This window comes from Trachemys scripta, chromosome 2 (genome assembly GCF_013100865.1).
Source record: "Trachemys scripta elegans isolate TJP31775 chromosome 2, CAS_Tse_1.0, whole genome shotgun sequence".
Taxonomy (NCBI): domain Eukaryota; kingdom Metazoa; phylum Chordata; order Testudines; family Emydidae; genus Trachemys; species Trachemys scripta.
Window position 1 is genome coordinate 261477709 of NC_048299.1, and position 72089 is coordinate 261549797.

Here is a 72089-nt window from a genome sequence, read left to right on the forward strand (position 1 = left end):
TAGCTGCTTTCAGGTAAACCTGCAGCTTTGGGGCAAGTAATTCAGACCCTGGGTCTGTGTTGGAGCAGATGGGAGTGTCTGGCTCAAGCTGGCAGGGAAGGCAGGGGTAGAAGAAGTCTTGGCACATCAGGTGGCAGCTCCGAAAGGGGTTTCTGTGATCCAACCCGTCACAATTAGAATCAGGGCTGACTGACTTCAATCTGAGCTGAAGGAACTTAGCATGTCTGAAAATCAGACAACTTTTATTTAGGAACCTAATTTTAGGCTCCTGTCTCTATCAGGGTATCAAAGTCCATGATAGAAGCTGGCTCCTACATCTTGAAGAGAAAAGATCCTGTAGGAAGCAAGCAGCTCCCAAGCAAGATACATATATTTGCAATAACTGCCAAAGATAATGCAAATCTTAGATTGGACTATTCAGTCACATGAGACATTGCAAACCACCTACATCATAGGCTGCAGTTCCCACCGTCTCTCGTAGATGAAAGGATACCAACAACTGTTTGAAAACCTTGACCAACGATATTAAATAACTAAATGATGCAATTTCTTTATATAATGCTTTATTCTTGTAACAGGTAAAAATCTCATTTATGTTCAAGTAAATCCATTTTTGGATTCTAATCATGGCTTTGATAGCCCAAGAACACTTTTCAGAGTAAAGCTTGAAAATTAGTCCCAATGAGTTGAACACAAGGCTTCTAAGCAATCTAAGGGCTAGTCTACACTGTCAACGCTAAAGCCACCTCCATGACGCTGGTGCACTGTCTACTTTGGAAACTTGCTGTGCTCACGGGGGTGTTTTTTCACACCCCTGAATGAGAAAGTTACAGTGCTGTAAAGTGCCAGTGTAGACAAGCCCTAAGAGGTTTTTGTACTGTGCCCACCATTGTGATGTCTGAGTGCTTGAGCTTCTAGCTTGCTGATTTTGCAATCTGTGTTTTATTAGTTATTTTCAAAGGAATAACTCACTGATGTTGGTTCGCTAACATGAGAATTTGGCCCCAAATCAAAAGCTTAAAATTGCCATGCCCTATCACCAGGTGTGGCCTGTTGCTGTTATCAATAGCAAACAGACAGTACCAGCTAAAGACTTGTACAAGGTGATGATTTATATGATAACAGGCAAGATATAAAGGGTTTCAGACTAATTACTTTTCATAGTTTACTTATATACTATATAAGGGTGTGATAGGATATGACGCATCAAAAATGATAGCCTTGATTACAAGATTTGAAGAATTGCTTTGGAAGGATGTGTGTGTATAAATGAATTTTTTGTAGGGACAAGGCAAGAAAGCAAGCCGTTAAGGTGCTGAGTTTCTTTCTACTGTTATGGCTTTCATTTTCTTGCTAATATTATCATTGACCAAATATTATTATTCATGTAAGATAATAGTCAGACACATTAAATTGAACAAGTAATCAGGTGTTCACTTTCTTTCAGCAGGTATTACTTTCATGTTCTGATTGCTCGTGACATTTCAAACAGCAATCTCTTAAATATATTTTAGTAGTAATAGAGTGCAGCTAAAGCAAAAATTAAATAGCCCTATACTTTTATTTTCAAGAAGCTCAAAATAAGAGTAAAGGGCTATTTAAACAATGTGCAACCTGCTTGAGAAAAATACTACTGAATAGCAAGTTGGTATCAGTCTCAATAACAGTATCTATAAAATTCTAAAGGACTGACAAAACCTTACATCTAAACCAGATGCAATGCAGCAGTTAAGAGTTTTATTTCAATTGACTTCCATATTTACACTGATCCTGTGGCTCACTGTGTGTGACAATGCACAACGGAATGCTCACCAACATCAGTGGGTTTGCATAAAGATGAACAGGAGAATGTTCTGGTTTTATGCATTAACTACACGTTTAGTTATCAGTCATTATTTGTTCAGTGACCTATTGTCAGACAGACAGATGAATGACCTTTAGGCCATGATTATTTCTGCCCTTCTTCCTTTCTCTCCCATTTCAGTCTTTGTGAGTCTCGTTTTTTCCCCTCTGCAATTACCAGCCCAGTGGGACTTCACTTCCACCCCCACCCAGAGCCATTCCATGCATTACAATGGTCCGTGATTAAATAGTTAATGTTGACACTCCAATCAGAGATACCAATGAGATACCATCAGTTGGTTTTAAAGTTGACACTCCAATCAGATTAATAGGATACTGGAAATTTCCCATTGCTGAGTCATTGTTTTAAGCTATCTGCAGACTCAGGCAAACATTTTGATTACAGATCTTTCACATTTGGAAAGTTAGGCTTTGTCTACACTGCACTTTCATCAGTAAAACTTTTGTCGTTCAAGGGTGTGAAAAAAACACCCCCCTGAACAACAAAAGTTGATGAAAGTGCTGGTGTGAACAGCGCTTTGTCGGCGGGAGAGCTCTCCCCTGACAAAGCTACCATCTCTCATTGGGGGTGGAATAACTCTCTCTTGCTGACATAGAGCGACTACACTGCACACCTTTTAGTGGCACAACTGTGTCGCTCAAAGGTGCATAGTACAGGCATAGCTTTATTTTGGCAGCCATGAGGCTACCAAACTTTAAAAAAAAAAAAAAAAAAAAAGACAGCTTAAGTTCTGGAGAATCTGAATACGTAACGCAGGCCACATGAATACATCACGCAGGCCATACAGTTGACACCCCTAATTTATACCAAATGTACACTGGAGGACCTCTACACTCTTCACAAGTACAACTCAATTCAAATAATGGAGTCCAATTCAGAGTCCTGTGGTAGGGGGCAGCGATAGGAGGCACCTCAACAGACAGGGAGCTGAGACTTAACCTGAGGCATGGGAGGGAGGGGCTCAGGACTCACTTCTGCAGCACTACTGGGGAGTGAAGGCAGTAGGGCTGTAGGCTGGAGCCCAGGAGCATTTTGGGGGAGGGGTGGCTAGAGGGGCCGGGCCTGGGAGTTAGGTGTGGAGCAATTTGTGGGTCAGGCTCAGGGAGGCATGACAGACAGTGAGGACAGGCTCAGGGCTGACGCTGTTTGGGGCAGAGGACCAGGGAGCGTAGCCGTGCGGGGGCTGTGAGGTGGGGCCGTAGGCTGGTGCACAGGGGGCAGACACTGGGGCACTAGCCTGGGGCGTGGGAGCGCCGCGCTGGAATCTGGGCTCGGCGCTGTGTACCGGCCCCGCGCAGCCGGGCGGGGGCCAGACTGCAGCGCCCAGGCACCCCGCGGTAGCTGGGGAAAGCGCTCGGAGACCTGCGGGCAAGAGGGTGGCGCAGGCGCCCGAGCGCTTCCAGACAGGGGGCAAAGGAGGGGACTCAGCGGAAACGCCCTCCCTGACTGCGTCATGCACTGCGTGCGCATCAGCAGCCCCTCCCCCTTAAAGGGCCAGTCCCACCTTTCCCAGTGTGCACGAGCCCCGTAAGCCAGCCGGGCGCCCGTGGAACTATCGGAGCGTTCAAGCCCAGGTGCAGGAAGTGACGTAGGGCTGGGGTGGCGCTTCCGGGGGGGGCGTAACGCGGAAGTGGTTTGGGGTGGGGGGAGCGAGGTGTCGGGAGAGGCTGCGCGGCGGGAGGGAGGAGCCCGTGCTGGAGCGCCCCCCTGCGCTGGGGCTGTGAGGAGCGGGTGGCCGTAGCCTGTCCCGGCCCCTCGCCATGAACATAGACGTGGAGTTCCACATCCGCCACAACTACCCCTGGGCCCGCCTGCCTGCCAGCGTCCGACAGGTACCGGCATGGCGGGGGAGGGGCAGCCGGGCCAGCACCAACCCCCCTCCCGCCAGCGCCCCACCGGGCCGGGGGAGGGGCGGGTGGGTACCACCCCCCCTCTTGCCAGCATCTCACCGGTACCGGGGTGGGTAGGGCAGCCGGGCCGGTACCAGCTCCCCTCCCGCCAGCGTGAGACAAGTACTGGTACTCGTCTGGGCTGGTACCATCCCCCTGCCGCCAGCGTCTGACCGACGCCGGGCTGGGGGGAGGGGTAGCTGTACCAAAGCCCCTCCCCCAGCATCAGCCCATGACCGGACACCAGCCTCCCTGTGACCACAGAGTTGGACAGGTGCCATGGACAGCGCGGATCCCTCCCCTGCCAGTGCTACACAGCGACTGGTACGGCGGGGAGAGGCGGGGATCGTCAGCCACCCGCTGGGCTGCCGGTGTCAGCGAGAGGCATTGGGAGCCTAGTGACGGGAGAGGTGAAAGCATCGTCCTGCTTCCCAGTGCCAGGCGGGGCTTCTGGGGCAACACCATTCCCTACTCTCGGGTCTCAGCTGCTCCTTCCAGTGGCTCTGTCATTCCCATTATCAGGTCTTCTCGCTACACCTGCAACTGGGGGGCGTACCTACCTCCCCACTCCACCTATCTTCATCCTCCCCATGAAGGGGACTCCTTGTGCCCCAATCACCTTCTTTTGCTCCTCCATCTCTCGTATTGGTATCTATCCTTTGTCGCCTGTGCCATCTTACAGAATCAACACATCCTCTCTTCTTCATCACTTTCAGGTCCTTGGCAAAGAGTAATTGGGCCCCCCACCCTTCTGGGACTATGGATCTCATCTGCCTCCTGTCTTGACATTGGGGAGTTGGGATTTATCAGATAGACTCCAGAGCATCATGGGGAAAAAATGGTGCTATTTAAGCATGTGGCCTTAGTGCTGTAAGTGTGTGCTTCTAAAACATCTCAGTTTTCAGTAAGTGAACTGAGAGAGAGAGACTGTCCTGTCTCCATCCCTCCCTGTGTGGTGCTTGATCACTAGGTGCTGCTGGAAAGCACAGGTGGTTCTGATGCCTGTTAGGTTGAGATGAAACAATCATAACATGGAAGTGTGGTTCATAGTGAAGCTTTAAACGACTAGGGATTATTTTCTGGGGAAGTTCAGATCCAGGGGAGGACTCCCCAGTCAACACTGAACTAAACCAGGAGAGGTTTCAAGAACTATGCTGCTCTAGTTTTCAGCAATAAGGGAAATGTCACAATAAGCGTTAATGAAAATGGAAACCCCATGAAATTTTGATGAGTGCCACATTTAATGGGCTTCTGACAGCCCAAATGATACATTGTTTAAATTCAAGAAGGAGAGTCTCTTTTCATCTTAGGAGTCTTATGCTACTTCAAAGCAGAAACTGAAAAATAATTCCTTCTCTTACACAGGAGAAAGGGAGAAAAGGTGTTGGAAGAAAGATGAACATTGACTGTAGATCCTGGTATATGAATTATTGAGCTCCTTAGTGAGACTTCAAGAGCTAGTTTGTAGCAGGAACATAGGTGATTTTATTTCACTTTACCTGTAAACCTGAAAATGCACTGCTAATGCTTATGTAAATCAGCCTAAAATAGTCTCAAGTTAATTTAAGTCTTGCTACAAGATAAAACATCAGTTAAATGTAACTTCTGCAATGCTTTCGGAAGAACACTTTAAAAAAAAAAGAAAAAAAAAAGGAAGTTTGAGTAAAAGTATCTTTTCCTGTTAGTGAGAGTGGCAGTAGTTACACATTCTCTTCTATCTGGACATCTAACAGTATGTGGAAACTGTCTGCAACATAATCCATTTCTTTTCCAGCAGCTGATGCTTTGAAGCTCAGTGTGAATTTACTTGCTTTAAGGTTGGATCTGTGCACACCGTGCAATTATGTTACATTTTATCTAAGGATTTCAAAGCGTTATATAAGACTTAAAAACAACGAGGATTCCGGTGGCACCAAAGTGGGCTTTTTACCCATGAAAGCTTATGCCCAAATAAATCTGTTAGTCTTTAAAGTGCCACCGGACTCCTCATTGCTTTTGTGGATACAGACTAACATGGCTACCCCTCTGATATAAGGCTTAAGACTCTAAGTGCCACTGCAAGGAATTACCTGCTAATGAAATTCTACAGTTTAGCTGTGCAGCAGTAAAAGAAAAATAATTGAAGGGTCACCAGGGCAAACACGTTTTATGCTTGGCCTCAAGTAGTTGAAACATGTTTTTGAAATGACAGTTTATACTGTATTATATCCTCTCTTGAAACGGTTACTTACTGTTGGACTTCACAAAATACTCAGTGAATGAATATTTGAAAGTGAAATTGATTTGAAATTAACAACACCAGATAAAATTTCTGGTGCCAAACATATTGAGAAGTGTGTGATATTAGTACCAGATATATTCTGTTCATGCATTAAAATTGTTTGATTAGCGCCGTCAGTTCATGATAATAGCCTTTGAAGACTAGTAAATATACTGTCCTGCAGAAGTAGTGACTGGCCATTATTCTTTACCTTGAGCTTCAAGTTGTTATACTTAAGGCTATTCCTCAGATTGTTCAGTTCTGTTAAGGATTATGTAGTTCAGTCTTCAGCAAGACCAGTTATAGTGGATGAAGAATTAACTCTTATTCTTACTGAAAATGGGCTTGAACTGAATAAATTTCCTAAAATGTAATGTCTGTTCAACTTCTGTAACAGTAGTAAAAGCCTGAAATAATTTTTACCTGTTTTATTTTTTCTTTTATAAAACTTTTTCTTCTTGTAAAATTATAGATGAAAGTATCTGAAAATATGCTCACTACAATGTTTTCGTTTTGTGCAGTATTCGGAAGGCAACAATACATCAGTTTAAACTTGGGTCACTTTTGGAAAATTATGTTCAATCATAAGGGCTAGAAACTTGGGTCCTGTTTTTTGAAACTGTGTGTGTATGCCGGTTGCCCATGCAGTGCCCCATTAAAGTCTTTGGTGTGCCAGACTTATAGATTGGATTGCAAGATTGGGACCTTCCTGCCTTCCTTAAACAAATTAAGCCTTAATTTTTTTTTTTATTAATTGGTGCTTTTGTCCTCCAGGCTTGTTAGGAAAAGTTTCTTGTTCACTAATGGCTAGTTGATTTCTCCCCTCCCCCCCATGCCCAGACTAGAGTCCGTATGAGATTTACTTCTGACATCAGGAGTTATTCAAGGAGCTCTATAATGCAGTCTGTAGCTCTTCTCCTTATTAAGTGCTTGCTTCTGTTCAGAGTTGCACTGGTTTAAATTAAGATGTGATTTTAAAAAATTTTCTTTAAAATCCAGTTTGCAGAGGGTTTTGGGGACACTTGTTTTGATTTAGCCTAAATCTGCTATTAGAAACAGGTTTAAGTGAAATCAAAATAAGCCACTGTGATAGGGCCACTCACCTCATGTGAGCGCCTCCTAGTGCGTGTGCCTGCTCTCGCTCAGCTCTTGCTGTGTTCTGTGTCGGCAGCATCACTTTTCAGGTGGGTTTCCAGTGGCTCAACCCTCTGGCAGAGTCTCATACAGTCCATGTGTGAAACAAAATAGACTTCTTGTGACATAAACAGTCCAGTGGGGCCTATCACAGTACATTTGTTCGTCTTCTGCAGTCCTCCCTGGGCTAAAACCTTCATCAGTCCAAAAAGGCCTATCCCAGTACCCTGGTTGGTGTCCACAGCCACTCCAGGGCTAGATCTCAAATAGTTCCTTCTCTGAGATGGAGCAGTGCCCCCAGGCTTCCTCCCTGGAGACTCTTCATTCTGTAGCAAGCCTCAACCGACCCTAGCTCTCCAGCTGAGTTGCTTTTTCAGTTCAGTTCATCCCCCGTCTCCGGTATTCAAGTTCAGTACATACTGATCCCTTTGGCGTCTTCAGCCCCTTCCCAGGGCGTATGTAAACTCCCTTCTCAAGACACTTAGTCACTTCCCCTCTGGCTGGTGCTGGAGGACATGGGCCCACCCACTACACCAGGTCCCAACCCAGGGACCCTGCAAATAGCAGCCACCCACTGCATCGCTTTAACCTGTTGCTGTTACTGTTCCCTGGGCCACTTCCCCATGGTCCCAACATGTTCAGCTTCACCCTTATCTTGGGTTGAAGTTTTGCTTGAGTCCCAGCAGCCAGCCAGGAGCATCTTCCTTGCTCCCCCAGTCCGGCAACTGCTCTGTCCAGGAACTGGAACTGCTGCACCAAGCCGGGAGCACCATCCATGCTCTTCTGGCTCCAGCCAGCAACTGAATCTACTTAGGCCCGGCAGCTCCTTTCATATGAGGCTGCTAGGATCTGGTTACTTCCCTGCAGCCTCTCTATTCTAATTGACTGCTTCCCATGCAGTCCTTCTCTCAGCCTCTTGGAGGACTCACCTCTTCTGCTCTTTTTCTGGGGCAGGGTGTGGTAGGACTGTGAGGCCTCCAGCAGCGGGCCTTAGGGTTTAGTGTACCTTGTCACAACCATTCTTTAATTCTAGTGTCTACTGGACTTCGGTCTGGTTTAACTAAGGGCTTGTCTAAACACACAAATTTTGCACCAGTTTAACTAAAGTGATGTTGAGCCAGCTGAGTTAAACTGGTGCAATTTTGGCCATGTCTTTACTAAGGAAAAAAGACATTGGCTAATTTGTTAAAATCCTAATGTAGACAAGGCAAGCTGTAGTTTTAACGTGTATTAGTTGGTCAAAGTGAAGCCTAAGGGGGAGCCAAGGGTATACTTTAACCAGCTAGCGCATGTTAAAACTACAGCCTGGTCTACACTAGGCTTTTTACATATTCGCAAACATAAGTGAAAAACACACCTCTTTTCTGAGTGTAAACCTTTGTGGACATTCTTACATTCAGGTTTAAACCAAGCTTACAAACTACATCTATCCCAAAGTTGCATTAGTTTAACTAAATCAGTTTTACATCACACTTTAGTAAACTCTATGCAGCTTTGTATAGATATGGCCTAAGAAGTTAATCCTGCAAGGTTCTGACCTTCCTTCACTCAAGCGCGTAGCACTTTATGAGATGCATGATTGGGTCCTAATGAGTATATGTGGCCCATACAGACTTGTTTTCAGGATTTGATTCTTTCTTTTGGTCAGTATAGTGGTGCAAGAACACTTAAGCTTGTCTGCACTTAAAACTTATATTGGCATATAGCTATTTCGGTCAGAGGTAAAACCACATCCCTGACTGACTTAGCTATGCCAGCAAAACTCCGAGTGTAGATGCAGCTATGCTGACTGAAGAGGGCTTCTGGTGGCATAGATAATTTTGTTTGGAGAGGTAGTGTTCTTACACCAACAAAAAGGTTTTCTGCCAGTGTATGCTGGTTTGTAGTGGGGGCTATGCCAGCATAGGTTCTGTAGTGCAGACATAGCCTTAGAAAAGTATGGTTGAAAGGTACCCTGCATTAATTCAGTTAGATGGATAATCTTGACCTCCTATTACTACAATGACAGATGAGGAGAATTCAGTAGATGTAGTAGAATATACCTGTCTGTAGTACAAGTTACACTGATTTTAATTAAAGGACTATACAATTCAACTACAATAACATTTATATTTTGTTTCATAGGGTCTTGGAAACTCTCAGAGGGAGTATGAAAAGCAGGTTGTACTCTATAGTATCCGCAATCAGCTACGATACCGAAATAACTTAGGTGAGTATGGAAGACTGATAACTTCAATTTGATAACTGACTGTACTTCTAAAGCCTTCGTTTGAGTGTATGGTCATCTTTAATAGCTTACAAAAGTAGGTCACTGAAATTACTGCAGACCTGTCAGAACCATCTCAATCCTCCAAATTTCCACCAAAAAAGACCCCAGCAAAACACCCTTTTAATGCTAGAACCCCAAAAGTAAATTAACTTTGAAATCCACTTAATTGCAGTGGCTTCTTTGTGGAATGCACCCTTCAGACTCTGCAGGTTTCCAGGTGAAGCTTACTGATAGCCGACTTAGTCTCCTGTGTGCCGTCTGAGCCCTTCAAACAAGGTTAGGGCTTGTTAATGGAGGACTTAACTAATTTACAGCCATGATGTCAAAGGAAGTGTCCCTCTAGAAGGAGCCCAGACAGGTATAAAGAAGGAGGCCTGGGGTCCAAGCTGTTTGACATAGAATTCTCATTAGAGTCACACCGGTTGTACTCACTTTCTCTTCTGCAGTGGACGGAGCTCTCACTGCTTGAAAAGGAGGTTTGCTGGTAACTCCAGGCGTTCTAAATCATGAACATGAGTGTATATTTCATTCTCCTTTTGTGTCTGTTTATGCCAGAATGGCATTTAGAAATGAGACACATAATAAACCAAACAATAAGATTATTCTATCATTGCTGAAAATGCAGGATTGCTCCGTACAATATATTCTTCAGTGCTATGTTCTAGTTAGCTTTAAATTACTCTCATTGGGTTTTCGCTATTTCCTTGGGAAATTATTCAGTAGCTTAATAGCTAATCTTATCACGAGTAATCTTTCTGATTTCCAACCTGATCCTGAGAGACTCTGAGCACCTGTATCTCCTATAGAAGTTAATAGCAGATGTTGGTGTTCAACATCTTCCGATCAGCTCCCCCTTTTATTTCTTAAGTCAATTTCATACCATTTTACTATTAACCTTTTTTGTGTTGCCATGCAGTTTAAATGTAAAAATATCATCTCTGCACCATTTTGAGAGAACAGTGTAACAGAATATTAGCCTGACCTTTCTCCCTCCCCTCCTCCCTCCCGCCCCCCCAGTTAAGCATGTCAAGAAAGAAGAACGAAAATACTATGAAGAACTGTTAAAATACAGTAGAGATCATCTCATGCTCTACCCTTACCATTTGTCTGACATCATGGTAAAAGGCCTGAGGATAACACCATTTTCGTATTACACAGGAATAATGGAGGTGAGTTTGGGAACAGAATTAAAACAAAACATGTCATGCTCTGTGCTTCTAGAAATGCTTTTTGTAGCATTGTAATGTCTGCCAGCCAGTCCAATGACTGTTGTTGTTTGCTCTTGGAGAGACTGCTGCTGCTAATGAGCAGCATGAAGGAAAGCTGCTTCAGAATTGTGCTGATAATCACAACTCAGCCTACCCCCAAGTGCCTCTCTGCAGAGCTAGGGATTGGCAACAGCAGTTGGATGGGAAATGGTTTTCCAGTCCTGAATCAATTGAAAACTCCGAATTTTTTGCAAACCGAAAATCCCCAAAATTTCAGATTGAATCAAAACATTTTATTTCAATGATGACCTTTTAAACTTTTTTTACTACAAATTAACTTGCATTTCAAAACAAAGTCATGCTGACCTGGAAAAAAAAAATGGAACTTTTTCATGCTGAAAATGTCAAAACACTCCATTTTGACAACTTTGAAACATCTAAAAAAATTGGTCAGAATGAGGAAATTTGTCATAACTGACTCTCTCTTACCGTTTTGGTGAATTGGCATTTTTCATCAAAAAGTGCCCAACCAGCTCTGCTGGTAACCTTCTGTCATTTCTTTTGGGTACAGTACACATAATATTTTGTCATTTGAGTAAAAGATGCATACAGTTTAATATAGAGTAAATTGATAATTGTTACTGTGATTACTATTAGCTACTTTCATTAGTGCCTTTTTCTTCCCCTGTTTGGATGAACATCTCCAGTTTTACTACAGACTTTAATGGAAATAGACTTAGGCCCTTAGTAATTTGCCTGTCAGGCTTTCTGGGGTTTTTATAATATAAGGGATCTGATCATCATTAATAGTAAGCATATAATTTTTGGTACAGTTCTCACATCACTTTTACAGTAAGCCAGATCTCTCAAAAGTGTTAACTGATTTTAGCAGGCTAGATTTTCTTTGTCAAATTCTTATCTTCAATTTGAGGGGTAGATTTTTATATCGAAAATGTACACGTTATTTTAGGTTTTAAATGCTCATGGATATTAAAAAAACACCCCTTTCTCAAATAGTGGCCTACATTGGTCCAAAAATCTGTTTCTTGCTACAAATTAAGCTTTTTTTTTCTTTTCTGTGTGTTGCTTTTTAAAGGATATAATGAACAGTGAAAAAAGCTACGATTCATTGCCTAACTTTACTGCTGCTGACTGTAAGTATTATCTGGCTGCATTCTTCTGTTTAGTGAGGTAGATAAATGCAGCTTCTGAAAACAGTTTGAAGGCTTCAGTTGCATCACAGCTTCTTTTTAAAGGTGTAGAACCTGTAAGTAGTAGTTTTGAAGTAGGGGTGTGTCTTCATGCAGAGTTATCCTGGGCAGTGTCCTCATTGGTACTGCATTCTTGTGTTAATAGGACTTCTTTGTGCTATTGTGCTAAATCCATGGTTCTTTGTGCTGCAGTAATCTGGGCTGCTCTGTGCTTTTTCCCAGTGAATTGTGGGAGAACTTGTCTGTCCTCCTTCTGGGCACATGGTGTGTGAGAATTGTAGGAAGGCACTGCAGGAGTATCAGCACCCAAATTAGCTTGTATCCTCACCATAGGCGCCGACTTCCCCTCTGCCTGGTGGGTGCTTGACCCCCCCCAGGCCCTGCCCTTCACCGCCTCTTCCAGCCCCTGCACCACCCTCGCTCCACCCCCATTCCACCCCTTCTCCAAAGTCCCCGTCTCACCCTGCCTTTTCCCACCCCAGCCATGCCCCCTTCCTGCCCCAATTCCACCACCTTCCCCCAAGTCCCCACCCCTGACCTGCCTCTTCTCCACCTCCTCCCTGAGCGCATCCTCTCCCCCTCCCTCCCGGAAAGTCCTAAGTGCCACCAAACAGCTGTTAGTCGGGGGGGCGGGAAGTGCTGGGAGGGAGGGGGAGGCATGGGGACATAGCGCGCTTGGGGTGAGGGGAGAAGGAGGCGAGGAGGGGGGAGCTTGGCTGCTGGGGGGTGTGGAGCACCCAGCCACGGAGTACCCATGGAGTCGGTGCCTATGATCCTCACTGTAAAGTCAGCCCAAGTGAAAGCGGAGCCCAAGCTCTAACCCATACTCCTAGTCTTGCCAGCTAGCCTGGGTTGAAAGCACTAAACTCAGGTGAGAGGTTTTGTGTGTGGATGGGAGAGGGGCTAAGGTCAACACCTGAGTAAGCATCAGACTTAACTCTGCAGTGAACACATACCCTAAGAGTCACATTATTAGGGAAGGGGAGTGAAATGAAGGGTGATCCTTGGCCCCTTTGGCAGACTAAGGAAAACCCTGGTGAACAAGACAATTGATGTGTTTTGGGTGCTAAAATCTAACTTGAGAAATTTCCCTACTAGCTTTCATTGCCGCCTTCCCTGTTGTACCTCTATACGTTTCCACTGTGGGTGGGTAGAGAGGGGAGAGTTCACAATTCGATAACACAGTAATAATGGGTGACTTCAACTATCTCATTAACTGCACATGTGTCACAAAGGGAGATAGTTGAGAGAAGCAGTTTTTCAGCACCACTGAATTGCTTGGAGTTCAAAAACAGAAGCAACTCCTGATTTAGTCTCAAACCAACAACTGTGTATTACTTGAGAAACAATTGTAGTTCAGTCACTAAGTGACTAATATGTGATAAAGTTAAACTTCTTCGTTGGAGTTTTGTAACAAAAGCTAGCGCTGAGACGCTAAACTTTAGAAAGAGGGATTTAAGAAAAATGAGAGACCATGGAGGTTACTTAAACATTGTATTTGAGGCCCAAAAGGTATATAGTATGCACATACCTAAATAAAAAGGAAGCTGGAAGGCAAGAAAAATACCAAATATGGTTAAATTGTAAGGTACAAGAAACTATTTGGGTCCATTGGGTTTCCATTTAAAAAAAGCCAAACTGGAAATCCAGCCCTAGCAAAGCCAGTAAATGAGAATATAATTATGGCAGGTAAAATATAAGATGGCAATTTTGAGGCCTGAGGGAATTTCAAAATCAAATCCAACCTATGCACTTTAGATAAACGAGGGGAGAATGGAGAGGCACACTTGTATGCAGCAAGAGCAGAACATTGACTGGGGTACACCATGTAGCTGCTGAAATTAAAATATATTTCAAGAAACATATTTCAAGAAGCATAACATCTTTGAAAAAGCAAAATTTTTCAGGAAGTAAATTCTAAGTCACTACCTTCTTGGAATTATTTTTAATTTTTGTGTGTTACATTTTTGTCGTCCTCTGACTAGACTTGTTTGTAACTGGGACAGGGGAACCCACACTTAAGAGTTAGGGCACTTTTTTGTGGTTGTGACACAGTTGGGGAGAACCCTGTCCTGTGTGCGGGGAATGTGCCTGCCTTGTTTAGGGGAAAAAGGGCAGGGAGGGGAACATATGTCTCTTACCTCTACGTGCTTCCCAGCCCGAGTCCATACGCTTGCCCTTAGGAGGGCAGTACGGCCTAGTGGCTGGAGTCCATAAATTTGCCCTTGTCACTGGGCAGTAAGGCCCAGGGGTCAGTGTCCATCAATCCTCCCCTTTTCACAGGGCAGTAAGGCCCAGTGGCCCAAGTCAATAACTTTGCCCCTTTTTGCAGAGCAGTAAGGTCTAATGGCTAGAGTCAGGAAATCTGCCCCTTCTTGCAGGGCAGTAAGGCCTAGTGGCCCAAGTCAATAATCTAGTCCCTTCTTGCAGAGTAGTAAGGCTCAATGGCCAGTCAGGAAATCTGCCCCTTCTCGCATGGCACTAAGACCTAGTGGCCAATGTTGGATACAGGGGGAGGGTTTCATCTCCCCCAGCAGGGGTGTCCAGGCCCTCCCTCTACACCAGACTCCCGCCCAGCACCCTGGTAGTAGCCATAGTGCGGGCCACTGAGTCAGTGGGGAAAGGCTTCTACCGAAACACTCTGACTCAAGGCTTCAGCTCACTCACTGGTCTGCTGTTGGATATCCCTGGGATGATTCCTGCCATTGTTCCTGCTGCTGTGATCTGGGTTTTCCTATTACCTCTAGGTTCTCTGGTCTGCCCTTCCGCCCAACCCTGCAAGGCCTCCGGGGTTGCCTTGGCATTCGCCTGGGCTGTGGCATCTCCAGCTCCTAAGGTCACAGGCGTCCGCTGAGCCTTGCCTGGAGCAGGCAGCATACATCCTTTCTCCATAGCGGTCAGCCCCAACTGAGCTGAGCTGCTCCCTTTCATACTGGTACACCTGGAGCATGCCCAGTAGGGTGAAGGAGGTGTGGCTTCCTCAGCCCACAATGGTAGGATTAACCTCTTTCCATCCAGTGTGGGGCGAGTGCGCCCCGTCATAGTGGTCTTGTTAGATTTACTGGAAAATGTGGGTGGAGGAAATAGAATAAAGTCTTCCTGATTTCTGAGGGACAGATGACTGAAAATTATTCCTAACCGAACAGATAGCCAAATGTCCACTACATATTTATGTGAGGGTCTGCAGGAGGTAACAACTACAGCAATTTTCAGCAAGAGACACCAAACTCTTTTGTAAGTAACTATTCAGAAGAGACTCAGTATTGTAACCTTACTCATGGAAGTGATCACACTGAATTCATTGGTATGGTTTATATGGGTAAAGATCACTGGATTACGACCTTGTTCAATTAAAATGAACTATTTTTCTTGGAGGCCACTGTGACCTTTTGGCTCTGCTTCTTAGTGTCCAGCCTTATTAAATGTGTAGCCTTTTTAAAAATCCAGCCAACTCAGTAGTGTCTGGTATTGGCATAGTTATTACTACCAGCTGACTGAAGGTAAGGCTGAGGTGATGAAGATGTTGGACAGATCTTGGTGACTCTGTCCCCTCTGTGCTGTGACTCTTGTGTCATAAAGAAAAAAAATTAGTTTATATTAAATTTTTCTTCTGACTATATTATAGTAAGATGATAGGGAATCATCATCAAGTGGGTGTGTTTCCAGTGGGGTCCCGCAGGGATTGGTTCTTGGTCCTATGCTATTTAACATATTTATCAATGACCTCGAAGAAAACACAAAATCATCACTGTTAAAGTTTGCAGATGACACAAAAACTGGGGGAGTGGTAAATAATGAAGAAGACAGGTCACTGGTACAGAGCGACCTGGATAGGCATACTGGCTGCAAGTAAACATTATGCGTTTTAATATGACTAAATGTGCACAAAGAAGGTAGGCTGTACTTGCAGGATGTACTCTATCCTGGGAAGCAGTGACTCTGAAGAAGATTTGGGGATCATGGTGGATAATAATGAACATGAGCTCCCAAGGTGATACTATGGCCAAAAGAGCTAATGGGATCCTGGGATGCATAAACAGAGGAATCTTGCGTAGAAGTAGAGAGATCATTTTACCTGTGTATTTGGCACTGGTGTGACATACTGTGTGGATATAGTATTCCAGCAGCCCACAGTTAAAGAAGGATGCTGAAAAATTTGAGAGGGTTCAGAGAAGAACCACAAAAATGATTAAAGCATTAGGAAACATGCCTTATAGTGATCGATTCAAAGAGCTCAATCGATTTAGCTTAACAAAGAAAGTTAAGACTGATTTACAGTCTATACATATCTATATTGGGAACAAATATTTAATAATCATCTCTTCAGTATATCAGAAAAGAGTGTGTATATATAACATGATTCAGTGTCTGGAAGGTGAACTGGACAAATTCAGATTGGAAATAAGGTGTGAATTTTTGACAGTGGCCATTAATTAATCAAACAATTTACCAAGGGTCTTGGTGGATTTTAAAATCTAAGTTGGGTGATTTTTTTAAAAAAGATCTGTTCTAGGAATTATCTTGGGGAAGTTCGATGGCCTGTGTTTTGTGGGAGGTGAGACTAGATGATCACAATGGTCTCTTCTGACCTTGGAATCTATGAATTTAGTCTGGGCAAAAGAAATGAATGGGGCCAAATTCTGCTCTTGGGCAGAGATGTGGCTACCATCCAAGTTAGCAGGATCTATTTTTGGTGCCGTTTCTTTAGAAAAAAGAAGGAAGTATTGAAAACATTCTTGAGATACTTTTAAAAATGAGAATAGTATGTTCTCACATCTGCAATTAAAAATAGACTTTTTTCCTAAGGAAAATCAAACATTTACTTTTCAGGTCTACGGCTTCTTGGTATAGGAAGAAACCAGTACATTGATCTAATGAACCAGTGTAGGTCATCAAAAGTAAGTTTTGTTTTTAATTTTCTTTCCATCTATTCTAAGTGTCGGTCCTGCCTCCCATGCCTGGCTCCATCTTGACAAAAATGTTCTAGGTGGGGATAGGATGCCATATGCCTCTTTAGTAAAATTATGATTAATCAAACAATAATGCACTAACCTATGTATGTTTCTTCAAAGCTATTAAAATATTTTTGTTAATTGTGGTAAAAAGCAAAACAAAAAAAATTAGAAAAAAATTAAAATTTCTTCAGCTTTGTGTTATCTTATTACTACTTATACAGTGCTACATTTTGTCTAAGGCAGTGGTTCTCAAAGCTGGTCCTCCGCTTGTTTAGGGAAAGCCTCTGGCGGGCCAGGATGGTTTGTTTACCTGCCACGTCCGCAGGTTTGGCCAATTGCGGCTCCCACTGGCCACGGTTTGGTGCTCCAGGACAATGGGGGCTGCGGGAAGGGCGGCCAGCACATCCCTCAGCTTGCGCTGCTTCCTGCAGCCCCCATTGGCCTGGAGCGGCGAACGGTGGCCAGTGGAAGCCACAATTGGCCGAACCTGCGGACGCGGCAGGTAAACCAGCGTGGCCCGCCGGGGGCTTTCCCTGAACAAGCGGCGGACCGGCTTTGAGAACCACTGGTCTAAGGCCATCTCTAGACAAAGACAAGGGGCTAAATTCTCCTTTGACTAGTATAAATCTGAAGTAATTCCATTGGTGTTGGTGGAGTTATTCCATATTTATACTGGTATAATTGAGAGCAGAATTTGCTCTGGTGTATGCCTCCAAAAGCTTATAATCGGAGTAGTTAATGTAAATTCTATTTAGTTTATATACTACTCATATTGTTTGAGGTTGCAGTGTTGGGTCTGATCATGCAGCCCTTTTTTTGTGTATGATCAGTTTCACTGACGACATCAAGATTAATCTCATTATTGATGTCTGCATGATCTAGCCCTTTTACAAGCTCAGTTTACAACAATAATTTCCTTTTTAAGAATGTAGTAAGTAATTCATAAGTGCTCTGTCTTCAGTTACAGCATTGGGCCTTTGGCCAAAGGATTGTGTATCCAAGTTAAGAGTTTTAGTGTAGGCTGAGGGAAACAAAAAGGATAGGGGCCTGCTTTATAGAATGTGAGAAGAGTAATCTTAACCATATCAATACAACAGTACCCTCTAGCTGTTCTTTCATGAACTGAAGTTTATAGTAGCTCATAGCATGATGCTCATCTGGAACACAGTGTAATCGTTGTCTGTCGATAGAAATAAACAGAATACGTCTTCTTATGATGCATTGCTTATTAATTTTGTAAAGTATTCTGCCTACAGAAACACTCCATTTGATATGTTGTATGCTATCCTGTATCTTTAGGCTCTGCTTTTTTGCTAATAAAATGCTAGTGTGCTTTTAATAGTTCAGGCCTGGACTTCATGCTAGCAGACTTGAGTACACACACAAATGGATTGTTTTCATTTTCCCGTTTTTATTTGGTTTGGGGTGGAGAGAATGTATTTGTTTTTTAAACAAGTTCATATCCCTGTGTGCTATATACATGTGCATTCAGTGACTGTAGGGGATTAGGAATAAAAATCAGCAACTTTCCCATATCCCAACATATCCTGCAGTGTTTGTTTAATGCCTGAGTATGAAGTACTTGGAAAGTAAGCATTTACAAGTAGCTGTTTTTATGGTGTAAAGGAAACTGGTAACATCTCGATTTGTAATCAATAACATTTAACATGTACAATCTCAAATGGACTGTACCACTGCAGAAATTTTTCAGAAGGAAAACTGCTCGTGATCTGCTACCAGTAAAGCCGGTGGAGATTGCCGTAGAGGCCTGGTGGGTGGTACAGGCTGGCTACATCACAGAGGATGACATAAAGGTATTGTGTGTTTAACCAAATTTAGACACTGCTAATTACTGAGAAAATGGAAGATTACAAATCTGTACTGTTTATCTGTTAATGTAGTAGAACAGGGATCGGCAACCTTTGGCACATGGCCCGCCAGGGAAAGCCCTTGGCGAGCTGGGCTGGTTTGTTTACCTGTAGCATCCGCAGGTTTGGCCAATCGCGGCTCCCACTGGCTGAGGTTTGCCGTCCCAGGCCAATGGCGCTGCGGGTAGGGCGGCCAGCACATCTCTCAGGCCGCGCCGCTTCCCGCAGCCCCCATTGGCCTGGAGTGGTGAACTGCGGCCAGTGGGAGCTGCGATTGGCTGAACCTGCGGACGCTGCAAGTAAACAAACTGGCCTGGGCCGCGTGCCAAAGGTTGCCGATTCCTGTAGTAGAATCTCTTATGGAAATAGTGGTAAGGGTTTTTTTTTATTGGTATGCTTTCTCTTTTTTCCTGTGAATGCTGACTTCTGGGTTATATGGTATTAGGAAACTTATTTCAGCATGGCTGCAAAATACATTTTTCCCTGAAGGAATGTCCATGAACTGTATGATGCATATATCTTAAGAAACAAAAAGAAACAACTATATTACGTTGCTGGTCTCATTTAGATTGTCAATTGTTCAAAGCAGAAATTAAGTGTTTGGATGGAATCTAGTACATTTCAGATACAGTTTATTTGTAGTCCAAAATCGCATAACTGTAAAATGATTTAAATAGAGGTGTTGTATTTACATCTGAAACTTAACCTATTTTAGAACTGTTATAGTTAAATAAGTTGTATTGAAAATACACAACCCTACTTAAAAGTTGAGCACTGTATCATCAGTGAATTTTAAAAACTATTTTAATCTGAACTTCACTAGCTAAATCTTCAGCAAGCAGTAAACTAAATACAGCTTCCAGAGGTGTGCGTAATCTTGTGATGAGGTTACTTCTGCAGAGATAAGAGTAACAAACTAGACAACTATGGCAAGCTTAAATATGTGGTTCATATACTGACTTCCTTGTGTAAAGATGCCTTTATTAGTTTTCACTGTCTTAAAGCTGAAAACTTTTCATTCTGAATGACTGTATGTAAAATGCGTAGACAGATCTTACTAGAAATTAACATGTTTTCTTTTACATAGATTTGTACTACATCTGAGAAATCTGTTATTGATAAGATAATTGATTCAGGTCCTCAGCTTGCTGGATCACTAGACTACAATGTAGTTCACAGTAAGTGTCTAACAAATGTGGCATTTCTGTCGACTGTAGAATTTATTGAGGAAAAATTTGAGGACCAGTATTTCAGACTAGGAATAAAAGGAACATAGGAGGCTGAAGCATTTAGTACAGATAAGAGATGAAGGAAAATATTATGGAATAAAACAAAAGTGGAGGAAATCACCTATAAATAATGTTTCCTAAATAGTATAACACTGATTCTTAGCGGTATATATTTATTTTGGCAGCTGTTGCTCTATTTCTATTTGAAATGATACAATGACTTTCCCACAGAGATATCTTAAAAAAAAAAAAGTCATACTTATGCAGTTTCTAGACATCAAGGTTATGTTGACCCAAATGAGAGAGACATTGCTTCAATTTGAGAGAGAGACATTGTTTCACTTTACTATTCATCAAATGTATACTATTTGGGGAGGGGAGAGCTTTTAAAATAGTAGTTGATTCTGTTCTGAAGAGCACTATTAGATAGCAAACATGGGACTCTTAAGAATATTATGATCTGGTGAGGACAATCTCTTGTTGATTTCCCAAGGATCTACCACTCTATTGCTGAGAACCTGTGTGTGTGTGTGTGTGTGTGTGTGTGTGTGTCTACACTACGGGATTACTCCGATTCTACAGAATTCGATTTTTGGCAATAGATTATATAAAGTCGAGTGCATGCGGCCACACTAAGCACATTAATTCGGCGGTGCGCGTCCATGTACCGAGGCTAGCGTCGACTTCCGGAATGTTGCACTGTGGGTAGCTATCCCATAGTTCCCGCAGTCTCCCCCGCCCATTGGAATGCTGGGTTGAGATCCCAATGCCTGATGGGGCAAAAAACATTGTCGCGGGTGGTTTTGGGTACATCCTCCCCCTCCCTCCGTGAAAGCAAAGGCAGACAACCGTTTTGTGCCTTTTTTCCTTGGTGAACTGTGCAGATGCCATACCACGGCAAGTATGGAGCCCGCTCAGCTCAAGACAGCAGTCATGAACATTGTAAACATCTCGCGCATTATTGCGCAGTCTATGCTGAACCAGAACCTGAAAACCCAGGCGAGGAGGAGGCGGCGATGGCAGCGCGGCGACAAGAGTGATGAGGACATGGACGTGGACACAGAATTGTCTCAAACCGCGGGCCCCGGTGCTTTGGAGATCATGGTGTTAATGGGGCAAGTTATAGCCGTGGAATGCCAATTCTGGGCCCGGGAAACAAGTACAGATTGGTGGGACCGAATAGTGTTGCAGGTCTGGGACAATTCCCAGTGGCTGCGTAACTTTCGCATGCGTAAGGGCACTTTCATGGAACTTTGTGACTAGCTTTCCCCTGCCCTGAAACGCCAGAATACCAAGATGAGAGCAGCCCTCACAGTTGAGAAGCGAGTGGCGATAGCCCTGTGAAAGCTTGCAACGCCAGACAGCTACCGGTCAGTCGGGAATCAATTTGGAGTGGGCAAATCTACTGTGGGGGCTGCTGTGATGCAAGTAGCCAAAGCAATCGCTGAGCTGCTGCTACCAAAGGTAGTGACTCTGGGAAATGTGCATGTCATAGTAGATGGCTTTGCTGCAATGGGATTCCCTAACTGTGGTGGGGTGATAGATGGAACCCATATCCCTATCTTGGCACCGGAGCACCAGGGCAACCAGTACGTAAACCGCAAGGAGTACTTTTCAATGGTGCTGCAAGCACTGGTGGATCACAAGGGACGTTTCACCAACATCAACGTGGGATGGCCGGGAAGGGTCCATGACGCTCGCATCTTCAGGAACACTAATCTGTTTAAATGGCTGCAGCAAGGGATTTACTTCCCAGACCAGAAAATAACCGTTGGGGATGTTGAAATCGCAGACCTCAGCCAAACCAATATTCCCATTGTTATTGCTGCTTGCTGTGTGCTCCACAATCTCTGTGAGAGTAAGGGGGAGACCTTTATGGTGGGGTGGGAGGTTGAGGCAAATCGCCTGGCCGCTGATTACGCGCAGCCAGACATCAGGGCGATTAGAAGAGCACACCAGGAAGCGCTGTGCATCAGAGAAGCTTTGAAATCCAGTTTCATGACTGGCCAGGCTACGGTGTGAAAGTTCTGTTTTTCTCCTTGATGAAAACCCGGCCCTTGATTGACTCATTTCCTGTAAGCAACCTACCCTCCCCCCTTCGATCACAGCTTGCTTTCAAAGGAAATAAAGTCACTATCATTTAAAAATCATGTATTCTTTATTAATTGATTATAAACATAGGGAGAGAACTGACAAGGTAGCCCGGGTGGGGTTTGGGAGGAGGGAAGGAAAAGGCAACTTCAAAAGTTCAAAATAATGACAGCCTTTTGCTTCGGCTGTCCACTGGGGTGGAGTGGGAGGGTGCACGGAGCCTCCCCTCCTGCGTTCTTGGGCGTCTGGGTGAGGAGGCTATGGAACTTGGGGAGGAGGGAAGGTGGTTATACAGGGGCTGCAGCAGCACTCTGTGACCCTGCTGCAGTTCCTGAAGCTCCACCAGACGCCGGAGCATGTCCATTTGATCACGCAGCAGCCCCAGAGGAGCATCCTGCCTCCTCTGATCCTCCTGCCACCACCTCTCATCTTGGGCGTCCCTCCTGTCCTCACGTTGGTCCCTCCTGTCTTCATGTTTATTGGCAGCTTTCCTGTAGTTTGATACCGTGTCCTTCCACTCATTCAGATGAGCTCTTTCATTGCGGATTGACTGCATGATCTCTGAGAACATGTCGTCTCGCGTGTGTTTTTTTTCGCCACTTTATCTGAGAGAGCCTTCGGGACGGAGGAGGGAGGCTTGAAAAATTTGCAGCTGCGGGAGGGAAAAAGGGAGAGAAGTATTTAAAAAGAAACATTTTACAGAACAATGCTTATACTCTTTCATGGTGAGCAACACTATTCACATTACATAGCACATGTGATTTCGGTACAAGGTCACATTTTGCGTCTTAATATTGAGTGTTTGCAGCTTTGGTGTTAGAGATCACAGACGCAGGGCTGGGCAACAGAATTCGGCTTGCATGCGGCCATGGTAAGCCATTGTCTTTCAGCTTCTGCAACCTTCATAAAAGCAGCTCTCTCCTTTCCCATACCAAGCAAAGCCCGTTGAGTGCTGCGGTTCTCATGTTAACGTGCAGCAGCAGAAACCAAACTAATCCCCACCACCCCCATCCAATTCTCTAGGATGATCGCTTTACTCCTCCCCCCCATCGCGTGGCTGGTATCAGGGAAGATCCCTGCTAGCCAAACGTGAAAAGCTCAGCGCCAGTGGCCCGCCTGCCCCCCGACCACTTGGCTAAATGCTTTATGTTTTATATTTACAAAGGTACACTCACCAGAGGTCCCTTCCATGGCTTCATTGTCTGGGATACCGCCTTGGGAGTGTTGGGAGGGTACTTCAGTCAGGCTGAGAAAAAGATCCTGGCTGTTGGGGAGAACGGAGTGCTGTGTGCTCTCCACAAGCTTGTCTTCCTCCTCATCTTCCACATCTGCAGAATCCTCAGGCATGGCTGAGATTACCCCCTCCTCGGAATCCACGGTCAGGGGTGGGGTAGTGGTGGCGGCCCCCCCCCTAGAATTCCAGGCAGCTCAGCGTAGAAGCGGCATGTCTGCGGCTCTGCCCTGGACCTTCTTTGGTTTTCTGGTACGCTTGTCTGAGCTCCTTAACTTTCACGGGGCACTGATATGAGTCCCTATTGTGGTCTCTCTCCATCGTGCCCTTGGAGATTTTTTCAAATGTTTTGGCATTTCGTCTTTTGGAACATAGTTCTGCTAGCACGTAATCCTCTTCCCATACAGCGATCAGATCCAGTACCTCCCGTATGGTCCATGCTGGTGCTCTTTTTCCATTCTCGGACTGCACGGTTACCTGTGCTGGTGATCTCTGCATGATCACCTTTGCTCTCCACGCTGGGCAAACAGGAAATGAAATTCAAAAGTTTGCAGGGCTTTTTCTGTCTACCTGGCCAGTGCATCAGAGTTCAGATTGCTGTCCAGCGGTCACAATGGTGCACTGTGGGATAGCTCCCAGAGGCCAATACCGTCGAATTGCGCCCGCACTAACCCTAATTTGAACCAGCAGTGTTGATTTCAGCGCTACTCCCTTCGTCGGGGAGGAGTACAGACATCGATTTTAAGAACCCTTTATGTCGAAGTAAATGGCTTCGTTGTGTGGACGGGTGCAGGGTTAATTCGATTTAACGCTGCTAAATTCGACCTAAACTCGTAGTGTAGACCAGGCCTATGTTTCCATTGTTCTTGTAGAAACAACAATATTTTGAGTCAAGTTATCATGCCAGCAGAGGGAGCCCAAGCTGACTAACAAACCCTCTTCCCTGAGTTGTCAGTACCTAAATCATTGGTGGCATTGATGCCGCTGATGGCAAACAAGATAGTAAATGAAGCAGATCTATACTGTATGTTCCCCATAAGAAGAGCAGGAAGAAATTAAGTGTTTGCTAAATGGAACAGGATAAAACCTGTAGAAAGAGTGAGGGAGATTAATTTCAAGCTTCTGAGTGGATGTAAGAACAGTAGAGGGTTTAAGAAAAACAAAAACTATGAAAATGCTTGACCGTGACCCTTCAAGGTATTTAAGGCTAACTGCTGCCTGTACCTGACGAAAGAAAAGGGTGCAAACTCAATGTACAAATAGCAGTGTGCCCAATGTGGGTGTGCAGAGGGATCCTGCCCTGTTTCATGGGTGGAAAAAGCAGATGTGGACCACCAATGGGATGGGCTTTTATGAGGAAAAGGGTTTGGTTGGCCTAAAATCTGTTGTGTATATGCTGCCATACACAGCAAGTGAGAGCCTGCACCAGCAATGGACATGGCACCCGGAGAAAGCAGTAAAAAGCACGTCACTTTGGGTTATGTCAGCTTGCCATGTGTCCTCCTGGCCTATGACAACAGGCTGCCTTGCACTACATGTGCTTAACAGTCTGTCTGGGTATGTGTTGCTACCTACTCTGTGCAGGCTTGTCAGTGTGTAGTCCATTATATATTGTGTGTATCTCTATTTTTAGAAGGCAATGCAATTCCTAACATAAGCCAGGAGTTCAGTCTGAACTCAATTAGTTAAGTCTGTATTACTAAAATATGATACACAGTTGCAACTCAAATCCCTACTGTGCTAAAACTGTATCTTATCAAGCTTTCTTGCCTGGTTGGCTGTTGACTTGGCAATTTATTTGTGAAAATTTCTACTGTTTCTCATAATATTTTCAGTGCCAAATAGTTAAGAGTAACTCTTGGAGGTGTTAACTTGTGAGGTAGTTAGCCTCAAATATCCTATCCTGGGCTAAATAAAACACTTTGACACAAGAATAAGGAGTTAAATAAAAACACACACATTTAAAAATTGAGTGCTGATAGTGTCCTTTCTGCTATACTGAACAGGGAGTAGATATGCTCTCTGGCCTAAGGTCAGAGATAAACAAAAGGCAATAAATCGGACACCTAATACACTGGGTGATCAAGGTTTGTGCTTTATTCGCTCATGATACAATTCTTAGAGTTAACGGTCAGGGCTCTCAAGTTCTTGCCTTTTGAAATCCCTCTCCATAGTTATGTTGCACAGTTAACCTGGGTGATTGGCACCAAGGTTGAGCACTCAGGTTAGCTTAGTCTTGGTGTGAGTATCCTCACTACAAAGGCATACCTTCATTACTGTGTCCTCACTATTTATTCACGCCCGTGTATATTGGGGGCACATGCCATGGCTCTCTGTGCTGAGACACTAGGATTGGTTCCCAGTCATATGTGAGAGAACTTGTCTGTCCTTCAGGTGGGGGTGGATTGTGGGAAGGCATTGGAGTACTATGAGCACTTGAGTGAGTTAAGTCTGCATCTTCACTGTGGGTTCCTGTCCAATTAAAAGTAGAGCCCAGCCTCTAACCCACACCCCCAGCCAGGAAAACCCTGGGTCAGAGGTCTTTCTGTGTAGATGGTAGAGGGTAAATGCTAAAACTCAAATAAGAATCCAGATTAACTGTCGTGTAGACATACCCCATGTTTCTGCAGTAAGCCTAGTTACCTCAATTGCTGATCACCCTTCTTTCCATGCCCTGTTACCTTCCTAATCCCTGTCTCTGAAGTAAATATATGGCTGTGGGTCAAATTGTACCTTGTCTTTGTGGTGTGAATAATTTAGGATTCTGCTTCAATGTAATGTCTAGTTAATGTTTTGTTTAGTCTTCTGGTCTAATCATAGCTGTATAATTGTATATTATTCAGGAGTGTGGGGTGGGAGAGGTTAAAACTTCCTGAATCGATTAAAAAAAAAATATAGCGTCTACTAGTATCATTAATATTTGGGTAAACAACTTTCTAAAATGACATACCTTTTTTATTTTTAAAGGTTTATATAACAAAGGATTTATTTACCTTGATGTACCAATATCTGATGACAGTTGTATAGCAGGTGAGTGTATGTTTGAGCAGTAGTAGCTATGTTTTCGTGGGAAGAGATTCATTCCAGATAACTTAAGTTTCCTTTTTTTTGGGTGCTGCTTGTCTTTTTCTATTAAAGTGATCTATTTAAACATAACACAAAGATGGTTGAAAACTCTTCTTGTTTATTGAATGGCTTTCCAACTTGCTGCTAAAATTTTGTCCTTTATCCTTATTAGTATTTATTTATTTTCAACTTATATTTCTATCTGAAGTAATAAAGCTGCTTTTAACATATGTGGAGATGAAGACATTTAAGTATAATTTAAACAATTGTCCTTGTTTCGGTGTATCTGCAGTTAACATGGATACTATAACTGTACAAACTTAACCATATTAAAAAAAAGTCTTTTCTTTCTGATTCAGTTAATATTCATAGTACTGGTTGCTTATTCACTTCCATCATTCATGCCTCTATCACCTCAACATTTGATTACTGTAATGTGCTGTACTTTAGGACCATGTGGAAACTTGAGCTTCTGCAGAATGTGGCTGTCCACTGGATAAAGGGTGCAACATGCAGGGAGCAATTACTATTATTCTGAGTGCTGCACTAGCTCCCAAGATATTTGGGATGGAATTTCAAGGGCAAGATTTAATTGTGTTTGGTTTAAGTGGTTTGGGACCTGGTTACAGTGGGACCACCTCGCGCTGCTACAGCTTAGACCTGGCAAGACACTTAAGCTGTAGCTGGGTCCTCAACTCTTTCCAGACATATGAACCATTCAGAAATGCTACAAAGCTAGTCTCTTTCATAGACCTTTTAAGTAGGCTGGGAGTTTTTACAGGTGGATGGGCTGGTGACTGACTGCAGGATGATTTAGGTGGGGTCTTATGATACAGCTGGGCAGAATGGCTTTAGCTGTTATGGGAGAATATATCATTAGAAAATAGCTGAATGCAAATATTTCATAGAATGATTTTAGATTTTGTACTGTGTTTAAGTTTTGGGAGGTGTGTAAAGTTGGAAAGGCACCAGAGAAATTGAATGAATAAATCTGAACTTGGAGGGAAAATACTGTAAATTACCCCGTAGTCTGAACTAGAATAAAGTTTAGTTTGGTTATTTAAAAAAAATCTTTCAGCTTTTAAGCAGTCAAAATATTCTGAAAACTTAAAGCTTTTAAACCATAGTATTAAAAATAATTCTTTCCAGTGCCTCCACTTGAAGGTTTTGTAATGAACAGACTGCAAGGTGATTACTTTGAAACTCTTCTCTACAAGATATTTGTTTCAATAGATGAACACACTAATGTGGCAGAGGTAAGTAACGCTTAGTTTGTTTCTGCATCAGGGAGGTGAGGGAAACTGGAAGGGCCAAGAAACAGGCTGGTCAAATACTTGAAAGGCAGTTAGGGAGAAATGCATTTCCTCTTGTCAGTGTCCATCTCCACAGCCATATGACGGTATGTAGCTTTCCAGAGATGAGTCTAGGGATAAGAGATTTGAAACAATATTCATTGCTTTATGGAATGTACTAGTTGCTTTTGATTAAAATATTAAAAAGCACACAACGTTTTATTTTTTCATAAATAGTACTACCTTTCCCCTGGCAAAAAGAGCAGTGCATAGGAACAACATGGGGTGGGAGTTTTAGTGAACAATCCTTGCAAATAGTTAATATTCATAATACTGGTTGCTTATTTACTTTGTTGTCTCTTCTTAGAGGTGCATTTTCACTTTGGAAAAGTGATTGCAAAAAGGCATTGTGGGGTTCCTGAGGGCCAAGCTGAGTTCTTCAATCTTTTATAATAAAGATTCTGCAGGCCGAATTATGTCCTTCGTTCAGGGCATATACAACTCTATTGCCTTAAGTGGGTTTGCCCACGGGTAACTTATAGATTAAACCTGTGATTGGAACTTAGTTGATGATGCACAAGAAAAAATGGAACCCAGCTTCCCCCTCTCATAGTTGGATTGATTCTGTTGTGTTAACAGGAGTAAAAAGTATTAAATTTTTATCTTCGTCACCAAAGTGAATGGATGGGACAGTGAAAGCCCGGGGAGTAGATTTTACATGGTCCCTTCTCAAAACAGAATCAGGTTGTAAGACTAGGCCTGATTCTCCAATGCCCTGTGTACTCATTTACTGTGTATAGTGGGTGTAAAATGCTTCAATAAATTAATTGAAATGATAACATTTTACATCCACTTTGCATGTAGTCTACCCTGGTGTAAATGACTGCACAAGGAGTAACACAGTGGAGTATTTGATCCTGAATCTCTTGCTACTCAAGGAAGGGTGTATTGGACTAAGGTTTCAGCATTTCTTTTCCTTTCTCTTAACCACTTGTGAAATGACAATAGATTGTACAACTTGTACTAGAAAAGGTGTTCTTGGCTAGTAGCAAATGAGTCCTGGAATCACTTATCAATTATTCTTATTTTGTCTCTTATCTGTTTCCTATTTTTCAGCTTGCAAATGTTCTAGAGATAGACTTATCACTGGTGAAGGTATGTCTGAATAGTACATCAAAGCATCTAATTGTCCAAAGTGAAAATCCTCCAATGTTTTACTACATGGCTTCTTAAATAGATACTAAAACTACGTTGTGAAACTTACCAGTTTTTTATTGATCTCTTGTGTGTCTTTTTGTCTCTTCAGAATGCTGTGTCCATGTATTGTCGATTGGGTTTTGCCCACAAAAAAGGCCAAGTAATGAATCTGGAAAATCTTCATTCATCATGGAGGAACATTCCTTCTATAAATCGACTGAAGTAGGTATCTTGCCACGTTTCTTGAGCTACTTGGAAAGTATAGTTTTGACTACAGAGCTGGGAGGTGGTACATTCTAAATCAGGGGTCTCAAACACGTGGCCCGCGAGCCCCTCGCAGCCCCACTGCCCTCCTCCAGTGTTTACCTAGAATGGCTCCGGCCGGACGTGCACCAGGGGCAGGGCAGGCTCCCTGCCTGCCCTGCCCCGCGCTGCTCTGGGAAGAAGCTGGAACGTGGGGCAGAGGGGCTGTGTGTTGCTGTTGCTTCAGGCAGCGCCCCCAGAAGCTCCAATTGGCTGGGAACGGGGAACTGCGGCCAATGGGAGCTGCGGGGGGCGGTGCCTGAAGCAACAGCAACACACAGCCCCTAGCAGCACGGGGGCAGGGCAGACAGGCAGGCAGGGAGCCTGCCCTGCCCTGCCCCCGGTACGCTCCGGGCCAGATCCTGCCCCCCGAACTCCTCCTGTAGCCGAACCACCTGCCCTGAGACCCCTGCCGCACCCTGCACCCCGACCTCCTGCCCTGAACCCCCTGCCTTACCCCGCACCCCTCCTGCATCCCAACCCACTGCCCTGAGCCCCATGCCGCACCCCTCCTGCACCCCAACCCCCTGCCGTACCCTGCACCCTGACCCCTGTCCTGAGCCCCCTGCCACACCCTGACCCCCTGCCCTGAACCCCCTGCCTCACCCCGCACCCCTCCTGCATCCTAACCCCCTGCCCTGAGCCCCCTGCCGCACCCTGACTCCTTGCTGTACCCCTCACCCCTCCTGCACCCCACACCCCAACTCCCTGCCCTGAGCCCCCGCCACACCCTACACCCCTCCTGCACCCCCTGGGAGCAGGGAGGGGGCAGAGTTGGGGTGGGGATTTCAGGGAAGGGGTTGGAATGGGGGCAGGGAAGGGGTGGGAAGAGGCGGGGCAGGGGCGGGGGCTCATGGAAGGGGTGGAGTGGGGGCGGGGCCGAGGGCGGCAGGGGGGAGGTGTCAGTAATGTGGCCCTCAGGCCAATGTACTAGTCCTCATGTGACCCTCATGGTCATTTGAGTTTGAAACCCCTGTTCTAAATTCTACCCTTGATTCTGGCACTGTGATTCCCTTTGTGGTCCTGGCAATAATTTAATTATTTTCCTTCATTTTCTATATATAAAATGAGAATAACATATATGTAGCTCTTGGGTATATGTGAGGGTTATTGGTGGTAAAATTCGCTGATAGGTGCTGCAAATAATATTTTAAGTGTTGGCATTTTGGTTTAGAATACTTAGTCTGTGTTTCAAAACCAAGAAGTATGTACTTGCTTTAATGTTTTATGGCTGTGAATTTGTAATTATTCTGTATTTTGATTTGTGTCTTTAGAACTTTAAGATTCTTTCCTGATTTTAAAAACTAAAAGTAGTCGTTTCCATGGTAGTACCATGACAGCCTATCTCAATGCGGCTGGTGGTGTGTGTACTTGTAATCGGCGGTGCATTTCTGTGGTTGGCAAGACACCTTGAAGTACTTGGGCATTCTTATTATCAAGAAATAAATAAAACCTGTTTGAACTTTTTTGTAGTCATCAGTTGAAGAATTCAGACCTCTGGCTGAGGGATAGTTTGAGGGCAGGAGCTGGATCAACAGATAGGCATTCTACATTGGTGTGAAATGTTTAATCTCGCTTTGATAGGACCATGAGATTAGCAGGCAGAGCTGCTGCCATGGTGCTACAGTGATAATAGATACAGACTTTATGTTAATAGGAGTACTTTGGATCCGCAAAAGATGCTGCTTTCATGGGAAAGTGGGGAAAACAGGACTCTTGTACAGGAAGCGTGTTCATCAGCTACAGATACTGACACCAACAGTCAAGATGATCCAGGTTAGCACCTATATTGAATTGATACATTACCATCAATTAGTTAATGTTTGTAAAATGCCTTGAGGTTATAAATGCTAAGTATTCATAGACCCAACCAGAATATGTAGAGAGAGAGGCAGATCGTGGAAATACATTGAGTTATTTTCCCACTTTTTATTCTTGTTGCATCTCCCCACCTCCCCCATCTCAAAAAAGTGCTGTTTTAACCAATCTGTATTATGAATGTTAGTAGAATTTTTCCTGAATGAAAATAAAATTACTGCAAAATTAAATTTTTAATTTGATGAGAGTTATATAGTGTTGCAATAATAGCAAGGAAATATGCATAAGACTCAGTATGGCATAGTGTGGGCTTTATGCTTTATTTGTTTAGTTCATACGTAGCTCTAGTTCTATGATTTTAAGGCTTGCTTAAAGAAAATGTCTTTATTCTTAAATAAAAGAAATAAAATTACAAATTCTTTCTTTGTTTTATTAGCTGACACAGCCAGCGTGAGCAGCTTGAGTCTGTCTAGTGGACACACAAAGCGTATTGCCTTCCTGTTTGATTCAACTCTCACTGCCTTTCTAATGATGGGGAATCTTTCACCAGTATGTCAGATTGTTCAGTTTGTCTATGTGAAGATCAAATGTGTAGAAAACATTTTAAGTCTTGGTTTTTAGTATAATGCAGCTCTGATGATTTTAGAACCTTTTGTTTCAATTGTTTAGCAACTTTAATGATCATTTGTTTAAGCAAATTTTGTCATGTTTTTGTAAAATAAAATATGTTAAATCTCCTACTCACCGAGATAAGAATCTGTGAAATTTATATTGTGAATATAAAAATCTTCTATACAATATATTTGGATTATATTGTTGCAGAACTTGAAAAGTCATGCAGTAACTATGTTTGAAGTTGGAAAATTATCAGATGAGTCTCTGGACAGTTTTCTTGTGGAACTTGAAAAGGTAACTCTCTTGTGTACAGTGTAAAGTTTTTCAGAGCTTAAGATGTTTCTGTGTGTGTGTGTGTGTGTGTGTTTTACACTATCAGTATTTGATATGTATTTTTGGTCTTGTGTTTTTGATTTAGGATATGTTACCCCTCTTTGTACATAATAATATTGGTAGGAACACATGTTCCATTAAAATGGAGACTATCCTGTATGTCTGTGCCAGTAATGACTGGTTTTTTTTTTTTTTTAAGGCCACATTATCAGAAGTGCATGTATAAAAGTGCAATCGCTAAGTGAAGATAGCAAATACACTAAACCTCACAAACCCTTGTGTGCATGCATCTGTAGATACATGTGCACACAACCACTAACTTGTGTGCTAGCATTGGTTTTTTGTGTGCTGGATTTGGGTATCTCAAAAATGTGCATACACTTTTGCATGCACATGCTTTTGAAACTTGATCATTAAAGATTGGAAGTTGCAAACCATAATTTTCCAGATCTGTTGTTTTAAAATTTAATTTTTTTAAACCTTTAGATCTTATATCTATCATATTTTTAAACAAACCAACTAATTTCTTAAGATGACTGTACAGTTGTATACTTGTACATTTTTTTTTCTGTAATTGCTATGACGTTATTATAGCATCCTTTCACAGAAGCCCCTTAAGTGGTAAGTTTTATATTGAACAATGATGATACAATACAACTGAAGTTGTTTGATATATTTTTTTGGGATTCCTCTCCTTCCCCCAGTTTTAATGTCACGCTAATATACTTAACATTACAGTATTTGACAAGCTTTGCCAGCTTTCACTTAACCTGATGGTTGCTTGCTGTAGATCATTCTTGCTGAAAAACTTCAATGCATTGCACCTTTTAAATGCTGACTGTAGAATGTTTGTAATAACTTCTTAATCTAGTATTTGTGGAACTGGTATTTAGAGAAACAGTATACAACATACACATTCATATTATTTTTTGTTTAGGTTCAAAGCACAGGTGAAGGGGAGGCACAGAGATACTTTGATCATGCACTTACTTTGAGAAACACAATACTGTTTTTGCGGCATAACAAGGACCTAGTAGCACAAGCTGCACAACCTGAACATCCAAATAATGGTACAGTGAAAGTTACTGTTTTGGGAAAACTGTCCAATCTCTCGGAGTTAAGTTTGTTTATCATGTGTTCTCTTTAAAAAGAGTTTTCTCACTAAGTGCCCTTTCTGAATGGGTGTTTTCCTGAAATTGGGTCTTACAGTCCACTCCTGCCTGTTTTGAGCCTCCGGTGATCCATCCTTGTCACATTTGACACATCAGTCACTTACATGGCAGTAGATTGGTGTTTGAAACACTAGATTGATTTCACTGCAAGACCAAGGACAAACTGGGCCGGTGTGGGAGGGAGCTGGTTCCAAACCACAAACATTCAAGGGTAGTAAAGGAGGAATATTTCTGCATGACTAAATGTATTAAGTGGAGATATTTCAAAGGCACAGAGGGGAGTTCGGCACAACTCTCCATTGCCCCCACCCCTCTCACACACACAGGTGCTGAATGCCTAGTTGCCATTTATGCCTGTGAAAATCCCCCTCCCCTCAAAAAAATTCCAAACATGCTTCACTGCAAAAATGCATCGTCAAGATGAGCCCCCAAAACTTTTTTCTTGCTGCTAGTTCAGTATCTCTGTGGGCCTGAAATATACCCCAAATTTAGAGAAGTATAACTTATACCTCACTGCCTACTTGACCATATGAAGAAAAGTTTCCTACTCAGTGAATTACAAGATTCAATATCTAATATTAAAGAAAAATGGTTGCCTGTTCTTCAAGGTGTGGGTGCAGACATGTATTCCACTCAGATGTGAGTGCGTGACCAATGCACCGAAGCCAAAGAACTTTGCCTAGCTGTACCCACAGAGGTGGTACTTGTGCCCTATGGCCATTAGCCCCTCCCCTGGCAACCTACCCCTCCATAGTTCCATCCCACCGAATGTCAAGAGCAGAGACTTCGATGCACAGGGAAGGGAGTGTGGGTTGTGAAATACAAGTCTGAAATACATCTCAAAGAACAACACTTACAGAACTGAAAAGTAGCCATTTTTTGTCGTCAGTGGTTGTAGATGTGTATTCCACTCAGGCAACTCACAAGCAGTAATCAGAGGTAGGCCTTGAAGACTATTTAAATAATGATTGTAGCACTGCCTTCACAAAGTTTGTATCTGACAGAGATGCTGCAGTAACTAAATAATGTTTGGTAAAAGTACAGAACCCCATATCACAGCCCGACAAATATCCAATATTGAAACATTGCTGAAAAATGCAATTGATAACACTTGGGCTCTCATCAAATGAGCCCATAATGACTGTGGGGATGCAGACTGTGCTACTCCATAAGCTGTAGTAATGCAGGAAGTTATCCATCTGGAAATAATCTCCACAGAAACCACCTGATCCTTCATTCAATCCGCACAGGAAATAAGAAGTCAAGGAAATGTCCGAAAAGGCTGTCCTCTCTAGGTAAAATGCCAAGCACAGTCTCACATCCAACATGTGAAGTCATTGTTCATGTGCATTTGAATGCAGTTTAGGAAAGAACACTGGGAGGGGCTAATGGCCATAGGGCACAAGTACCACCTCTGTGGGTACAGCTAGGCAAAGTTCTTTGGCTTCGGTGCATTGGTCACGCACTCACATCTGAGTGGAATACATGTCTGCACCCACACCTTGAAGAACAGGCAACCATTTTTCTTTAATATTAGATATTGAATCTTGTAATTCACTGAGTAGGAAACTTTTCTTCATATGGTCAAGTAGGCAGTGAGGTATAAGTTATACTTCTCTATCAGAGACCAAGTTGGCATAGATTTGAAATACTGTTTTGTAGTAGTTAAGTAGTACATCAGTATGTCAGGGTATTCTTGAATACTTCCAGGATTCCAGGTGCTTGACATTAATCCTTTGCTGGCCAAAACATTGGCATTGGCCATCTCCGCAGCATTGAGTAAAAAGCAATATAGCAGCTAGTTCTTTATGTATTCCATTTTCTCTGGCCTATGTTTTTGCTCCCGAGCAAAGCAGATGCCAATTTAACTTTATATTTTAATGGTTTTGTTATAAAACATCTTCTAGAACATAGTCATGAAAATACCTGATTAAGATGTTGAGTTAGCTTAAACAGTCAAAAGCCAAGCTGCTTAATGTTAAAAGTTCAACTCTGAAAAACAGGTCTGTAAAAATAGTGTATCTCCGTATTCTAGTGACAGACTAGACTCTTCTACTTTCAGCCTGAGGAACCAACATATCTCAGGGAAAGAACTGGATTATTTTCTGATTCATATGTTGTTAGAATTGTTACTGGTTGTGTATGTTCCTTTTCTAGCTGTATTCAAAGTGTCTTTTGATGCTGTTAATGTAGGTTTTCCTTTGGATCTCTTACGATGTGAGAGTTTGTTGGGCTTGGATCCTGCAACTTGCAGTAGAGTTCTAAACAAAAACTATACGCTACTTGTCTCCATGGCGCCACTCACCAATGAAATTCGACCCATCAGCAGCTGTACCCCCCAGGTGAAAATCCGCTTTGAAAGGAATCTGAGTCTGTGATATTATTGCACTTCATTTTTGAAATAATACTTTTAACAAAAAGGCAGTTTTCTTTGGCTCTTTTTCATAGAAAGTACCTTCATTAGAATTTTTGCTCTAAATGATTTGCACGTAAAACAGTATTATTATATTACAGTTGTTTCATGAAAATCAGAATTTAGTGATGTATAATGTGCATATTTATTATTAAGCTGAATTTATTTACTAAATATCTGCATGGTAATTATCTCTCTAGTTAAAAAGTTCTGTGACAGATGTTCCCATATATAATTCAAAATGTTACATATAACATATATATATAACATTTTGAATTCATGTTCTTAGAACTTCCTTACTATGAGCCCTTTGGATATAAAGTCTTCTAATCTCTTATCAGTGTAAACGCCAGGAAACAAAATAGATATTTTGCATCTTCCAGAAGAGAGACTATTTTAGAACCTACTTCACTACCCTGTACTCCTGTTGAGTAGCACATAGTAAGGTACTGCGCCATAACAATAAGGGTGGTGTAATAAAGCCCTTAATTTATTCTCTAAAGTACCACACTCTATTCCGGCTGTCTCCTTTATCCGCACTTCCCAGGCATGCACGGCCCTTCTGCACGAGCCCCAGCCACCTGGAGCTGACAGCATGAGCTCATTTAAAAAAGAAAAGAAAAAGGAAAACAGCGTTGCCTCCTTTGACGCATACCTGCACCTCCCTTGGGAGGCTCACCCCATAGTTTGAGAACTGCTGGCTTAGAGCATCTTTATTAAAGTGCTACAGTGTTTTATGTGTTGACTTGCCCTCACGTGATTCATTCTGTCAATGTTTCCCAAATGCTGGGGCATCTCCCCCTGCGGGTGCCTGAAGAACTAAGTGCGGGGAAGGTGTAAGAAGACTTGTCATGTGTTCTCCAGGTTATCAGCTTTCATTAAAAATAAATAACTAAAACAACCCTGAATGGTAAATAAACTAAGATGGATACGCCTTTCACAACGTATGCCAGAGCTGTGGGAGAAGGGGTGCCATAGGCTTAATTTTCCAGAAGGGGGATCAGCTTTCAAAAATTTAGGAAAATGACATTATTTAATCCTCTGTGAAGCTACTGTATCTTGCTTCCTGAGTTTATTTACTTAGTGTATTACTTAGCTTCACATATCAGATCTCTGCAGTGAAAGTTAGAATAGCAAAACATACTGTGCAGTATAAATTAAAAGGGAAAGTAATGTCAACAACTTGGTAACCAAATTCTATAAAACAGCTTGTTTACAGCATTGTGTTTGAGCAAGTGTCCAATAGCTGTGCATGTACTGTACCTTTAGCAAACTTTAACAAATCTAGCTTTCAAGCAAGAGTGTCCTTCCCATCTTTTGTTATACCCAGGGAATGAAGGGACAGGTGAGTTTGAAGTTTAAAACTAGGATTCACCATGTAATAATGAGGTGTTGCAGCTACTGGCCATGAGGTCAGTCCCATCTGCCCATAAGGGTTACGGTTTAAGTGTACTAAACTGTAGTAAAATAACAAAGTTCTGCAGTTTTTTCCTAACCTATAATTGTACTTGTATTAGTTGCAATTCAAATGATGCTTTATCTTTTGATTAATCTTTCTTCAGCATATTGGACCAGCTATACCAGAAGTTAGTTCAGTTTGGTTCAAATTGTATATTTACCATATTACTGGTCAAGGACCACCATCCCTATTGCTATCTAAAGGGACAAGGCTTAGAAAACTTCCAGATATTTTTCAGGTACGTTTTTGTATGCCCCCCCCCCCCCCCCCCCCTCCAAAATGGAATCTGAATTTTCTCCCAACAAGGGAACTGTTCATTGCTTCTGTTGTGGTTTGTATCAATGTCATTCCAGCAAACTTGATGCTACTTCCCCCAGCTTTAATTTAATGCATCATACTGGAGTTCCTCTTAGTATGAAGTAAACACTTTAGATGATGGTGGTGGTTGTTCAGGAGTACTATCTGGACACATAAGTCTTCTGCTACTGCAGCCTCCTATGAGGAGCAAGCATATCTTTGCTAAGAAAGATTAGGCTTCTACCCCAGAGTGCAAAGATTCTACCTTAGGGAATCAGATCTCTCTTCTTTCTTCATCCCCCAAACAAAACAAAATAAAAATCTCACACGCGCACTTCTCTCAAAGTTCGAGAAGATGGTTCAGACTATCACCTTTATTCTGGAGACTGTTCGGGTCCTAGAACAGAGATTTTTTTGAAGCACCTGGAGATGTCTTCTGCAATTAGGATGACTGTGTTCATACTGCTTTGGATTGACTAAAGGAGCTTTGGCAGTTTTCTCCTGCCATTTTGTCCTTGTCAAAGATGTTAAATGGAAAACACAATCCTGGTGGTGGAAGTTGCAACGGCCAAGGCAAACTTGGCTGAACTAAAATTATAGCATCTCCTCCTGGTCAAATATCAATTTAAACTGAGGAACAGGACTACATATTCGTCTCCCTTCCCAAAGAGAATTGAGACATTTAAGAAACTGACCTTGTGCGTGAGTGGAGATAGACAGAGAGATGCATGCATGCTTTGATGTAGCAACAGTTTCTGGCATCAGTGTTTGTAGACATCAGGAATGAAAACACAGAGATCTTGTTTTGCTCCATCTCCCTCATTTTATATTCCTATTTTTTGTTTTAAAATTGGCATGAGGAAAAGTCATGTCTCAAAAATAAAGTAATAAAAGTTCAGGTGAGTGTGGATTCCCAGTCCACAAAGAGGTTCTATAATACTAACAAACTGGATCTTGATTCTAGTTGTGAGGCCTAACCCAAAGCTTTAATACTTAGCAAATGTGTGGTGATTTTTTTGTTTATATGTAGCTGCCTTGTAAATTTCCTTATGGAATCAGATTTAAGGTTTGCTGACATAGCAGACTTTCCTTGTACCAAAAATTCTCAAGTTCTGTACCAATAAATTTTTTCTTGGGACATCTTATCCATCTGCACATCCTTTTTTGTTACCATGCAAAAATGTTGTTGGTCATGTTTCCACTTTTGCTTGTTGCAGTGTTATTTTGTTAAAAATATACATTTTTTATCAGGAGACATTCCTCGGACTTTTTAATCTTCCGAAACAAGGCTCTGTCACAACCATATCTTTAGAGAAGAGGAAGGTGCTTCCATGTAATTATTTTTCTCTGAAGATATACTCCACATTGATAGAACACCACTGTCATTCTGACAAATTTCTGGCAAATTTAAAGTTTCTCACCACATATTCTTACCTTCCAAATTTATATGAGAATATTTTCATCTCCCCTTCTCAAGGAACATTGTGGTATCTGCACATTGCTGCAAAGACTTGTGACAGATATATCCTGTTCGTACTAGCATGTTAGGAAACTCCAAACCTCTCAATTCTGCCTCCATCACTAGCAGGAGCATGGGAATAAAAGTGATGTTATGACACAATATAAGATGGTATGTTACTGAAAATACTGGCAGTAATTTCCTAATTGTAACACTTTACTATTAGCCTAATGATTTAGCTTTTCACTTTTATATACTTGAACAATCAATTACTACTGCTTTTTATTTTGTTTCTTTTAGGGTTATGATCGCTTACTAATAACATCTTGGGGTCACGACCCAGGAGTAGTCCTAACTTCGAACGTATTGACAATGTTGAATGATGCTTTAACACATTCTGCCGTTCTAATTCAGGTATTTTATACGAATATGATAAAATGTACTTAATTTCAGTAAAAAATTTTCTTGTATGTAATGTAAGAGGTGGCTGAATGAAACTGGAAAAAATTGACATTTTTTCAAAACTTTTTTTTTTTTTTTTCTTTCAAAAATTTATAACTTAGAAAATTTTTTACTGGCTTTATTGTGTAGTTTGTATATTACTGTGTCACTAAAATGTTGAACCAAAACCGTTGTGTGATTCATATACAGTTATATGGATTAAAATGTAATCCTTGTATTAAAATGTAGTCAACAAGTATGGGATGCATCACGATTGTGCTTTGTAGATGCCTGTTTTTTCAAGTTCTATACTAAATTTTTTTTTTATTGATTTGAAATTCTTTCTGATCATATAATATTTGTATCTTAGTACAATTTTGTACTAACTTTTAGGGTGTTTTTGTACTCTTGCACAACTTTTTGTTCACTGACTTTCCTGCAAACTGTATCCCAGACTCTTTGCTTATTATTTTAATTGTATTAACTCTGGAAAGGAGGATAAGTTAAGCAACTTTAACAAAGAAAAGAGGTTTTCAGGTGAGATGGATGTGATGAGGTAGATATATGAAGGTTATTCAGATGTCAGGAGAGGCATATGAGAAGCACAGGCACGAGAACTAGGGATGCGGCAGGTGCTGCAGCACACCCAGGTTTCACTGTGAAAAGTTTGCTGATGCTGTCAGAAGGAAGCTAGCATTATTTCATGATTCTTGAGGATCCCATGTGGTGTGAGTGGGAATTGTATTTTTTTTTCATTGCTTTTGAGTGCACATGGTTTGCAGTTTCATTAGATGGATTTCAGCACCCCCACTATAAAAAGTGTTCCAGCGTAACTGATGAGAAGGCTTTTGAACCAAGGCTCCTGGACATCTGGGACTTGGGGAGGCCAAAAGAGAGGTGCAGAATTGAAGATGAGGCCATAGACAAGGGTTTTGGCATAAGTGGGGCTAAGAAAGTGATGTACCTGAGCAATATTGCAAAGTGGTGAGATGCAGATTCACAGGTGTAAGAGATGTGAGAAGGCAGTTTCAAGGTGAAGGAAAATACTAAGGATTATAGGCCAAGATGGTGTGTGATGAGAGGTAGTTCTGTTTGAAAATGTTCTCATCTAAGAAAAACACCTCTTGAGAGACTACTTGGTATTTAGGTCTTGTATCTAAATCAAAAACAGCTAAACATAGTTCACTCTTGCTTTTGGTGTGAAGAGCATTTCTGTGGCTCTTCATAAACATCTGAAATGAAGGGTTCTTTAATGAAATTACTGACATTAACTACTACATCAGGTTTTTTAAAAAAATATAGGTATATCTATCTTTAACGTTTTAGTAAAATAAATACCATAGTATGATGTGTATGAATCCTTTTTTGTCTTTCACTGGTTTAGCTAAAATCTTTGAGATATAGAAAACAACTGAAAGAAAAAGTAATAATTCAAATAAGTGAGCATTTAGGATTATATTAAATAACTTTCATATTGTATATACCACCAAATGCTTCACCTGTAAGAGCCTCAGTGAAAAAAAAAAGCACTTACTTGAGCATTTCTATGGATGAGGGTCTCCATGCTGTGATGCCATTTTGAAACTGACAATGACGCTAAACTTTGTAGTTATGATTAGTAAAACACAAAGCTAACTGTTCCTCTTTTACTACATTTTAACTCTGAGTTGCTTACATCAATATTGGTTTAAAATTACTAACCACAATCTTCAGTATATAAACGTCTTATCTGATCTACTTGTTTGTTATATTAGCGTTACCAATTTGGCCTTTCTTAAACAGAAGAGAACAAATTGAACTAAGAAATCAATGCAAGCTCTAGTAGTATATATGGATTTCTTTCCCTGATTTTAATTTCTTGGTGTTCAGGGACATGGCATGCACGGAATGGGGGAAACTATGCATATTCCTTTCCCATTTGAGGAAGCAGAACAGCAAGGAGGTAACTGTCTTTAATGTGAATTCTGCACCAAAGACTTCAGTGCTATTGTACAATTACCTTGTATGGCGAGGCTAAACTAAATATATTAATGCCCACTTTCTAATAGCAGAGGATTACAGTGTTACTAGCTATTGATTAAAGTTGGAAGAGAAAATTGAAGGGATCCTTACATAGTGTCCACAGGGTGCTGCTGTAAATGTAGAGGAAGATGGTCTTAGTGTGACCATTACTCCAACTTCCAATTAATTTACTGTCCCTCTTTCTTTCCCTGCATAAACTCACTGGGACGACACCAGCTTTTATTGCCCATCATTGCTTGTACATGCACCTCCTTGCTGCTCTTTGTGTCGCATGCAAGTTTATTGAAAAAACTTTTAAATCTACCTTATTCTCCACAAGACTCATCACTGCTGTGATGCCAGATGAAACACTGCCTGATGAAAACATCTAGGCAGTTGGTGAGCTCCTAATTGTGCATTCAGCTAAACTATCTTGACTATTACTCTGGGGCATAACTGTAAAACAGAAAATAAAAAATGGAACACAGGTATTTTTTTTTGTTTTGTTTTTTAAAAAGCTCCAAGTTAATGATGTCCCTTTTAAATTTCCTAATCTTCACTTTCAAGGTCTGCACAAGCACAATTTGCTTTTAGTGAAGCAGAAATTTACTGATTGTGACGTGCTTCTTAAACTTATTTTAGTCAATCATTTTGAAGATAAAAGGGGGTGGAGAGGAAGATGATGGTCATGTACAGTAGAACCTCAAAGATACAAACACCAGAATTACGGACTTTCCGGTCAACCGGATACCCTGTGGAACGAGAAGTAGTCAGACAGACAGCAAATACTTTACTGCCTTGGGGCTCTAGCTCTGGGTCTCAGGACTTCAGTCCCACAACACTGTACCCAGCTTCTGCCCTGTGGGGGGTGCTGGGCTCGGGGCTTCAGCCCCACAGGGAAGTGCTAGTTTGAGCCCAAGCACCTCCTCCCACCCCCCGCAGGCAGAAGCCAGGAACAGAGCCATGGGGCTGAAGCCCTGGCGTCCCTCCTGGGGCAGAAGCCCTGAATCCTGGTGCCCCCTGCGAGGCTGAAACAGGGAGCGGAGCCGCAGGGCTGAAGCCACGAGCCCCTGCGCTCCCTCCAGGTCTAAAGCCCTGAGCCCTGGTGCTCCTGAAGGTCAGAAGCTTTGACACACACCCCTAAGGCTGCAGCCCCAATCCCCCACCCCTCCCAGTGGCTGAAGTCCTTAACATCTTGTTCAGTGTTACGGACAACCTCCATTCCCAAGGTGTCTGTAACTATGAGGTTCTACTGTACTTCCAAGCTGAGCTCTCTCTGTACAAAGTATGAGATTTAACACCTGAAACTGTAAATTGGTGCTGGACAAAATACAAACCAACATAAACCTTATCCATTAGTTTCCTGACTGAGTCTAAATCCAGTTTATTTGTTTATGTTTACAATGAGCTATTTCCTACATTCACTTCTCCTCCTGTTGGTCTTTGGCAAAGTGGCCCACATCCTTTCACCTTTATCCTCAGGTGAAAAGTTTTGAGCTGAAAGCCAGAAGGGTCTTTCTCACTTCCCCCCCTCATTCTGGCATCAACAGCTGGATGTCAAAACCCAGTAGTTCCTCCGTGACCAGACTCAAAACCTGGGAGCACTGCAGTATTATCTTGTGAGTCATAATGTACAGTACCTCACATAAACTCTGGGCCAAAGTACTGTGGAAGATCCAGATTGCAGCTTAGTGGAAGAGATGGACATCAGTGAGGCCCAACATTGAAATTGCTGTACTCTGCCATCTAGCTGAAGGGTGTGTGTGTTGTGTGTGTGTGTGTGTGTGTGTGTGCGCGCGGAAAATGGCTCCCACTAATTCTTGCATCCTCTCGTCCCTCCTTGCCACTTTATCTTAAGGTACTATGTTGTTTTTGGAATGGGGAAGAAGGAGGTATCCATTTACCTAATTTCCCATACCATACCCACCATCATGATATCTGAACCTAGGAGCTACAGAAGGAAGGGAAATCTCCAAATGCCTAAATGAACTGCCATCAATAGTCTACCCCTGACTTCCTGGATATTAACTGTAGTGGTGCTCTGGTTGCTCTACTACTTTCTTGCAGTGAAGCAAAGGCAAACTTGTGTACTTTTTCTCTCTGCTAGACTTCTCTCGTGTGAATATGGGCGTTCATAAAGCATTGAGAATATTAAGTGATAAAGTGGATTTGCAGCATTTTTGTGGATATGTTACCATGTTGAATCCTTCCAGTCGACACACAAACAGAAAGCTCAGTGATGCTTCTGATGGAAAAGGTTAGTCAGCAGTGAAGACTATTTGTCTTTGGTGGTCAATGTCTTTGAATTCATGTGCCCTCTTTTAAACAAAAAACAAGGTGTATAAATTTATTGTGTAGAATGTAGAAATAAGTACAAAACAAAATCTTCTCTTAAAACATCAACTCTTTAATGTTTTATTTTGAAAACAAAATTGTGTATTTAAGTAGAAGTGATGGAGATCCCTAGTTTCCTTTATTTATTTTAGTGCCAAACCAGATCCAAATAAGATCCTTGTGTTTTTTCTTTATTCCTTTATGCCATGCATCTGGATTACTGTCCTTAGGTAAATAGTTTGAGGTACTTTGGGTTCATTATCAGTACATCACATATGAGCAAAATTTGTATATTCTATACATCAGGAGGTAACTAAGCTAATGTTCAACTAAATATCTTAAATTTAGGTGAGCTTGAATTGGCATCCGGATCTGATGTAAATGGGAGCACAGAATCATTTGAAATTGTTATTGAAGACACATCTGTGGATTCTGCAGCTAAGCAAAGCCCTGAAGGTAAGATCTTACAAATGACCTATATTATTTACTGAAAGATAAAATCTCCCTTAGATTTTTTTTGTCCCGTCAGAAATCTAGTATTAAAGTATCTAAACACACAATACAAGCATTGCCTAACATCTCCTCTAGTGCTGTCTTTTAAGCAAATAGTACACATTAACAAAAAAAAAGTTAATGTATTTGACACATTGATATATAGATAATGCAACACTGTTAATGTGTTTTAATACAGACCTCTTAAATAATCCTTTTTTTTGCTCAGAATTGTTTGAAGTGTTCTATCTTGTAAATATTATGTAAGTTTTAGAAAGAATGGGAGATAGGAACCTTTTGGTACGGTTTAGCTACTGACTTTCAATTTGCTGTTCTCTTCAGTAAACTTTTCAGTCTCTTGTTTACATCTTGCAGTACCCACAACAGAACTGGAATGGGTTCCCCTGGAATTATGCTTTGGAATTCCACTCTTTAGCTCTGAATTAAACCGGAAAGTCTGCAGAAAAATTGCTACCCATGGACTATGTAGAAAAGAAAGGTGAGGTTTCTTTTGCCACAGCCATTGTGTGCAGAACTTATCTGTGCTTTGGAAATGCAGTAAATTAAAGTTGAAACTGTAGTACTAGATCATGTTATTACATTGTAGAAGTCACTTTTAGGCTCCAAGATACTTGCTATAATATACATTCCCATAGCTCATTAATTATAGCTCAAGTCCTAGGAATATTTGGCTGCTATTGTCAGCATGGGCATCATACAATAATATATCGTGTGTGAGCGGAGATTAGGCTAATTAAAATCTTGCCTTGCAATTTATCTTTATTGTAGATTAAACTTCACATTGCAATTGATTAATATAGCAGAATGTTTTTTGAAAGGAATTTTATTTTAGTTTGGAAACTATAAGAAATTGGATTTCTGATGGTAATTTGTTTCATCTCTTGTTCAATGAGGTCTCTGACAGACCATTTTAATTGCAACTGTTTCACTGAAATGCAGCACCTTCGATTAGATTATATTTCTCAAATTAATGGTGGCTTCTCTATGTGTGGATAAATACAGTCCTTTGTAGAGGGACAGGGCAGAGGGAAGTAGCCATAGAGAGCCTTTACACAAGCTTTCCTCTCATCATCAAAATACTAGCAAAACTCAAATTCCGTAAGAGCTAATAATGTAGTAGCTTTACTGCATTTGATTTTGGGAAGGCAATTCTTATGCACTTATGGACTTAAGTGATGGCCACTGATCTTTATTCCTCATTTTGAAGGTGGCTTTTCATTATAGTTCGTGTATTCTTTGGCAAAAACTGTCTGATTTAGGGGCACAATTTTAGAGGCTGTGTTACAGCCATTTGAAGATGTGGCCCTAATAGGCCTCTGCAGTGAGGCTCTTACAGGTAAATAGTTTGCTTGTCACCTTTATTGGAGCCTTTGCTGTGTTGCATTTTAAGAAGTAACTTACCACTGTATATCATGCCTTTCTAGAACGGTCTAGCATAAGAAGCAAGAATGAAGTTTAATATATTATTCATGCTTCGTGTACATTATAAATATTGAGTAAAACTTTCAACCACACCCTTTGTGTCATAGTAACAAACGTAAATAATTTCAGGAAATTGGATATTCACTTGTTGAATGGAACAAAACCCAGGCAGTTATAAAAAGCAGGGAGTGGCAGGTAGGAGTTTAGTTAGCAATTTACCTCTTATACAATGATAGTATTACATTTTCTGTTTTATTTTAACAAGTTGTGTTAAGAATCTCTAGAGCTGCTCTTAAGATCATGAGCCTGGTATTCTAGTCCACTACACTATCAATATGCATTGACACGTGCACTTTTTTAGACACATGCTATGTTTTACAGCTTTTCCTTTTTTCATTTGACAGCCTTCAAAAACTCTTGCATTCCAGTAGAAAGCTGTCCCTACAGGTTCTTAACTTTGTTTATTCATTCCAGGTAAGGAAAAAAAATCAAAATGTAGGAACTTCTGCATGGTCTGTCTTTTGGTTTTGGCTTTTTTGTTAAATGTTGTGTAGAAGTTTGTGGCTTATTCACTTTTTAATGGTAGAGCTATTAAGGACATTGTCATATTAAAAATCTCATTATTTTCTGAAATTTTATTGAAATAAGAGGGGAAAGAGACCATTGTTTGGTTTTTTACTTGTCACCGCTCCATGTATAATCAGTTTCCCCTGTTTGTAAGGGATTTCAAAGCAAAAGGAGAGAGAGAGAGAGGATTATAACATCCTAAATATTATTAAGGGATTCTAGGCAAGTGTACCCTCAGGTACTACATACTAATCTTCTAAACATCAAGTTGACCATATCCCTTTTAAGAGAAATATTTTTATTTAAAACTGTCATTGTTTAGTAATGAAATCTCTTGTCCTAAATTTAGCCAAGTCTCAGTGACAGATGAAACATGCTGTTAAATTCTAGTTTTATTAGTTGAAGAAGTCTGGTGTGTTTCTTCATGTAAACAATGAAGTGATGAGTTAATGTTGAAGAGAAAATGGGTAAAACTCTTTGCTGGCCGGTATTCAGGACAGAGCAGTAACGAGTCTATTAGCTCAGACCCTCAAACAGCAAGTCTAGGAGCCCAGGCCCTCAGACAGGACAGGGCAGCAAAGTCAGGAGGCTCTGGTCTGTATTCATGACAGAGCAATAAGTGCAATCGGGGGGTGGGCAGCAAACAGTCGGGGGTCCTGGCTCTAGTGGACTGCCAACGAATGCAGGCCTCTTGGCCTATGGTGGGGAGGCTGCCACCCCAGGAGTAGGGTGATGCAGGCCCACCCGACTGCACCATGTCCCAGCCCAGGGCCCTAACAGTGGCGGAGTGGTCTGCCACTAGGTCAGTGGGGAAATCTGGTTGCAACACGCTGGCCAGCTGTCAGTCAGAAATACAACCGAACTATATTTGGCTCCCCTGGGTTACTTCCTACACTTCTGGGTCCTGGGGGTCATCATCCGTCTCGCTGGGATAAACAGTTAACGGCAGCCCCAGCAATTCCTTGGTGTCTCCGGTGACCCGCAGCTCTGGCAGTCCGTCCAGATCTCGGATGCTACAGAAGTTGCTGTCAGGTCTGAACTCCAGCAGCGGAGGAGAGATGTCCTTCTTCTCTGGCAGCTCCTCTTCAACTGAGTTGGAGGGCCTGCCTTTTATACTTCCGGTTCCTGTTCTGCCCCTCTACTTCCAGCCTGGTGGGTGTGGGTGCCCCGGCTCTGCCCACCAGGGAGCAGTCGCAGCCATCCCTCCGTCCATTTGGGAGGGAGGCCTTCCCCCCTCACTACAGTACCACTTGTTCCCCACAGGCCCACCTGCCTTAATAAGATTAGGTCTTTTGGGGGATAACATAACCAGATTTGCATCTGAAGAAGTGAGGTTCTTACCCACGAAAGCTTATGCTCCCAATACTTCTGTTAGTCTTAAAGGTGCCACAGGACCCTCTGTTGCTTTTTACAGATTCAGACTAACATGGCTACCCCTCTGATACATAACCAGATTTGTTACTTGTGCCCAGGCCATTAAAGCTGATCATGCCACTTATAAAAAGGAAACCACCTCCCTTAATATTGTGAATTCAGTATGTGTGTCTGTCTCAGACAATGTCAAATTATATGTTGGGGGACCACTGTTCTCAAATTATTTTTGTCCTGGTTTGCTCTGACACTGGGCCTCTGAGACAGCTTTTAATGATGGCTTTGCCCTTTCCTATAATTTCTGAGACTAATAACTATTTTATACAGCACCATAAGTGTGGTACAATGTCTCCCTGTTTTGGCAATAGCTGTTGCTAAGAAGCATTCTGAGTTGTCATAGTCCAGATGCTATTTTGTCCTCTCTTTCTAATAATAACTGGACAAGGTGTGAAACTATGAAGGAAACCACTACGCTCACTTTTTGAAGTGGCTCTGCATATTCCCACTTATGGGTAATGTGTTGAGTTGTGCAGCCTAATGGTAGAATCGTCTCCAAACAGTGCCTGTTAAAGCACATGTGTGCCTCCTCCTATCCCTCCCCTCAGCATCTTTGAACATTCAGAGGGTGGGGTGAAATAAGGAGGCGGTGGGCACACTACTGCCTGAGTTCCTTCCAGCTACTTATGCCAGATAGAAATGAACTGTTCCGGTCCTTTGGATCAGGTTTTTTCCCTCCTATTCTAGTGCCTTATATAATCGTTGGTGGTAGCTTATACAGTTAGTGTTTGTAGTTTGTAAAAAGCACTGTCTATACAGCTATTTTTAGAGTGCTAGCACAAGCCGTGCTAGCCCAAGTCTATCAACCTGGGCTGGGACACTTGCGGCTGCAGGCTGTGTAGACATACCCTAAGTCAGGGATTCTGAACCTTTTTCTTTCTGAGCGTGCCCCCTGCCCCAAATGCTATAAAAACTTCACGGTAGGGGTGCTGGAACAGGGGGGCCATGACCCCCCCACTTTTTACTGGCTGTAAGGGCGAGGGACGGGAGAGGGGATGAAGAGGAGCGAACGGGGGGTGGGGTCTTGGACGGGGAAGAGGAACCATGGGAGCGGGGCTTTGGGGGAAGAGGTAGTGCGGAGGGTCGGGGAGAAGGGTCGGAGGCTCAGGGAGAAGGGGTTGGGTGGGGAGGGACGGGGCCACGGTTTTGGCGCCGAGGCCACGGTTTTGGCGCCGAGGCCACGGTTTTGGCGCCGAGGCCCCCCCACTTTAAGGGCGCTTCCGCTGCTCCTGCTCCACAGCCCACCTGTGCCACAACAACTGGTTCTCTGCATATAAAAGCCAGAGCTGGCATTAGGGGGTAGCAAGCAGGGCAATTGCCTGGGGTCCCATGTCACAGCGGCCCCCACAAAGCTATGATGCTTAAACTTCGGCTTCAGCCCCAGGTGGCAGAGCTCAGGACCCTGGGCATCAGCCCCATGCAGTCGGGCTTTGGCTGTCTGCCTTGGGCCCAGCAGGTCTAACGCTGGCCCTGCTTGATGGACCCCTGAAAACTACTCGTGGCCCCCCGCAGGGGGCCCCAGATCCCTGGTTGAGAACCACTGCCCTAAGTGTCTCTTAGAAAGCCATTCTCCTTCTGCGTCTTCTGTTTGTCAGACTTTCTCAGTCAGGGCATGTAAGGAGAGGCATCCTAGATTGCAGGTGTTCCTGCTTAAGGGACCACTTGCTGCTAAATCATCAGGCTCTGGGAGATCGTCTAATCCAAAGGCTAATAGGTCTGTTTCATCTCCAACTGCCTCTTTTAGTAAGGCATAAGATGCCTAAAAGACCCAAGTCTGTCGGTTCTGGCTCCTGTTACCATCTCATCCGATCCTCCTGTTAAAGCTACTAGAGTGTTGAAGGCCCTGTCTGTTCAATTGACAGCTAAGGCCCCTATGATTAAGCTGTCTGTTCCAAATTAAACAGGGAAGAAGAAGTCCGTCACTGTCAGTGCCAAATGTTGTGGATCAGATTTATTGGTTCCGTCTCATTTGGATGTGTTTTCTGCGGTTCAGAAACGGTTCTGAGACCTAAGTCTGTTCTGCATTTGGCTTCACGTTTCAGGATTACAGAGTTGAGCCCCTCTCCAGAGCTGATGATCCCTAAGCCTGTCAGACCAGCACCATTGCCTGAATTAACTCTGGTGCCAATGTCTGATCGGAAGAAGACTATTATTGTGCTGGCATGTTCTCATTATGACATCTGACTGTTCGTTGGATCCAAGTGAGAGATTGCTCAGAGCGAGAAGGAGGAAGCCTTCATTGGTTCCGAGAGCTAAATCCCTTTCACCTGAAAAAAGGTGTAAAATGGAAGATATTGTGAGTCTTTTCACAGAGCCATCTTTGCCTCTCCCTCCTAAGACTTCTTGAGAATCGCCAAACAGATCCTTCTCAGCTTTTAAGCATCCTCCGGTGCCGTTGCTATCTCTGGTGAGATCAGTAGTGGAATAGAGGTTGGATCCATGGTTAGAAGAGGATAGAGGGAGAGTTAAAAGATCTGAATTGTCCATATTCATGCCACCTAAGTATGGATTCCCTCAACCTCTTGGACAGTTTCTGCTGCCTCATCCTATGTATATGTTCCCAGGTCCCAATTATTGGAGAGGCTGACAGGACTTATTGGGCTGTGCTGCAAGAGTTCTTCAGTCATCCTCCGTATGGATGAAGTAGTGATATTCCAACTAATAAGGATCTGTCTTCTGGGGAATCTTTGGATCTGATTCCACCGGATCTCTCTGCAGCTCACATGGTGGTGCCTGACACTTTCTGAGTAAGAGAATGAGGAGTTACTTCCTCTTTTTTTGAGCATGATTAGGTGGGTAAAGAATTTGAACCTAATTTTTCAACTGATGAGCGTGTGGGTGTTGCTTCTGTGTCTTCTCCTTCTGAGGATGCTTTACTAGTCTATGAATTAGTATATCGTATGGAATCTACTTTGAATTTGCCTTCAGTTGCTGTGGAAGTGGTGTCACATCCAGTATTTGACGTTCTTGGTGGTCCTTCTAGGAATAGGATGTTTTTACCTATGTTGGAAGGTTTCTTGCAGCCTGCTAAAGGAGTTTGGGTTACCCCTGCTTCTTGTCAGCTTATCTTTAAGAAAACTGACAAATTCTCTGAAATACTATATGAGGCGTGTTCATATTTTCATACTCACCTGTGTCAAATTCCTTGCTGGTTGCAGCAGCCAGTAATAGATTCAGGTCTGGTTAAGCCTCTTCGACTCCAGATAATAGAGAGGGGGGAACAGGTCAGGTTTTGTTTTTGTTTTTTTGTTTTAGTGATTAGGGTGACTAATTACCTGGCAGTCATGCCTGTTACCAATTTCATCTGGGGAGAAAATGACGTGTGCAAGAGTTATCAGATGATCAGAGGAAATCCATCTCAGGGAGAACAGAGGTTTCAAAAGCCAGCTCCTAAATGACCAGAGGACTTAGTGAATAGGAGCAGCAAACGGGAGTTTAGAGAGGGAGTATAACAGGCATCTACATGTAACAAACCTACTCTAAATTTAGGCCAATTCTCCCTTCCCTCTCCCCCTCTCCCCCAAAAAACAAAAACAAAAGCCCTGCAAGAGTAAATGTAATGCAGGCAGAAATCCAGCAGCAGAGTGCAGGCGATCCAGTTTATTGCACTGAATGCATCATGTACAAATATCTGCCTGTGGGCAAGTGGCGTTTCTGTGTGTGCAGTGCAAGCAGTTCATGCGCCTCAGGAGCACTGTAGAGACGCTTGAGGCCAGAGTGGCAGAACTAGAAGAGCGAAGGGAGATGGAAGTACACAGAGGAGACTTTCAGGACACAGTAGAACAGTCCCACCCCCAGTCTGACAGCCTTTGTGCTGTTGAGGAGGATGAAAATCTGAGTGGAGGAGAACATCAAGCTGAAGCCAAGGGAAACAGTCCCTTAGTTATGACATCATCTGGAAGGAATGTCCTGGTATCCTCTTGCACTGAGGACACCCCTCCTAAGGAGAGATCCTGAGTTACTAGGACCAGCCAGGTAATAGCAATTCAATTATTAAAAATATAGATAGTTGGGTTTGTGATGACTGGGAGAACCACATGATTCTAGACAGACTTATGTGTGGTACTGGGGAGGAGCCAGTGATTGTGATACACATAGGTACCATTGACAAAGGAAAAGATAGGAGAGAGGTCTTGGAAGCCAAATTTAGACTGCTAGGTAAGAAATTAAAGTCCAGGACCTCCATGGTAGCATTCTCTGAAATCCTTCCAGTTCCATGCTCAGGGCTGGAAATACAGGCACAACTGCAGGGTCTCAATGCATGGATGAAGACAATGGTGTAGTGAGGGCAGTTTTAAGTTTATTAAACCCCTTTATTAGACACTAGGGAACTTTTGGGGAAAGGAGGAGTCTATACAAGAAGGATGGGCTCCACCTAAACCCAGATGGAAGCAGATTGCTGTCATGTAAAATTAAAAAGGTTGTAGAAGTTTAGGGTTTTTTTTTTGTTTTTTTTTTTTTTTTAACTAAGGGCTGGGGGAAAACTGACAAGTGCACAGGAGCACATGATTTGGGGAGGAGACATCCCTTAGAGATAAATTTATTAAAGGGGAAACTCTATATCCTAGTAAAGAGGATAGGAAAGACGTTGGTAAAGTTGATGTAGGAACTAGTGAGGAACAATAAAAAGTAAGAGTCCCATTGAAATAGAACACATGAAGGTAAGCAACTGAATATTGACAAAATGTAAGAAGTGCTTATATATAAATCCTCGAAGTCTAAATACTGAGATGGGTGAACTAGAGTGCCTGGCATTAAATGAGGAGATGGATATAATAGGCAACATGGAAACTTGAAGGAATGAGGATAATCAATGAGACACCATTATACCATGGTATAGGAATATATAGGAATGACTGAGTAGATCACGCTGGTGAGGGAGTGGCACTATATGTGAGAGAAAGCAGAGTCAAATATAGTAAAAATCTTAAATGAATCAAACTGCACCATAGAATCTCTATGGATAGAAATTCTGTGCTTGAACAATAAGAGTATAGCACTGATACACTACCGATCACGTGACCAAGATGGTGACGGTGAAGAGGCAAAAACCACAATAATAATGGGGGATTTCAGCTATCCTTATATTGACTGTCTATATGTCACCTCAGGAAGGGATGCAAAGAAAATTTCTAGACACCATAAATGACTGCTGCTTGGAGCAGCTTTTGTCCTGGAATCTGCAAGGGGAGAGGCAATTCTTGATGTATACAGGAGCATAGGATCTGATCCAAAAGATGAATATGGCTGAAGCACTCAGTATTAGCAATCATAATGTAATTAAATGTAACATCCTGCTGGGGGGAAAATGCTAAAGAAACCTCCACAATAGCATTTAACTTCAAAAAGAGGAACTACACAAAAATGACAAAGCTAGTTAAATCGATTTGCTCTTTGATGGCTGGACCTTGTTCTCAGACAAGACTGATGACACTTTGCACTCCTGTAAGGGTTCCAGGGCTTGTCTTAAACATGTTCCTATTGGAGAAATCTGCAAGGCTGCTACTTGGAAGTCAGTGCGTACGTTTACTAAACATTATGCCTTGGATTTGGCTTCAAGAGAGGATGCTAGATTTGGTAGAGCAGTGTTTCAGTCGTTATTTAATTAGGACTCTGTTCCCTCCTCCTGAGTTTACAGCATCGCTTGCCAAACTGTCTATAAGTGGGACTATGCAGAGCCACTCGAAGGAGAAATTAAGGTTACTTACTAATAACCAGAGTTCTTCAAGATGACTCTGCATATTCACATATCCCGCACACTATTTCTCAGAGTCCTATCCTGGTTTCTCTGGGTCAGCGATAGAAAGAACTAAGGCAGTAAAGTGCCAGTGCCCCCTTTTATAGCCTCGCCCTCAGAACATTCAAAGGTGAGGAGAGGGCGCGTGTGCTCTAACAGGCACTGCTTGGAGAAGGTTCTACTGTTAGGCTGCACTGGTTGGCGCATTATCCATAAATGCGGATCTGCAAAATCATCTCACAGACTCCTAGGCTTTAAGGTCAGAAGGGACCATCGTGATCATCTAGTCTGACCTGCACGTTGCAGGCCACAGAACCTCATCCACCCATTCCTGTAATAGATTCATAACCTCGGACTGAGTTACTGAATTCCTCAAATCATGATTTAAAGATACAGAGAATCCATCATTTACTCTAGTTCAAACGAGCAAGTGACCTGTGCCCCATGCTGCAGAAGGCAGCCCCCCACCCTTAGGGTCTCTGTCAGTCTGACCTGGGGGGAAATTCCTTCCTGATTCCTAATATGGTGATCAGTTAGGCTCGGAGCATGTCAGTGAGACCCACCAGCCAGATATCTGGAAAGAATTCACTGTAGTAACTCAGAGCGCTTCCCATCTAAAGTTGTCTCCAGCTGTTGGAGATATTTGCTAGTAGCTGTCGTAGATGGGCCATGTGCCATTGTAGGCAACCTGAAAGAACTCCAAAGAACCTCAAGTAAGTAATCTTCATTTCTACTTGAAGCAGATTCCTCCTAGAGCGTCAAACAGTAGTTCCAACTAGGTGCATTAAATTAGCCTCAGTCCGACACAGATGGCAGCAGTGCAAGTGGTCTTTGAGGTCCTTTGGGAACTTGTAGCACACATGAGAAGATTGATACCAGTGAACTGACTTAATGTGCTGATGGACAAGGGAGAGTTTGATTTTCAGAGCACTGAAATTCCTTTTGTGAAGCAAGCCTATTTGGATTAGATACCTGTTTCTTAGACTGAAGAAGTATTGAACTCCTACACAAGCCCTGCTTTAAACTCATTAGAGAAGAAGCTTTTTGCTTAATTCAAATGTCCTGTGATGTAATTCCAACATACATAGCATTGCAGAAGATAAAATTCGAAGACCAAACATGAAGGATCTTAACATTCTAAATTTTGTATCCAAATGCAAGGAGCACTGGAAACTAGCAAGAACTAGAATGGGGTAAGTATCAGGGGGTAGCCGTGTTAGTCTGTATCTACAAAAACAACAAGGAGTCTGGTGGCACCTTAGACTAACAGATTTATTTGGGCATAAGCTTTCGTGTGTTTTTAGAAGGGGGTACTAAATTATGGAGATTATCTAGTGGTGTAATCAGAAATCGGTGGAATGATCCACATATCTGGCATGTAAAGTACAAATGATTTTGTATTTATAAAATACATTGCATGTGAAATCATATAAAGTTATAATACATAATGAGGCCTGGTCTACACTTGGGGGGGTGTTGATGTAAGATACGCAGCTTCACCTACGGGAATACCATAGCTGAAGTTGACACATCTTATTCCGACTTACCTCCTGTCCTCACGGTGTGGGATTGACGGCCGCGGCTCCCCCGTCGACTCCGCTACCGCCGCTCGCTCCGGTGGAGTTCCGGAGTCGACGGGGAGCGCGTTTGGGGAGCGATATATCGCGTCTTAACGAGACGCAATATATCGATCCCTGATAAATCGATCGCTGCCCGCCGATACGGCGGGTAGTCTGGGCGTACCCTGAAAGACATGTGGGGGTGTGCTAGAGAATTTGGTGATGAAATACTTTTGGGTAAGGATTCCAGGAATGAAAAAGTGGAAGCGCGCACACACACACACACACACACACACACACCACTTCGTCACGCTAACCAGAATGAAAGAAATAAATATATCTACACATGCTTTGTTGTTTAAGTGCCAACAATGTGTTTCTTGTACAAGATATCAAGGATGACGTGGTTCCTGCTCTGAGTGTATAGTCTTAAATAGCCAATACAAATCAGGTAAAAGGGCACAAAACTGACAGAGGACGGTTCTATCTTAGAATGACTTGATTGATGAGACACAGTGACTTTAATGAAATGGAGCAGCATTACTAAATGGTTTAGAGGTGTTTGAATGAGAGAGGGTGATCATCTTTCTTTTGAGGGTGTTCCCAATGTAGATGGCAGTCTGGGGAAAAAAAGAGAGCCTAAGGATAAGAGTAGGAGACTAATAGAAAGAGTCTGCCTTGCAGAGGAACAACATACAGAAATCCCAAGAAGTACAGTTCCTTGGACTTTCTTATGTTTCCTTGCAGGTCAGATGGCTCACACGGGCCTGAAGGTAAGTTTCATGCAAGTTGGGAAGGGAGCACAATTTTGTAAAGATTATTGTACTCTGACACTGGGGCAAACACCAGCTTCAGCTATGTTTTCAGTGGCTAGTTACTTACTAGTAAATGGAATTCTGGTTGAGGTTTTTTTTAATTCCACTTTGGATTTTTCCAGAAGCCTTTTGGACCCAAGAGAGTTTGTATGTAGACATAGCAGAAGAGTCAAGTAACTCCTGACCCATTCAGTGGCGCATGCACTTACCTATATAAAAATTCAAAACTTCAGTGGCTGAAAGTAGCATTCATAGACCCTCCAAATGTGTGGCTTAAATGAGTGAATAGAACGCCAGTTAGTACTAAAGCACCCTTGTTGGTCCTTTGTTTCTATTTAAAAACATTGTATTTTTCCCTTTGTCTTTAGGAAGGTATTTCAACACTGGATCTGCTCTCTGACACCAGTTCAAGTTTCTTTTCACAACCTACTTCTGCAGACATAGGTGTTCCACTTCCTGCCAAGAATCTAATGTTCAAAGAAGGCATGTTATCCGAATGGAATGGACAATCCCCGTCCCCAGTTCTTATTGCAAACGTACTTAAAGAACAAATCAAATAATTTGGTTTCACCATGCACTGCTCACTTAATGCCTTTTTTCTTTGTCTATTACGATTAATTTATACTGCAGACCACTAAGAAGTGTTTTGCTGCTGCAGCATAACCCATATTAAAGTAGTGTTTTTAAGTGTGTTGTGTTGCAGTACTGGGGAAACACACTGTATACAACTTGTTATTCGTTGGCTGCAACAGAAAGATCTTATGCTATCAGCACTATATTTGTATCTTGAGATAATCGCTATTTCTTTTATAATTCTAAACACACCCTTTTTAGGCTTTCTGATTATTGTTAAATTTCTATGCTGTCACCACAAAATTGCAATAGTAATTTTATATGTTCGTTGCTCAGACATATAAATCCTGTTTAGTTTTGTATTTTATTACTGAATTCTGTTTATAGGTAAGAAATTTGGCTCTGGAAGGCTTAGTAGTGTTCAAATAGTAAAAATCCTTTATCAAGGTGGTATTATGGGGCATTAAGAATTGTTGCCAATGTCTGTATATTATGTAGATCAGCCTGATGATAATGAAGGTTTGGTTTGGTAAATCAACATAACAATAATGAATTGACACTTTCTATGAGGTCTTAAGTTTTGAAGACATAAAATTCTGCTGATGCCTCTAGGAAATCTTGGAAAAAGATTGGGTCAATTTCATCCTTGGTGTAACTTCATGGAGAGCAATGGAATTGCACCAGGGATTAATTTGGTTCCCTCTGTTCCTAGAAAGCTGTTTACATATATAATAGTGTATTTCTCTTGTCCATTGTTTTATTGGAGCACTTACATAAAACTAGGATCTTTGCGCCTTAAGCATGTTTGCTTCTCTCATATGCAGTGTTGTTGGGGTCTTGTTGGTCCCAGGATATTAGAGAGACAAGGTGGGTGAGGTAATATCTTTTATTGGAACAACTTCTGTTGATGAGAGACACAAGGGTTTGAGCTTACACAGAATAGACCTGAAGAAGAGCACTGTGTAAGCTTGAAAGCTTGTGTGTCTCACGAACAAAAGTTGCTCCAATAAAAGATATTACCTCACCCACCTTGTCTTTCCTTCTGTCACTTATTCCTCACCGGAAGCTGTTTGTTTATGTTTGTAATGTCGCTGTAGAAAAGAGTGTCACAAACCAAAAATTTGAATGGCAGAATAGAATAAACAGTCAGAGAAGACTTAACACTAAAAGAACAAAGCTTTTGGTTTTTATGTGGGTGTCCTCAATAAAGAAAAATGCAGAAAAAAAGTGCAGAAAATCTTTAGGCAGATGTATTTCTTTAAATAATTCTTTTAAATTTTCCTTAAGCCATCAACTACTCATGATTAGTATAAACGTTAATCATTTCTAGGTTTAGAAGGCTTCCCCCCTAGAGGTGGGAGGAATTTGTGCAGTGTTACTTCATTTTAGTTTATACTAACTCTGCAAGGTGGTTTCCTGCCAGTTTAAATACATCGTATCCAGTTAAGCACACTAGGAAAACAACAAGCATGTAAAATATTTTGAAGATTAGTGTCTAAAAATTTCTGATGACTTTTAGTATATTAATGAATTCCAGTAAACAATCTTTAAAATGAAATTGAACCACGCTGTCAGCACCTGCCTGTAGTTAAGCAATTATTGGACCAAGAACCTGTGCAATGTGCAGTGCTGGAAATTGTACATGATAAATGTAGTAATGTTCAGTTTTTGTATTTGTTTGATAAGAGGGTAAGAAGAAAATATTTGATGTGATATATGTTTTAAAAGGAATAAAAAAAGCACCCTAATGTGATGGAACAGTGATTTGAATTAGAATGGAATCTTCGATTATTTCCTTATTTCTCACTTGGTTAACATTCCTATTAAGTGTGAATGTGTCGCTTTCTCTCCGGCTGAAAACTGGAAGTTGTAAGTACTTCAGCATGATCAGTGCAATGCTCTTCTCACGTTTGTCTCTTTCCCCTTTATATTTTACCAATAGCAGTTGAACTTGCTTATTCTGCACATATTATAGAGCTTGACTTCATGTGTTGATTAGTGTGTACACTACAATAAAAAAGGTTGACTTTTTTATTGGAAGTGGACAAATTGTTCATATTTTAAAATTGATACTGGTTGTCTTATTGCCTTCAAAGGAAATTAAAAAGAAAAAAATAGGTATGCTACATGTTCTTTATTGATATTAGTAAGGAGGGAAATAGCATAGAAAGCAGACCAAAGTCTGATGTGTCCGAGAATTATTATCCTACATGAAGAGACATTAATCCACGGTCTAACACAGTGGAGGGACCTATACTGAAGGTGATGCTTTACTTTTTCAGTATTGTAGGCATTATTTAAAATACTGCAGTGAGCTTTCGTAGGTTAGCTAGCAACATACTTTATATCGGCTGTCACCTGTACATTGTGTATATACAGATATGTACAATTATGGTAGCTCATGTAAAAGTCTATCATCTGCAACCTCAAAATTAATTTTTTTTAAATTTTGTTTTTAATTGTTCACTATTATTGGCTTGGATGCCTAAAGTTAGGCTTCTAAATAAAAGTAGCCTGATTTGCAGAATTGCTAAATACCTACAAATCTGAATGTTAACAATAAGATCTGCAAGTACTTGGCAGCTTTTCAAAATCAAGCTACTCTTATTTAGGTGCTTTAAGATGGATTTAGGAACCTAACTATAGACACACAGGCTTGGAAATTTTACTGAATAGGTGACTACCAAAGAAAGACCTTAAAATACCATAAACTCAACTGCAACTGTAATACTGGGTGTGGTCCAGATGCTTTATTCAAAGTACAACATTTTGTTTTAAATGCGGTGTAAACAACGGCAAGACCTCCATTCAAACCAAAATAATCTTTTTATATTGTTATTAAGAATAAAGACAATATAATTTTTTTTTCTTCAAATGATTTATTAATTGTGGAAAATCAAGTTCATAATATTTTAAATTTATTTTAGGCATCTACCTTCCAAGAAGTCTATTAAGTTAAAGAAAAAAGTGGTTTGTTTTGTGATTTCAGAATAGTTCGGTCAACCTAAGCAGTATTTTAGCTGGATTTATCTTGCGATATAGGCGCCAACTAACAAGATTTCATTGTGGTTTCTATCATGTAGCAGTTCAAAAATTCTCTCTGGCATTGTTCTCAAACCTTTTTTTTCTTTTCTTGTTCAGTGTTTCTAACAGTTTGTATTCTGAAGGTTTTCAAGTACAACTGTAACTCAATACAGTTGATTTTTTTCTGGTATGACATTGTTAATAGTATACATTGAAATGTACAAAACCTTGTGTTCAGTTAAATTATTGGCACATGTAACAAATGTTTACAAATAAAATGTGTTGTAGATCAAAACACAGCAAAATGCTTTTCCCTTTCAGGTGTGTTTCTTCTGGACATGGCAGTAAAATGAGGCACTTACGGACTGAGGCACCGTTAGTATATTATGGATTACTATAATTGGTTATCAGAGTATCTTCAGCCCTTGAAGTAGCAAAATCTTCTTCAAACATTTAGATTTATCAGAAGATAAGTTCAGTCATTGCAATATCTTTCCTCCTAAACCCTCTTCTCCATTGGTTTTCAGAGAGATGGTCATGGAGCATAAAAATTGCACCCTGTAGCTCCCCATCCAGCCATTATTCTTCCACTAAGAGCCAGAGTACTTCCTGAGACCCAGCTTTGGCCCCATATCCTCCATTAATTTGCCCCCAGAAAAGACAGTAACTTAACGAGGCATCATTGAGCTCTCAAATTAGGATTCTGATTAGCAAAGCACTTACACATGGGTGTAAATTTAGGCAATGAGACTATTCACATACTTTAATATCCTGGTGACTCAGAGCCTCAGCAAAGCACTTAAAAACATGCTTAACTCCCACTGACTTCACTTCATACTTAAAATTAAGGGGGTAATACCAAGTACAGAGCCAGCTTTGAAGAGTACAGAAAATGTTGAAATTATACTACACAACTAAGTATTCAGGTGCGAATCTTTTTTTGGAGTGCTGATTCAGGCCAATAAGTAACTATCTAGAATCTCAGCATTCTGGTACTTGAATCCAGTTGCAAACCCTTCCAGAAAGCTCAGGCTGGTATTTGACTTTTAGAAAGTTGACCTGTGTTCTTGAATATAGGAAAGCTTTTGACCTTTTGCTTAGTTATGGAAGAAGAGACATGAGATTCCTGCTTTCTTAAAGTAATCCTCTTTGATCCTTTCTGAACTCTGGCTTACAGCATAATGGCAATTACAAAGAAACAAGCAAAAAAAAAAAAAATCAGAAATGAAGAGAAACACTAGTTCTAGGTCTGCTCACATTAGATCTCTTCACTTTACCACTCTTCACGAAGTAAAAGAATAAAACACCAAATAAATTTGCACATTCTATGTATTGCATATGTCAAGCATTCATCTATTCGCTATTGTACATCCTGCAGACTCTTACTCATTTAATCCCATAGTGAACTGTTAAAAGCCAAGAGGTCCTACACATTAGAAGTTTGCTCAAATCTATTCAAAACTATCAAGTTTTATAGACTTAACCAGCTGGGAATTGTCCTCTTCTACTAGACTGAAATCAGTGGGTGATCTGGATAACATAGGCTTCAGGCCCTAAATGAATTTACCAAAGTCAGTGTAAACTACAAGGATAGAAGGTTGTTTTTTGTTTTTTTTTTTTTAGTAGGGTACAGAAGGGGAAAGAATTCCATGATAATTCATGGTAGCTAACATTGGGATTTTTAGAATTTTCTCTTTTATGCTGCTCCTAAAAATAACCCTCAACACCTATTGATTTCAATGTAACTGTTGTAATTTTAACTTTGCAAACACTTTATAAATGCATAGCATCTAACTTTATCTTTTTGCAAGTGTTTAAGAAAGCTCAAGTTTCATGATTTAAGCAGGACCCAATTGGGTGATTTGGGTAGGGCAGGATTCGGCCCTAAATGAATTTCCCAAAGTCCAAATAGAACTGTAGCTCTTTGACTAGTGAATAATTTATCAAAGCTATTTGACGAATGAAACATTATTTTTGGAATATAATTTAAAAGTAAAAAAACTGGTTGAATAACACAACACATTTTTGTCAGATATTTTATTTGAATGATGACGTTCATCAAATACATTGTTCAACTAAATAGTATTAGATCAGCTGTATTAATAAACATTACCAGTACAGCTAGACAAATAACTGATGTTTTTGGTTTGGTGGCAGTTAAAAAGATCTAGTTTGGGTTGAACTGAATCTGAATTTTTTTTGGAATTTTTGGTGAATTGAAAGTCTATTTTTGGGTCTGTTCCAGAGCAGGAATTCCAACCTAGGTCTTCTGTGTCCTGGATGAGGGTCCTAATCACTGGGCTAAACATTATAAGAGGTGGGAGTAGGGGGAGCAGGTTACCACCACCTCCTCCTTTGGCCATTTTGTGAATGGCCAAAAGCCTTTCAAATTCACAAGTTGTTTTGGATTGACCAAAACTACATTTTTTGGGCAAATGAACTGTTTGAAAATTTTTTCCCAGCTCTAATTATCAGTGCACTGTGGTGTCTGTTGGCTTAGATGGCAGTGAGGATGGCAATGAGGGAGGTGACAGAACCAGTGACAATAGTGATAAGGGAGCCCATGATGGTAGTGACCAGGAAACCTAATGACAAGGACAGGGGTGGAGTCCAAGTCAGAAGTGACCTGGGAGTTGATGATAGTGGCAGAGCCCAGGATAGTGGTGGTGACATGGCAATGGAATCCAGGCGGGAGGCATCAGAACCAATGATGGCAGTGGAGCCAGGGCAATGATGAGGACTGGGAGGAAGCCAACAATGGCCATGGCCAAGAAGCTGATGGTGAAGATTAGGATGGCAACAGAGAGGGAGCCAGCAATAGCAGTGGAGAGCAGAATGGTGGCAACAAGAGTGCACAATGGTGATGGAGCCAATGATGATGACAAGGACTGCAGTGGGGCTGAGGAGGGAGGTGACAGAACCCAGGATGGAGGTGATGAGGATGGCAATGGAGGCCAGGATGGAATCGATGAGGGAGGTGAAGAGCCAATGACAGGGATAACCAGGAATCTGATGACCGTGGTGGAGCTGAGAATGTCCCAAGACAGCTCTGATGAGGGAGCCAATGATGGCAGCAGAGCCTGGGACAACAGTGACAATCAGGGAGTAGATGGCAACAGAGCCCAGGATGGAAGTGACAAGGGAGGTGAATGAGTTGATGATGGTAGTGGTGAAAAGATCTGTTGATGGGGCTGACAGTAAAGCCAGGATGATGGTGACCAAGAGGCAGATGATGGGTGTGACCAAAGAACTGATGACTGTGGCATTGCCCAGGTCAGCAATGATGGTGCCCAGAGATTCAATGGCAGTAACAGAGCCCAGGACAGAAGCCCAGGCAGAGCCCTGGAGAGCACCAAGGAGAGCGGTAGAGCTGGCAAGGGAACTGATAGCAATGGAGCTAACGACAGCGATGAGGTGAATGATGGAGGTAGGGATGACAGTGAGGGTGGTGATGGAGCTGAAGATGTTAATGGTGGAGCTGATGTCAGTGATGGAGGTGAGCTTGGTGAAAAAGATGGCAACAGAGATGAGGACAATGCTCAAGTCAAGGAATGCACTGGCAAGCTGGAGGACGAAAGCAAATATATCAGTGGAGCAGATTGTAATGGCAAAGATTGTGATGGAGCCAGGACACACATGTCAGTGAGGCTTTATTTGAAAGTTGTAAAGTCTGAGGTGAGGGCCAAGGGAAAGTAGAGAAGATCAGGTATGTGGGGCAGGTGGAGGAGAAACCAGTGAGAGAAGCGATGTAGGGGGAGAAATATAGGGCAAAATGGGAGAGTGGAAATGAGGGGGAGAAATCTATGTTTGGAAGTTTTGTTCTTGCCCTGTAAGTGTCAATATTTCACTTATACTTGTTTGCGGTGCTGTTGTAACCATGTTGGTCCCGGGATATTAGAGAGACAAGGTGGGTGAGGTAATATCTTTTATTGGACCAACTTCTGTTGGTGAAAGGTCAGACCCGAAGAAGAGCTTTGTGTGGCTCAAAAGCTAGTATCTTTCACCAACAGAGGTTGGTCCAACAGAAGATATTATTTCACTTTAATACTTATCTGTCTCCCAGCAACACAAACTGTATCAGAAAGAATAGGTTTGCTTTTCATTAAAGATCCTGAATATGTCAAATTCTTGGTTTTTATAGTGTGTCCTTCTGATCTGAGGTAATTTCATATAAGTAATAACAGAACTCTTTGATTACTGGATAAAATGATTGATCAGATAATATATTTGATTAATAAAGTATTGCTGAATATATCACTTGACAAGCGTAAAACTGGTTGAATAATGCAACTAATTTTTGACAGATATTTTATCTGATGAATGATGACATTCATCCAATATATTATTCAACAAATAGCATTAGACCCAGCAGTATTAATGACTATTGCCAGCGTACAGCAGGTTATATATTACATACACTTTATGCTAGATATGAAATTTAATTTCTAAAAAAAATTCAGAAAACATGCTTCAGTATGTTAGGTGTACTGTGTAGAAAATTTCTTTGGGCACTGTGGCCAGCTGGTGTCCCAGCTCTTTTCCACACGACACTTACAATTACTATAAAAAGTCAAACTTACCCCTTTCTGGGGAGTTGGCTTTATCAGGAGGGTTGGCTGGAAAACTAGAACTCTATTTTGCAAAAATATTTAAGGTTCTGAAATTTGGTTTCATTCCACATTGGAAGAAAACTGATATATATTTTTTGTGGTGGCAAATAAAAAATAAAAGGAGAGATGACCTGAGTCAAGAGTCCAGTTGTTAAAACACTCAGGTGGGATGTGGAAGAGATTCTGGTTCAAGTCCCTGTTTTGCCTTATTTGGTGTCTCTACTACTATAAAGTCTCTTTCTGGTCCAAAGAATATTTAATTGTTTATACAAAGTGGAGCAGCTTCAACAGGCAAAACTGAGAGAGCTCACCCCTAGACTGTCCAATAGCTTAGTGGTTAGGGCCCTCACTTCGAGCTTCAAGTCCCTGGTCTGAATCAGGCAGATCTGGGTTTCCCTCATCACTGGTGAGTGTCTGAACCAGCAAGGTTGGATATTCTGGGATCTTACTTTCTCTCTCTCTGGCCAGAAATTCTATTCTGCATCCAAGAAACCTTCCCAATGAAAGTTTAGTCAAAACAGATCCTTTTGCATGAAAAGTTTCAATTTTGATGAATATGCATTTGCTGAAGGGGAAAAGCATTTAGTCAAAAAATTCCCAACCAGCTGTCTTTATTATTAACGAAAATAATAACACAGCCAAACCTCATTCTAGGCTCTCTTCACAAGCCTGGCTGTTTCTAGGAGAAACCTATGGCTAATAGAGTTAGACAATAAGGAGGAGTTTTAGAAACAAAAAGAATCCTGACAATGGTATTAGTCCATTACAAGATGGAAATGGTAGAATTATCAATAATAATGCAGAAAAGGCAGAAGTGGTCAATACATATTTGTTTTCTGTACTTGGCGGGGAGAAACAGATGATATAATCACACCATATGATAGTGATAACACTTTCCATTCTGCTAACATCTCTGGAGGATGTTAAACAGAAGCTACTAGAGTTAGGCATTTTTAAATCAGCAGGCCCAGATAACTTGTATCCTAGAATTTTAAAAGAGCTGGCCGAGGAGTTTGCTGGACAACTAATGTTTATTTTTAATAAGTCTTGGAGCACTGGGGAAGTTTCAGAAGACTAGAAGAAAGCTAATGTTGTGCTGCCTACCCCTCTCTCTGCAGGACTTTGCAGCTGCTTCTCCTCCCAGCCCTACCGTTTCCGCCCGCCTCCTGCACTGAACTGCCTGGAGCCAGCAGGTGTGCTAAAGAGCTTGACAAAGAGATGGTTAAGGGGTATCTTGATTACAGTCTATAAGTACCTTCACGAGGAACAAATGTTTAATAATGGGCTCTTCAGTCTAGCAGAGACAGGTATAACATGACCCAATGGCTAGAAGTTCAAGTTAGACAAATTCAGACTGGAAATATGGTGAAACTTTCTAACAGTGAGCATAATTAACCACTGAAACCACTTATAAAGGCTTGTGGTGGGTTGTCCCTGGCTGACCATTTTTAAACTCCGATTGGATGTTTCTCTAAAATATCTGCTCTAGAAATTATTTTGGGAAGTTCTATGGCCTGTGCTGTACAGGAGGTGAGACTGGATGGTCACAATGGTCCCTTCTGGCCTTGGGATTGATGAATCTATAAGAAAAGGGCCACAAAGAAAGGCTGCCACAGGGACCTGCCTGTAGCTAGATGGGGAGAACGAGGCAGCTGGAAACAGCTCCAGCTCTCCAGGGGAGGGAAGTAGCCAGCTCACGGGTTTCCATCTCCTGTGAAGCTCCTCCTCCTCCATGGCTACAGCTACTGCATGTGCTTAGGGACCACACATGGAAGCCACAAGGTATCCACCTGCAGCAGTTTTACCAGGCTTGTAATATTATTAGTTTATCCACAGATTCTGTATGACCCAAGGGCAATAGACTAAGAAGCAAGCCACTGGTGAAGTGATCAGTCTTGCTCTGACTGAATTATATTGTTCAGAGTTCGGGGTTTAATAGTATTGTCTGAATGACACACTCTTTATGGCTTTGCTTCTGTTGCGGGTTGCCTGTTGTACTGTATTCTTTGGCACTGATCATTGTGGCTAGAAATCTGCTTGGATTGTCTCTGCATTCTTAATCTTTTTGATTTACCATAGATCCTTCCCATCTGGCCAGGCCTCCATTGGCCTTTTACTTGGCATACATTGATAAAGCAACACAGAAAATTATCACTAGCTTGACTTCTTTATAAGCAGTTTCTTGATTGTTTCTTTCTTTAGATAACAAATCTAATAATGTTACACTCTTGCTTTTTGCTGGAGACCTCTTTTGCATTCTTCCCGGATAGCTGCTTGTAGGACTTCTCGGAATGTATCGTTCAAGGGGACTGAATGGAGGGTTTTGTTTATGAAGTTGAAGGTGGCTTTTTCCTATGGTTATATGAAAATGGTGATGTTTCAGTGGGGAGGTATTTTGTTTCCATCTTGAGTCTTCAGAGGAGGTGTATCCCAGATCCATTATTAAACAGATGGCATGATCCAAAATTAAAGCACTATTTATGTTTGCTTCCAGGCTCGCATGTACCAGCAAAACCCAGCAACTAATCTATCCTGAGTTATAATGAGTGAAGCACCACAAAATATAAATAATTATATTCCTTTTGGGTAAGATAGTCTGCAGATGTGTTTTGGGTTGAGTTTATGCATTAAAATTGAAGGCTTATCTCTTAGATTTATGGGTCACTTCAGTCACTTCTTACATTAGGCAGGAGTACTCCTCAAAGATGCTCCTTCTTTTCTTTGAATCCCTAGCAGCATGTACCAGGAATTACCAGACAATGAAGGAGTGTCTAAAAGTCAGGAAAGATACAAAAATTAGCCTCCACATGATCTATATTTGTTTTACTTTAAAAACCCTACTTCAGTTTCTTCACTTCTTGAACCTAATAAATGCTATTTTGTAAAATATCAAACTTCCATGTTAGCTGGAACAAATTGAGCCTAAAAGATATAGCCAAGAAGGCTGTATCTCTTCTCTTATAAACTCTTTCCATTTCACATCTGTAAATGAATTACCTCTCTGTTGTTGGTATTTCTCTAAAGACCTTAACTTCTTGGTTCACATGAACTCGACTCTGGATTTGTCACTCCAGTTTCTTTACTGGCAGGGCCTGGTCTACACTGAGGGGGAGAGGGGATCGATCTAAGTTTCGCAACTTCAGAAATGTGAATAACATAGCTGAAGTCGACGTACTTAGATCTACTTACCGCAGTGTCTTCACTGCGGTAGGTTGACTGCTGATGCTCCCCCGTCGACTCCGCCTACGCTTCTCGTCGGGTGGAGTACCGGAGTCCATAGGAGAGCGCTTGGCGTCGATTTATTGCATCTTCACTAGACGCGATAAATCGACCCCTGCTGGATCGATCGCTCCGGAGGTAAGTGTAGACATGCCCTGGCATACTCTTAGCTATGTCTACACTGTGTACCTTACAGCGGCACAGCTGTGCCACTGTAAGGTCTCCCATGCAGCCGCTCTTTGCTGGTGGGAGAGAGTTCTCCTGCTGGCAAAATAAAACCACCCCCAACGAGCGGGGGTAGCTTTGTTGGTGGGAGAGGGTCTCCTGCCGACAAAGTGCAGTCCACACTGGCGCTTTTTGTCGGTAGAACTTTTGTCGGTTAAGGGTGTGTTTTTTCACACTCCTGACCGACAAAAGTGCAGTGTAGACATAGCCTAAGGCTACAAGGAGCTGATTAGTCTCGTGTAGGGGGTAGGTACAGGGCATACCACAAATCCAAAGATACAAGTATTCGGCTATGTGTACACTAGCACTTACTGTGGTATAACTTACATTGCTCAGGGGTGTGAAAAAACTCCTCCCCCAGAGACATAAAGTTACACCAACCTAAGCACTGGTGTGCACAGCGGTATGTCAGCGGGAGAGCTTCTACGGCTGGCATAGCTACCTCGCTTGCGGGGCAGGAGTTAAGTTGATGGGAGAGCTCTCTCCTGTCAGCTTAGAGGAGTTACATTAGGGTGCTTACCGTGGCGCATCTGCATCGCTGCAAGAGTTTCTACTGGCTTGTAAATGAGACCTGATAGCAGGTAACATTTGGCTGCTCTGTCTAGTTTATAAATAGGCAGTTTGATAACTGTGTACCTTGGTCATGGGCTATGCTTTCAAAAGGACTCCTGCTTTTCTGTATGATGTATTCATGGTAACACATTGTCAGGTTACGGCTAGTGTTGCAGGGTGGAGGGAGAGATACACATCTTGAAATATGTATCTTGTTAGACCTCAAGAAAAAAAGATATGGACTCAGTAAGAAGGATTTTTAAAATTATTTCTAATATATTTCCATTTGCCTGCACTAAAATATCCACACCAGCTTGTCTATAAATATTTGAAGTATCAGTTTAGCAAGAGCTGAATACATAAATAATACTCGGTGTATTTCTAAAAAGAGGATACATAATTTTGGCGTCACCGATCAGTTTGTGTGCTGAACACTGGGGAAATGTTTGCTGTACGCAATAATGTGTTGCTGTCCATAATACATTTCTGCTTGCTGAAGATCAGAAATGCATGAGCCAAAGGCAGTCTCTTAGCATTGAGCCGTCACATACAGAAACTTGCTCCTTAGAGCTGTTTTGTGGTGAAACAGCAATTCCATAAAAGGATGTTTTTAATGAAAGTGGCATAGCTACATGTTCTAACAAAAGTTGCATTTACCTTTCAGTTTGCTGTATTTTTCACAGCACATGCAGCACACTTTATGTCTCTTATCGGGCTGCCTTTACTGTGCTATATACAAACGGATGGAGCTTAAAAGAATCTCAAACTGCACTTGTACATATTGGAAATTCTATAACCTTGCTGCAAAGATATGTATTATATTTAACCAGCCAGCCAGGAAGCAAAAAGGACTAATAACTACATTAGAATTATGGTGATTCTTTAACAAGATTGTATATGGTATAAACATATGCATTCGTTATTGTGCCTTTCAGAGCTACAAAGCTATTTGTGACAGCTGCAGTCTATATCCTTTCCTTTGTGTACAAAAAACCCCCACATCTTTGTGAAAGCTATCCAAGTATTAGCATTAGAGTTTACAGATTTAAAAAAAGCTCTAGTAATTGTTTTAATCTCCTAAAGCCTTTTAACTCTAGTGCTGTGTTTGTGCTACTAAAATGAAGGTACTGCAAGCATTGCCTTTCAAAGCCTAATTTCTTAGGGTTTGTCTACACGGGGAAATTGACCAGCATTGCTACAGAGGAATAATTCTGGAATACTGTGTCCACCAGGGGGAGTTATGCCCACATCGCTTTAGTGGAATAATTATTCCACTGTAGCTATGCCAGTCAATTTCCCCATGTAAACAAGCCCTTATGGATTCTTACAGTATCTCATCAGTTTAAAATTTGCTTTGGGCTAAATTGTGGCCCACCAAGTCTAAACAAAGGAATGTCATTTTAATAGCAGACTTTTTAAAATAGCGGATCAGATTTCATTGACATTTAGGGCTCAAGAAAACTTCAAATACTTGAAGATGGGTTTGGCTGCACTTTAATTACTCAAAAATGTGCTTATATTTAAAGATTATAAATATGGCAAGAAACCAGGGCCTGTTCTTGAAAGCTTCTGGCTGGGTTGGTAAGGGTTACTTACACAAGAGAGCGTTTATGAGATTGGGATTGTAGGCCCAGAGTCTCAAAGGTATTTAGGTGAAATTCTATTTCCTACTTTTAAGCTTTCAATGACAGCTTGCCGCTCATTTATGGGATGAATGAATGACTTGCTACACAGGAGCTGTTTTATGAGTGCTATAATAGAAGAACAGCCCAGAAGATTTAGGCCTGGTGATTTGTCTGTATTTAGATGCTCCACTCGCTTTTCTCAGTGTAAAACTCTCCTTGATATCTTGTTCTACAGTTACTAGGCAGCCACATTTTATTTAGTCTGAAAACATTAATTTCGTTTCAAAATGCGTTTGAGAACTGAAATGTAATTTTTAAATTTGCATAACCAGCTGAGAAGGCAACGGTTTGGATATCATAGTCTACAAATTCACCTTTTCATCTTGCTGCACATCTCTTTCAGGTGTGTTCTGTTTGCTGTGCTTTTGTCAGCTTTTGCTTGGAATGAATATATGCAATAGAAGATAAGAGAAATAAGAGGGCTGCATTATCTGGTGATCGTAGTTCTCTAAAGATTTCACACATTATTCGTATGTTGCAAGCCAATTAGTAGTCCCACTCTAGGAAAAACATAAAAAAGAATGGAAACATAAACTGCATAATAACATAACACCAGTGACTGCTAAAGAAACCCATGCCTGTCCTAAGGTTGCTAACAGTTACATATTACAAGGGATGTCCCTTATTTAAGTAGAAAATTGCCTGTTCCGTACTAAATCAGTACGGGATACCTTTTAGCCTGTATTTCAACAGTAGGGGGCTGGTACTCACAGGTGCATTTTTCCCCTCCCAACCCTGGCTCTTTGGTGCTGTGCAGGGAAAGCAGACTGGGCGGCGATCAAGGGCCAGGGTTTGGAGAGGAATGGAAAGATGCATCCATGAGTACTGGCCCCCTGCTGACTCCGGCCCTTGAGTGCAATCCCGTCTGCTTTCCCTGCTCTGTCTGGCAGGGCAAGTGGACAGGGCTGTGTGCCCTGGAGTGGCACAGAATGGCCAGGGTCAGAAAGAGACTCTCTTTGGCAGGTGAGTCAATGCTCCTGGGGTGTACCCTCCCCACTCACAGTCTCGGCAAATGTTCTCAGAAGGGTGCACAGCACTGCAGCAGGCAAAGACCAGCAACTGCAGCCTCCAACTCAGCTCCTGGCGCCCGAGCAGAACCAGAACAGGAGTTGCAGTGCTGCTGGCCTAGCATCTGAGGCCCTGGGTTCTCTGCAGCATCCGGAACTGGAGAGAGAGAAACCCTAGGAAGCCTGGGGGTGGGGAGAAAGGGACTTGCCCTCAGAGGTTCAAGTCAAGAATGGGGACATCTGAGGTCTGTTCAGTACTTTTTAAATACAATGTTGGCAACCCTCGCCTGTACTCAAGTCTAATTTGTTCTGTTCAGTGTTTTTGTTCACTTCAAAGAGTGTAGATAAGAGGGATTTTCCACCAAGACAGAGTCCATCTAAGTTTCAAAGCAAAACTTGTAATTAAATTGAAAAGAAACAGAAAATTGTTTAGGCACTTTTAACAACAGAAAGGGAAAATGAATGGCTCAGTGTTCTTCCTGTTCACACAGATATGGTTTATTATTATGGTTCTTTCTGAGCAGATGTATATAAAAAATTCAGACTGGAGAGTAACCACATTAATTTTCATTAATTTTCTCAAGCTCGCCCAAAAAAAAAAAAAAAAAAAAAGCAAGATAGCGAAGTGAAGAAAGAGGGTTAGGCATGGAGCCAAGCCTGAATGCCACGAGGCAGAGATATGAGAGCTGTCCCATGTTTCTGCTGGCTGTTAGAAATCTAACGCTCAGTGCCAGCACAGCAGTACTGGCCAGTGTGAATGCTCTTTGGATGAGTGGCAGATGAAATAACCAGCTCCAGCCAGCTGCCAGCTCTCAAACGCCTATGGAAATTTTTTCGGCCTCCTTTGTAAGCTTTTCAACTGCATCCTTCTATGGGCCAGCAGGGTCTCTGTGGGCCACCAGAGGCCTAACTACAGGTGAGGGATCTAGATGGAGAGGGATTTCCCTACGGTTTTCAGGTAGAAGAGGACAAGAGTGCTTTTTCCCTCTTTGCTTTGAGCCCGTGGGAGAGGGGAAAGGAGGGGAGGGCAAGGGAGATCAATCCTAGCCCTCAAAATGCTGCTACATGCAGCAGATGAAGAGCACTCAGCCCTCACTCCTGTGGGACTGTGGTGAGCAGCAGAAAGAACTCCCTGCATCAGCTGACTGGCAGAGGAGGGGCCAGAGGGAAGAGTCCAGCTTCCCTTCTGCTAGCTGCATGCACAGGAAGAGGGGAGGAAGAGCCAATGTGGAATGGGGGCAGAAAGTACAGGTGCCAGCTCGCTTCCTGACAGGGAGGAGGAAGTTACTACTTTGGGAGGGGGAATGCACCCCTATAAGAGAGACTGGACCCAAAGAGGGGGAGACAGAGAGAATGGATGGAGGATAGTATGTGAGGGGAAACAGAGCATGGGTGGGTGAAGGAGACAACTCTGTGGGTGGCAGGGGTACAACAGAGTGGGACCCAGGCAGTGACAGGACAGAGTGCCAGTACATATGCAACATGCAGAACACTGGGGGGACGGAGGGTGCTGTATGTGTACACACAAGTGAGGGGGAGAGGAAGGATGGTCCAGTGATTAGGATGCTAGCCTATGATTTGGGAGACCTAGGTTTAATTCCCTGCCCTGCCCCATATGTCCTATGTGACCTTGGGCAAGTCACTTAGTTTTCTTTCAGTTCCCTGTTTGTACAATGGAAGAATAGCACTGCTCTACCTCACAGACAGGGGCGGCTCCAGGCACCAGCGTTCTAAGCACGTGCCT

The 72089-nt window shown here is 42.1% G+C and overlaps 1 protein-coding gene across 2 annotated transcripts; it reads left to right on the plus strand.

The window, feature by feature from the left end:
* The first annotated feature begins 3499 nt into the window (after positions 1 to 3499).
* FAM91A1 (family with sequence similarity 91 member A1) lies at positions 3500 to 58970 on the plus strand. 2 transcript variants are annotated; one of them, XM_034763574.1, is made up of 25 exons: positions 3500 to 3696; positions 9272 to 9356; positions 10434 to 10585; positions 11721 to 11778; positions 16666 to 16733; positions 18491 to 18604; positions 19746 to 19836; positions 26177 to 26239; positions 27425 to 27531; positions 28684 to 28722; positions 28874 to 28986; positions 30725 to 30843; positions 31322 to 31434; positions 31708 to 31794; positions 32771 to 32903; positions 35199 to 35347; positions 36981 to 37115; positions 38934 to 39047; positions 40944 to 41016; positions 43183 to 43332; positions 43758 to 43865; positions 44277 to 44400; positions 45749 to 45818; positions 55383 to 55408; positions 55819 to 55956. In XM_034763574.1, the coding sequence occupies exons 1-24, from the start codon at positions 3625 to 3627 to the stop codon at positions 55404 to 55406; spliced, it is 2361 nt and encodes a 786-aa protein (XP_034619465.1). In that variant the 5' UTR covers positions 3500 to 3624; the 3' UTR covers positions 55407 to 55408; positions 55819 to 55956. The 2 variants fall into 2 exon arrangements, with proteins under 2 accessions (XP_034619465.1, XP_034619464.1); XM_034763573.1 differs by lacking the exon at positions 55383 to 55408 and having other exon boundaries at positions 55819 to 58970.
* Positions 58971 to 72089: the final 13119 nt, after the last annotated feature.

Bases quoted from the DNA above. Each gene is read 5' to 3' on its own strand.
- FAM91A1 (XM_034763573.1), top strand. From the start codon at position 3,625: ATGAACATAGACGTGGAGTTCCACATCCGCCACAACTACCCCTGGGCC. The intron at 9,357-10,433 runs GTGAGTATGGAA...CCGCCCCCCCAG, and splicing joins ACGATACCGAAATAACTTAG to TTAAGCATGTCAAGAAAGAA. The intron at 45,819-55,818 runs GTAAGGAAAAAA...CTTTGTCTTTAG, and splicing joins ACTTTGTTTATTCATTCCAG to GAAGGTATTTCAACACTGGA.